The sequence below is a fragment of the Lathyrus oleraceus genome, chromosome 6, assembly GCF_024323335.1.
Source record: "Lathyrus oleraceus cultivar Zhongwan6 chromosome 6, CAAS_Psat_ZW6_1.0, whole genome shotgun sequence".
Classification (NCBI taxonomy): Eukaryota; Viridiplantae; Streptophyta; class Magnoliopsida; order Fabales; family Fabaceae; genus Lathyrus; species Lathyrus oleraceus.
In genome coordinates this window covers 17,365,426-17,437,514 of record NC_066584.1, presented here as the reverse complement: position 1 = coordinate 17,437,514, position 72,089 = coordinate 17,365,426, and the positions used below count along the sequence as shown (strand labels likewise).

General features: G+C 34.3%; 4 protein-coding genes across 8 annotated transcripts in view; 2 read left to right on the top strand and 2 right to left on the bottom strand.

Annotated features, from left to right (window-relative positions):
* LOC127093108 (CSC1-like protein RXW8) overlaps nucleotides 1-5,552 on the top strand; it is a 10,771-nt gene extending 5,219 nt beyond the window's left edge. For 2 of the 3 annotated variants that reach the window (XM_051032009.1, XM_051032007.1), the window contains exons 6-12: nucleotides 363-542; nucleotides 2,175-2,473; nucleotides 3,364-3,640; nucleotides 3,922-4,197; nucleotides 4,313-4,546; nucleotides 4,633-4,807; nucleotides 4,891-5,552. In XM_051032009.1, coding sequence (XP_050887966.1) covers nucleotides 363-542; nucleotides 2,175-2,473; nucleotides 3,364-3,640; nucleotides 3,922-4,197; nucleotides 4,313-4,546; nucleotides 4,633-4,807; nucleotides 4,891-5,066 — 1,617 coding nt within the window. In that variant the 3' untranslated portion in view covers nucleotides 5,067-5,552. Of the gene's footprint in view, nucleotides 1-362; nucleotides 543-2,174; nucleotides 2,474-3,363; nucleotides 3,641-3,921; nucleotides 4,198-4,312; nucleotides 4,547-4,632; nucleotides 4,808-4,890 lie in introns of those variants that run through there. The other variant, XM_051032010.1, reaches the window with a different exon arrangement.
* A 661-nt stretch (nucleotides 5,553-6,213) lies between these two features.
* Nucleotides 6,214-9,630, bottom strand: LOC127093325 (uncharacterized). 2 transcript variants are annotated; one of them, XM_051032234.1, is made up of 4 exons: nucleotides 9,425-9,596; nucleotides 7,594-7,659; nucleotides 6,785-7,207; nucleotides 6,214-6,669 (listed from the first exon to the last, which is right to left on the bottom strand). In XM_051032234.1, exons 1-4 carry the CDS (start codon nucleotides 9,476-9,478, stop codon nucleotides 6,460-6,462), a joined length of 753 nt encoding a protein of 250 aa, XP_050888191.1. In that variant the 5' UTR covers nucleotides 9,479-9,596; the 3' UTR covers nucleotides 6,214-6,459. The 2 variants fall into 2 exon arrangements, with proteins under 2 accessions (XP_050888191.1, XP_050888192.1); XM_051032235.1 differs by lacking the exon at nucleotides 7,594-7,659 and having other exon boundaries at nucleotides 9,425-9,630.
* Nucleotides 9,631-34,261: 24,631 nt separating this feature from the next.
* LOC127096638 (uncharacterized) lies at nucleotides 34,262-38,726 on the top strand. Of its 2 annotated transcripts, XM_051035185.1 has the most exons (6): nucleotides 34,262-34,629; nucleotides 35,342-35,461; nucleotides 35,901-36,136; nucleotides 36,937-36,973; nucleotides 37,934-37,991; nucleotides 38,080-38,726. In XM_051035185.1, exons 1-6 carry the CDS (start codon nucleotides 34,513-34,515, stop codon nucleotides 38,157-38,159), a joined length of 648 nt encoding a protein of 215 aa, XP_050891142.1. In that variant the 5' UTR covers nucleotides 34,262-34,512; the 3' UTR covers nucleotides 38,160-38,726. The 2 variants fall into 2 exon arrangements, with proteins under 2 accessions (XP_050891142.1, XP_050891143.1); XM_051035186.1 differs by lacking the exons at nucleotides 36,937-36,973; nucleotides 37,934-37,991; nucleotides 38,080-38,726 and adding an exon at nucleotides 36,524-36,897.
* Nucleotides 38,727-44,676: 5,950 nt separating this feature from the next.
* LOC127091218 (squalene monooxygenase SE1) lies at nucleotides 44,677-49,147 on the bottom strand. The gene is made up of 8 exons (XM_051029785.1): nucleotides 48,543-49,147; nucleotides 47,176-47,287; nucleotides 46,890-47,064; nucleotides 46,330-46,498; nucleotides 45,882-46,100; nucleotides 45,494-45,769; nucleotides 45,039-45,317; nucleotides 44,677-44,945 (listed from the first exon to the last, which is right to left on the bottom strand). Exons 1-8 carry the CDS (start codon nucleotides 48,780-48,782, stop codon nucleotides 44,835-44,837), a joined length of 1,581 nt encoding a protein of 526 aa, XP_050885742.1. The 5' UTR covers nucleotides 48,783-49,147; the 3' UTR covers nucleotides 44,677-44,834.
* Between the last annotated feature and the right edge of the window lie 22,942 nt (nucleotides 49,148-72,089).

Here is a 72,089-nt window from a genome sequence, read left to right as displayed (position 1 = left end):
AATAAAATAGCATCAATAAGAAAAATACCATTTATATCAATACTATAAACCGTTTAAAAAGACAATCAGTACTACAAAACACTTAATTAAACTTATATTCAAGACATTGGTTTCTAAATCTGTTCTTAAGTTTACTTTTTAAACTTACATACAATGAGAATATGTTCTATTCAAGCCATCTCACCACCTCTACCCGGGTTTGGGCTTTGGTTAAGATTCTTGAAGTTTGAGTATATATTTTCTCTCGATATTTAATGATATTCGAAGTATTTTTTATTTTTTCATTAATATGAAACTGTATTACTTTTGTTGACAGAATAGCTTTTATATTTATTTATTTTATTTAAATCTTCTCTCCCTAGGATGAGGCTGAACATTTCTGCAAGGTAGTTAAAGACGCCTCATCGGATAAGAGTTGTAAGCCAAGTTTTGTGCCATGTTGCTGTTTGGGAAATTCCACAGATTCTTTTAAGATGGATTCTAATGAGATTGGAAGTATTCATGGGAGAACATGCTACACTGACATAGATACAAGGAAAAAGGTATCTGTTCTGTCTGAATTGGTTTATTTAAACAATTGCAACAAATGTAAATTTTCCTTTTCATAATTTGGCATTGCACTACTGCATTTAGAACTTCAGTATGTGATAAAGATCAGTTGATATTGTTGTATTGTATGAGAAGAAAAGAAAAAGATATATTCAACAAATTAAATTTCTAAACATAAGTAATTACCGTGACTTTTTTTGGACAATATGAGTGAATTACTGTGACTTTTAATTTATGATTTTTATTCATTTACTTGAATATATCACTTATTGCATTGTTGGGTCTGTACTCAATATTAACTAAAGAAAATTCTGTAATTAATTCCACATAGAAGTTTGATGAAGCCGCAAAAGTAATGTGACTGTCCCATTGATGTAAATGTTGAAAAACAAGTTTCTAATGTATAAGATGGACGAACAAATAATCATTGTTGGAGCTGCATTATTTTGGGTTTGTTGTGATTTGGAAATCATTTATGGACCTGCACCTAATAATGGTTCATGCTTTGCTAATGAATTCATTATTTGATGGTAGCAGTGCTTCTTCGATTCATTAGGGTAGAGTAAATTCCTATAAATTAATTGACAAAAGGCTAATATGGTCTAGTGAACTGTCTATATTTCATGTCCCAAAGGACTATTGTCTAAGGGGACAGATGAAAACACCATTCATGTCTCCTACATAGCTTACGAAATGGTACATTTCTACATTGTGATGAGCATCTGAACTTCTTTTTTATTGTTTTGTTAGATAGTTTACTTTGCATTGATTTGTAACTCTCTTTAAAGCTTAATCTAGTTCTGAATTTATCTCAACTTTAATTTCGTCCTGCCCCTAGGAATTTAGGACATCCAACAACCCCATCAAATGCCTTCTACCCTTGGTTTAGGTTGACCATATTGATCAAAATATGCCATAATATATTGTCATAAATCATATCTAAGACAGTCCTCCAAATCTCTCAAAATGATTTGACCTAGAGTATTATGAAAAAAAGGTGTGTCCGTGTCAGTGTCGGTGTCGTGTTTCCGGTGTCCGTGCTTCATAGGTAGTATTCTTTGGGTTTCCTCTATCCCTCTACTGTGCTATACTTCATTTCTACCTTCCATTTCAGTGGTTTCGCAGGCTGTCTCCCAATACCAAAAAACCACCTAAAAAGAGAGTACCATATTTTCTACAAAGGAAAGTATCCCTACTCTTTTCCTAACGATATCATTACTAAGGTTACTAGCCCTATCTTTGTTTTGTCTAACCACTTATCCATTACAGCATTTTTATTTTTGCAATGCCGAGCTTGCATTCTTGTTGGCTCTTCATTGTCCAACTTTCAGTCCTCACTTGGAAGGTCTTATATTTATGTTTAATGTCTCTTGTGTATTAGCCATGTATGTGAACCAGTCCAGTCATTGTTGGATAATATGTTTTGCACTAGCCATATACTTATTCTTGACATAAGCCATTACTAATTTTATGTTGAGCTATCATTATTTATTATTTAATGAAAGCAGGTTATTATAATCCTTGTCATCTAGTAGTTATATGAAGTATGTAAATAACTTCATATTATGTGATAACATTTTTTTATGTTCACTAATTTATGCCTTAAGTATGGATCTGTGATGCAGGAACTTCCAGCTGCTTTTGTGTTCTTTAAAAGTCGGTATGCTGCTCTTATGGCTTCACAGACTCTGCAAACATCAAATCCTATGTTATGGGTGACAGACTTAGCTCCTGAGCCACATGATGTTCACTGGTCCAATATTCGTGTACAATATAGGCAAATTTGGATCCGCAGAATGGCTACATTTGCGGCTTCGATTGCCTTCATGCTTGTGTTCCTCATCCCTGTTACACTTGTACAAGGCTTGACTCAACTAGAAAAGCTTCAGAAAATGTTCCCTTTTCTGACAGGGGTACTTAAAAAGTAAGACATTTCTGCATCTGTGAGGAACAAATGTCACATACTTTGGTTGAAATCATGTTTTTAAACCCATATACATGGATCATTACCTGAAAAAGAATTATGCATGACATAAATCGTTTTTTATTTTAATATGCTGCATAGGCATTAATATGAGTAATGTATGTAGAACTTTACGGGTAGTGGTAATGTTTTTTTTTTTTTAATTCCTAAAGAAAATTTATTAGAAAAAAGCATTGAACTAGTTCACTTTGTTAAACTTAAAAGTGTGGCTACCCACATGAGTGGTTAAATATTCCTACTTATTTAAAATTTGCCCGAATTTTCATTTTTGGCATTTTATTAAGCTATTATTCTCCTCTGCTGATTGTGTCAGTCTTCTATTCACATACTAGTTGAAGTTTCTCATTGTTATTACATGCTAGTTTATTGGTAGGAGTTTTGACTTTGTAATCCCAATGGGCAAGTTCAAATCTCTTTTTGTACAATTGTAATATGGTCATTAGCTTCACTTAATAAAAAAAGTTCTGATTTGCCATATAAGCAGTGCTAAAATTGTGTTTATACATCTCACTATCTTCTTAAGTAAGCCAATTACAGTCTTCTCCCATGTGAATGGTGGTGTAATGATAGGGAGAAAAAATGTCCCTACTTCCTACAGCCCTGTTTACATTAAAAGAGAATGAAGGGAGAAGCATATTCATCTATATTCGGGGAGGAAATTATAATTTTCAAATTTAGATTAGAGGATGGTGTAATTTAAGCATTTCTCAAAGGATAAAAGTGTAATTTACCTCAGACATGGAACATGAAGTTTTAGATAGGTATTTTTAATTTTTGAATTGCTATAAATGTTCACTGTAAATTGATTCTTTCAAATCATTTATTTGCAGTAAATATGTGAGGCAGCTGGTGACAGGTTACCTACCAAGTGTGATATTGGTTTTATTTTTGTGCGCAGTTCCACCGGTGATGATTTTATTTTCAACAATTGAGGGTCCTATTTCCCGCAGTAGAAGGAAGAAAAGTGCATGTTGGAAAGTTTTGTACTTCACAATCTGGAATGTGTTTTTCGTTAATGTTTTCACTGGTTCTGTTATCAGTCAACTTTCAGTCTTTTCTAGCATAAAAGACTTGCCTGGACAACTTGCGAAGGCAGTGCCAGCTCAGGTGATTTATCGAGACTCCTAGGGTGACACCGTGTACTTTAAATCACAACCTTTATTTCAACCTATTTTATTATGTTCTAGAGTATTATTGTATTTTCTTGTTAAAATGATTTTTTGTTCTAGAATATTGTTGTATTTTCTTGTTGAAATGATTTTGTATTCTTGAATTTATTAGAGATATGAGCAACACTCGACAATGAATACTCTTTTTAACTTTTAGAAAAGATATAAGTAAAGCTCTTCCGTGATTCGTGATTCACTAGGCTTTTCCATGGTATGCAGGCTACCTTCTTCACAACTTATATTCTGTCATCTGGTTGGGCAAGTTTGGGATTTGAACTTCTGCAAATTTGTCCTCTTTTATATAATCTATTCCAGAGATTCCTACTCAGGGTTAAGGATGATACACTTGTTGGCATAACTTTTCCATACCATACAGAAGTTCCAAGGCTATTATTATTTGGATTTCTTGGGTTTACCTGTTCTATTCTGGCACCTCTAATGCTCCCCTTCTTATTGATCTACTTTTTCCTTGCTTACCTAGTTTACCGAAACCAGGTAAGTCTTTTTATCACATGGTTGCCTTTTTCTTTCTTCGTTATGGAATGCATTTTCTTAATTTTCCATTATGATTAAATACTTCCTAATTGTAGTTATATTAACCTTTTTTCAGATTCTGAATGTGTACATTACAAAATACGATAGTGGGGGACAATACTGGCCTATTGCTCACAACACAACGGTGTTCTCTTTGTTAGTTGCTCAACTTATTGCACTCGGGGTGTTTGGAATAAAACGCTCCACAGTTGCATCTGGATTTACCATTCCCTTGATCATTGTCACCCTTCTTTTTCATCAGTATTGTAGGCATCGATTTCTTCCAGTATTTAAGAGCTATTCAGCACAGGTAAATCTCTCTTTCTCACTGCTCCTTCTCCACTCCCTAGTCTAGTCTTTCATTCCCCGCTTTAAACTAAACTCAGTTTGTTTTAGATTCTTGTTGACATGGATAGGAAAGATGAAGATAGTGGAAAAATGGAAGAGATTTATGAACAAGTGCGTTCAGCCTACATCCAACCCACTTTAGTGTCGCCAGCCCCAAGCCCAACCGAATCCATCAGCCCGCAAGACGACAAGCCATCTGAGATTTCAGAAGATATCGAGAAAGGTTTGTTTGCTTTAATATAATGGTAAAGTTTCAATTTTCAGATGATATTTATAACATGGCTCTGTTTGCTTTTCATTTTTCAGGCAAAGCAGTTGATCAACAAAATAGACCAGAGCCTGTCCATCGCACTTCGAGTTCGAGCTCAGATAGATCAGTACTTAGTCGAGATCAAACGAGTGATCCGGCTTGTACATTGAATAAGAATATTCCTAATGCGCCCCATCCAGCGCTTGAACATTTAATTAATGATGGATTATGATGGTCTCTTAAATCATTTTGTCCATGTAAATTGTAGATAGATTTTCCCTCAAAAAAATCTCCATTTAGATACAAATAGACATAAAATTGAAGTAATTAAAACTTCCCCTGAATAAAAAATGTTGTGCAGTTGCAACAATATTTAAAATTGAAAGATAAAGTGACTTTCGAGATCGAGGGGGTGATGTTCTCTTCATTTCTCTCCATTTTTGTAAATCAAGTAAATAAAAGTTGATTCACCCGACAACAACTTGTGGGATAAGGTTTGGTTGTTGTTGAAGTGTATAAAGGATGTTTGGATTTTTTACAGTGTCATATTATATTATAATGTTTGTATCACTTAAACTATAGTAATGGAGAGGGCAAATGCAGGGAACTCCACTTAAAAAAATTCAGATAGGAGTTACCGTTTGTTTGGAGCTTCAAATTAGTTTGTATGTTTATCAAAACGATACATGTATTGATGCATCGAAAAAAATTCTCTTTACTGGTGTTTTGTGCTATGATTATTTGTTTACTAATTTCATTTAACGGGTGGCTAAAAAGCTTTAGCTTCATCTATGTATTTGGAAGTGTGTCCATTTGAACTAAAATGCAAGGTTGTTTACTACAAAGCTACTGCTAGATGCTTCATGTTAACATGCTGTGTTTGGACGTTAATAGTATTTCTTTAATCAATTGTTTTTGGATTTGAAAACCAGATGAAATTCGCCAAACCAAGTTTATGATTCAAACACCATTGCTCTATATTTTCTAACGATACCACACTACCACACTTTGAGAATGCTCTGCTGCTAGACGAAAATGGCTCTTTGAAAAACATTGACCAATCACAATTCTTCTAAATCCTTTGAAACAATTCTATTACAGTATGAAATAATAATCTACATACCAAACTATTCATTCAAGAATTCTAACTAATTTCATGAAATTTGTTGGACTCAAATAAATACAAACCTACTATAAAATGAACAAATTTTGTTTCTAATTATTATATAAATGTCATAATTTATCCAATTTTCTTAAACTGATCTTGAGCTTCGGATTTACCACACCAAAACAATCCTATTAAGAGAATATTTTTAAATAAATTAAAAGCACGCACAAACAATAACATCATTTTCTAGGTGTTAAATTGCAATACATACTAACACACATAAGTGGGTTCTCATTTATGGTGACAAATGATTCTCAAAATTGGCTCTATTGAGTGTTTTTCATTCACTTGAATAAGCAAGGAATAAATACAAACTAGTTCATGTGAACTAGATGATTGAAAAATGTTAGTTGCTGCTATACGAATCCATGTCACACTGGCTACACTTTTGTAGAAAATTGAAGGTTATGTCAGCTCGGCTCAACAAAATTTAGAATTTCACTTTCCGTCTTTCCATTTATGCCTCCAAACTAGAAGTGTTCGTCATTTCTCGTACGTTTTTTGCATCTTCCATAAAATTTCTCCAATACCAAAGTAGCTGCATCAGGCCACCATTTGCAACATGCAAAAGAAACAAGGACGGTTGTAGAGAGAACCATGTCGACGTAAATTTGACCAATGCAAAAAGACCACACAAGCCCAACTGACGCCATTTCAAATCAATCTCCTGTAAAGTGGAAACCCATGAACAAATCAAATATATAACCCAAAACCCAAACAAGATCATTATTAGAGTGAAATAAACAAAGGAACCCTATAGCAATAACATATGCAAAACATACCTCAAATTGATGAAACAATTCAAGAGATACCTCCTTTAAGAAACCAGCAATAAGGCAGCCGACAAAGAGACCGACGGGAATGATTAGTTCCCGGTTTATAGAGAATGTATACACAACATCTGATAAGGAGCTAATGATGAAATATGCAATAAGTAACCACTTTAATGCTTCTTGCACAAGAAGCGGCAGTCTGTCAAGAAGTGTATGTTGAGCTTTTCTCCAAGGAAATTCTTGAACCGGACTTGGCATTACTTCTTTTAATTTCTTCTTCACGATCCCGATCTGCATCTTGACCTCATTAGGCTCATTATTGTCAGCCACCAATGCTTTAACTGAAGTGGTACGCGTATATGAAGTTTGATGAGGAACGTAAGTTTTTGAACTTCTACATAAATGACTGGGTTGGCACCGAAACCGATGAACCTGGACAAAAAAATGAAATCAGAGTGCTTACAATATCATTTTTAGATTAACTTTGCTAACCAGTCCTCAAAAAAACACTATACCCTTGCGTTCCTATCTAGTCACAGTAGAATTAATATAAAAGACAAATCATCCTAATGTAAGAGACTTGCAACTTAATATTTTAAGGATTATTTCAATTAATGGAAATAAGGGGGAAAAACACATAAAAGAAAAGGAAAAGCTGAATGCAATACACAAAAAAGAAGACAATAATGATTTTGGATTTAGAAAGACTTAGAGATATATATCAACATAAACCAAAGACAATGAAACCTAAAAGATTATTTGTCTTTTTTTTCTCTTTAAAAAAATGTTTTTGGTTTAATGAAGTAGAACAAGCATACCGGAAACTTGAGATTTGTTGAAGGAATTGCTAGGGAAGACATCGCTTCTTTCTTCAGCGGCAAAGCCTGCGATGTCATGTTTTTCATTTTTGTATCCCAAATGTAAATCTTGTGCTCTCCTTTGCTAGGATAGCTACCAACAACTCACTCACCATTGAAACAAGGTGCTTTCTTGTGCATCTTCGTGATTGAGTATTGAAACTCTCGGAATAAAATTAAACATTTTGATCCAACGGCCTTCAACTTCTCAATGTCATTTAAATTAAATTACTCTGTTTCCCATTCAATTCTTCAATTACTCTAACTTTGTCTTTCAAGAAGAAGAGATTTTCACGGTTTCATATAATTCAATAATTTAAGTCCGCTAGAAAGATAATGTAATGTCCATTCCTGCTAAATACGATGATTTCACTACATGACCAACCAACAGAAATAGGAACCATGACACCTACCTCATCATCTTTACGCTCGATTAAAATAATTTTCTCTCGAGTTTCCCACATAAACCAGATTTCCATATTTATTAAAACATGTAGCAAACACGATTACCACACTTACTAATACATGCAGCAGTAGGCGTGAAGGAGGTAATCCTTGTATCTTTGGCTGTCAAGTTGTTGTCATTATGGGATGTTATGAGTGGTAAAAGGATAGCTAGAATAGTTTTGCAACTAACTTCTCTACAAGCTCGTCTTCATTCAAGTTCCTCAAAAACATCTCAATGTTCTGTTAGAGTTACCTCTTCACACCTACTGCTGCATGTTTTAGTAAGGATGTCAACCTGATTTATGTAGGAAACTCATCAAGGAAAATTCTTGTAATGGATTGTAAAGATGTTGGTGGTGCTGTAGTTAAGAACGTTGAACTCAGCAGGACTGGACAATATCTTCTAACGAATTTAAAAACTTTCGAATAATCAGAGTTTATGCAAATTTCCCCCTTGAAAAAAGTGGTTAGAGCACGATGAACTGAATGAGAACCAAAGTGATCTAAATGACATTGAGAAGTTGAAAGTTGTAGGATCAAAATGTTTAACTTTATTCTAAGAGTTTCAATTTTCAATCACAAAAGTTCACTTTAAGGAATGTGTATCTTCAGTTGCTATATATGTTTTGCGTCTGCCCATTTAAGAGTTCGTTGAAGAAAACCAGTCATCGTAATGTTCTTTCAAAAGTAAGTTTGACTGTATTTCTACTCATTCATTTCTAGGCGCGCGCTATAATTGAAACAACTAGTTAGCGCTCTAATGTTCATTAAAAACCGAGTTTGACAGTATTTTAACATTCATTTTTTTTCTAGATACATCTATCCTACATGTTATAATGTCAATTGTTTTCGCAGAAACAATTTCAATTTTTTTAATTAATTTTTTAAAATTTCAATCAAATCAACACTTGAATTATAGGTATCAAACAATTTTAATTTTTTTTACTATATACCATTGCTCTTTTTCATTTGAATACTTATTCCAACCAGAATTTCTACAATTTTTCGAATCTCTGTACTCCTGAAGTTCTTTTTAGATTAATTTTGCTAACTAGTTCTACAAACACAGTTCCACTTGCATTTTCAATTTAATCACTAATATTCTTTTTAAACAATTCATACAATGGATTTACAGCTTGTAACTTAAGGATATTATAATAATTAACATAATTACAAAAGAAAACAAAGAAAAAATAAAATATGAATTTTAACACACAAAAGTAACAACACAATCTGATATGTAATTCAGGGTTTAGATAGAGAATTGAAAGATAGACACATTCCATGAACAAAGCATAGACAGCGTTTTGATTTAAAAACAAAGCATAGGAAGGAACAAGCATACCTGAAACTTGAGAGTTGTGGAAGGAATTGTGATGAGAGAAGAAAGAGTAGACATGGTTTCCTCCGAGGCTGACGCTGCAATACATCAAATACCCGCTTTTTCCGTCAAATGGTATGGGGAGGGTTTTGTAGATAGGATATGGGTCCGACCCAATTTAATTGTTAATGCATTTTATATATTTCTTAGTCAGTATGGGAAAATATATAAATGCTTTTAGATTCTCTCTTTGAACGTATTTAAGGTTCAATTAATGTAAAAATATTTTGGTTATGCATATTCAGAATATTTGGAGGTTAAATTGTGTGAGATCCTTTTCCTTCCTTATTTTTCATTTTATTTAAAATCAATTTAAACTCTCAAATATTTTTCTCATCACTAATTTAAAAATCAATCAATAAAATTCAAGGGAACTTCGATCAACATAAACATCATTCAATCATGAAGGAAAGTTGAAATTTGTATTTTTTTTGAATTTTTGATAAGTATTTGAAGTTTTGTATAAATGGGTAGAAATTAATTATTAAGGTTACAAATGAGTATAAATTACATGTATGATAGTTTAGACATAGTGTATTACAGATTTGTTGGCTGAAATGGATGATCACAACTTTTTTTTTTTTATTGCATGGGTACATTACTGCCATTGACGCAATTGCTGAGTTGTAGAAAATTCCGGAGATGTATCTCTGAAATTTTTCAACGTTTTAGTTTTTCAAAATTTGGAGAAGAATCTTCAGAATTTTCTAAGTATTTTTTTTTATTTTCTTGCTTGTGGTGTTGTTTGTCCGCACTAATTATTTGTTTTACTTTAACTTACAGGCACAATGGCTGATAGACACGATAGGCTGAGGCACGAGAGAATTGCATAACACGCATTATTGCGGTAGGAGAAAAGACAACAGGTTTTAGAGGCTCCTGGTCCTTCTGGCCATGCAGAGCCATCTAATTTTGGGGCTCGTGCTTCTCTATCTTCTTCTTCCCGTAGGAGACGAGATTCACCTACTGATGCATCACTCTTCTCATCCTCCAGCAGGCGCCAGGTTTCCCCTATTTAGACATCCGAGGTACCTTATTCATCAGCGTCACCTCCTACTGTAGATGTTTTTGAGTCCGTGTCATCTCCTATTGCTGATGTTGTTGATCCAGTGTCACCTTCGGAGGGTAAGGCTGTTGCGGATGCTGAGTCAGAGGCATTCGGAGGAGACCCTATAGATTTGTCATTGTTGTCTTTGTATCCAGACCATACTTTCATACATATATGGGACAGAGAGGTAGCATTAGTTGGATTCATTCTTTTTTATTTACGTTAATTTTAATTGATAAATATATGACATTAACTTATTTATTTTTCAGGAGCGTGATCCGCATAAGTTTATTAACCACGAACAAAAGATTACTGGCTTGCCTCAGCCGAATGAGAATTGGTTTCAGGAAGTTTTGTCCTTATCTAGCCTGAATGACATGTGCATGAGTGATTATACTACGGTCAACCACATGATGTGTAATACATTCGTGGAGAGATGACACTCAGAGACCTCGTCATTTCATCTCCTGCTTGGTGATATGTCTATTACACTCAACGATGTCTCATGTTTGCTACATCTTTCGATCAGGGGGAGACTTCTAGATCATGGAAGAATTACTAAAGACGAGGCACTCGAGATGATGGTAGACTATATGGGAGTTGACCCATCGAAGGCGAAAAAGGAGTTGGATAGAACCAGGGGTGCTCATGCTAGGTTTGAATACCTGAAGAAGATATATACGACTGTGATCCTGAGAGCATAACAGGCTACAAGTGATGATGTGCAGGTGAAACTCAACAGATCACATGCTATGAGAGCATACCTATTATATTTGGTTGGCACTGTAATTTTTATGGACAAGAGTGTCACTTATAAAGATGTCGTCCATCTACAGTACTTCGAGGATTTCTATCGGATCCATGAGTATAACTGAGGGACTGCTTGTTTGGTCTACTTGTACTCGAAGTTGAGAGAGGGATGTGTGTGGAAGATAAAGCAAGTCACAGGTAACATCGCACACACTAACGGTAATAATTATTAGTATTTTATGTTTCTTTGTCATTTTCATTTCATCTTTGCAAACGTTTTACTGATAATTTGTGTGTTCCAAACTTTTCATTTCAGGTTTGGATCCTCCAGCACTTCCCGCGCATCTTCGGTTGGGAGAGTGTACCGACTTACATTGAAGATATGTCGCGTGCTACTACATTTTCCCCGCTCAAAGGGAACTAGGCGATTAAGCCTTTCAGAGTGTATCTTGACTGTTTGGTTGCCGAGGACATGCACTTCAACAGTTATATTGACCACCATGAGACGCGGCCATTTGACGAGATAGTGATATACTCTGGATGGTTCACCTTCGGATCGTGTCTCATTACTCCTCATCTTCCCGAGTGCGTCATGCGGCAGTTTGGCTACATTCAGACCATTCCTAGACACCTTATTGTCTTTGCTCCTCTTGCTTTGACACGTAGACAAATAGATGACATGTTTGATGATTATGAGAGTCATCTCGTACTGGAGGAGGCATGGAGTATCATAGTTATGAGAGACTGAAGCTACGTTGAAGGGTATATCATATGGTTCTTCAGGGTGTCACATTCGTACATGGTGCATGCTGCTCTAGGAGATCCGTTGAGGTCAACTTATCAGGAGATACTATAGGAGGACCAGGAACAGTTAGATCATGTTAAGGATGTCTTGCCTAGATGTCGTCGCATTGTGGAGCTTGTGCATGCATACATTGACATAGGTATTTCCCCTAATGGATCTGATGTGAGGCATGTCCTAGATGCCATCATGACAAAGGCACGGGGGGCATTGATGTACCAGAGACAACGCAGGAGGACAGGGGGATTGATGGCCGAGGAGATAGAGGACGTAGATGAGGTAGAGAAGATGTAGTCAAACATACAGTGTAATGCATTAGTATATAGTAGTAGTAGTAGTAGTAGTAGTAGTAGTAGTAGTAGTAGTAGTAGTAGTAGTAGTAGTAGTAGTATGAATTGTATTTTATTTTGACACCATACTACTTTATTGTCGTTCTCGACTTTTTTGATATTTATTGATCTTTTATTTATATATGACATTTTTGGATCATCTGGACTTATGTCCGTCATTTTTTGAATATCACTTGTATGGTTTAAATCTTCATCTGAATACACGTAAATAAAACATAACATGAAGAGTTTGTTCTGATACGTCACAGAGATGCATCTTTGTAGAATAAACAGAGATGTGTATTCGATACAATATACTTGTAAAATGGCTTCTGAGTGTTATGCATGGTATACATTTTAAATTATTACGGAGATGCATCTCCGAAATATTTTAACATTTAATCAAAATTTGTTTCGTCCGGAGATGCATCTCTGGAATATTTTAACGTTTAATCAGAATTTGGCGCGTCCAGAGATGCATCACCGGAATCTAAGAGGCATTTTAGTATTTTCGCGTGGTGTGTAAGTAACATATAAGATGCATTAAGAAATTCCCTTGTGATTATTACCTAATAATGATGGGTTGTTGACTACACCCCGTATAATATTTCCAAAAAATTTAGAAACTAAAAAATGCCCTTTGTTACTATCTGAAAATTGAAATCCGAATGTACTTCAATATGAAAAATCAATAAATCTCTTTATAGAAATGCACTACATCCAAGTAAAAAAATATATTCAAATTCGAATATTCTGATACACTATATTAGAATTTGGATTTCAATCTTCAGACACACATCATCCAATACAAATTTACTTGTATTGCTTGTGTGTATGTGATAACAAAGAGGTGGATTTTGATTTCAATCTCCGAACAAATTTTTGGAACAAATTGGGAGTATTGTTTGGGTACGTACTTCGTATCAAAGGGGTGAAACCTTATTTCAATATTCAGATAACCCCGCATGGAGTATTATGAATCCCCTGGACATTGTTATGAATCATAATAGAACGCTTGAGAGCTTTGTTTCTGTTTAGTAGCACTACTATATCTTTGGACTGTTATGAGTTACTTGTTACAACTCTTATTGAGAACTTGAATGGCATTCTCATAATGAACTTTTTATTTGTGAACATGAAGGTGATTGTCCAGTATGTATATATGCACAAAGTCATTTATAACATGTTCTTCATATGTATTAGTTTGTTTTCTCACACAACAAACCATGCATAGGCATGGAAATAGGGAGGGTGGGGATGAGTTTTGCCTTCCTCGTACCCAAACCGGAATTCTAGTTAACTATTGATTCTCTGCCCTAAACCCAAATAGGAATAAATAATTAAACCTCAAACCCATCCCAAAATGGGTTCGGCATCCCTAAATTAATAATTTGCCTCAATCTCTAACAAACATTATAAATAATAAATTAAAGTTTTGATGCATCTTTTGACCCCTTAACTTAATTTACGATTTTAATTAAGTCCTTTAACTAATAAACATTCATATTTAGCCCCTCGGAAACCATTTTGTTATTCAATTTGGTCCTTTCTGTTAAATTTTGAAGAAATACGTTAAATTATGCATATGTGGTAATCTAGTTGGCATCATGTAATCATACATGTTTTTTGACATGACTTTTTTTTGTTTCTCTCTCCAAAGATACACACTCTCTCACCAAAAACTCTGAAAAATAAACCTTTTGTAGCTCATTTTCACTTTAATGAGAGATCTAATCGAACCTCTGGTCTCTAAAATATCTTTACAGTTTTTTTCCTCCATCTGGGTCTTTTATGTTTTGTTGAATTGTTGAATAAAAAGATGGATTTTTTTGTGTTTATTAAACGTTTTATTGAATGTTTGAAGTTTTTATTTTTTTAGATATAAAGTTTTAAAGATATTATCCATGGAGGACCCAAAAAAGAGTTTACCTACTTTTGGAACTTTAGGAACAACTGTGGATGTTGAGTTGCATTATGAAGTGAGTTGTGCAGATACTGTAAAGAGTGTGGAGTATTTGAAGTCTGTTGAGGTAGGTGTTGAGATCGAGGCTAGGCTTGAGGATTCTATGGTTGTAGAATCTTAAGAAGGTATGAGTGAGAATGTATTATTTGAATTAGGTAACTTGGTTTCAAAAAGGGAAACGAGTGGTAAAACAATAGTTGATGGTGATAATAAAATATTGGATCAAGGAGGGATTGCTTGTAGAAAAGTTAAAATTGAGGCAAAGTTAAGTTCAAATGGGGAACAATCAATTGAGAATGATAAAGTTGATGATAACTCCAATAATGTACAAGAATTTGTTTGTGGAACTAAAGCTAAAATTTACAAGACCCTTTTGAATTCTAATATAAAACAAGTCTTTATCCTTGAAAAGTGAAATGCAAAAGACTATATAGTAACTTTGAATGATGTCGGTAGTGTTTCTGATGTAGAATAATCAGATGCATGTAAGGAGAGGCAAGTAGATGTTGAAGATCGACGATCAGTGCATTTTGATGCACATTCTTCTACTATTGTACTTAGACAACTCTATAGTTTATTCTACTATTTTTACTATTTTAGTGTGTTTTTATACTTAAGTTTATTTTTGACTTCTTTTTTTTCGTACTTTAGTTTCAGCATAAATAGTTATTTGATACCTTGTTACTATTCAGATCATAACTTGAGATATAGGAGTTGGATTGACGCATTCTAATATGTGTTGGAAAGCTAAGAGAAATAACTACAAGTTTCACGTTGAAGTCAAAAGCAGATTCGGAATGGAGAAACATAGAATAATTCGTTGAAGTTCCAGACTTAATTAAAATAGTTAGTTTGGGCCGACTTTTGTAATTTTCGGGTCGGATCCCACATAAGGGCCCGGATTTCCTTTTTATTATATTAGGTCTTTCATTACTACATGAATCATATTATGAATTTTGATGGTACAATATTGCTTAGACGATTTCATGGAGAACTAAAGTTCACGTGATTGATCTGCTGTAATCGGTTTCCGCCAATACTTCGAGGTTTCTTAATTTTCAATCAAATGTCTTTTCCCTTTCAATATTTTTTTTCTATGTCTTCTATGCTTTATTCAAGTTCTATAGAATATGTGTTGATTAATTTCGATTGATATATGTTCCATAATCACGTTTGCTTAATTCGCGTGTGTTTAACCCGTTTGCTTAATTCGGAATCTGTTTGCTTAACTCAGAAATTAGAAACACATATCATATATTAGTATTAATGCACTTGTTATTGTTATTGTAATCGAAAAGGGATTAGAATCCTCTTAGGGCATGAAAGTTATATTAACCAATCATAAGTTAGGAAACTAAATCAGTAGATCAACTTATTCCATAATCACTTTTTATAATCACTTATTCTAAATCGAATCGAAACCCCCTATTTAGTTTTCTTATTTGATTAATTTGTCAAGAGTCCTTGCGATACGATACTCGAGTGTCGCTTCCCTAAACTACCGTTTTACTACACATTTAAACTCGTTTTTGACCCGTGCGCGACAACGGATCAAAATTGGCGTTGTTACCGGGGACTCTTGTAGATTTTAACCATTATTATAGTCATAGGTGTTGTGTTTTAGCATGTTTTTTGCCATTATTTTCTTGCGTTCTTGTCTTTTTGCGTTTTAGGATTTAAAAAAATCGGTTTCTTTAAGAAAATTGTCTCAAATTATTCTGATTTTTTGTCGATTAACTAAGAAAAAATCAATGATCAAAAACCTCTATTTAGGAACTAAATAATGGAAGTCATCCTAAAAACCCGAAATTCCTTATTTTTCTATTTTTTATGATTTTTTTTTTCTGTTTTGATAGTTTCAGAAAATGCCAAAAAGATTCTCAAAAATTTTAATTGATGTTATTAGATTAATTTTCGTGTTTTTGTATTTTTTTCATTTTATTTTAATAGTTTTTTCTATATTTCAATTGTTTTTTCTTAATATGGACATTGTCGGTATTCTCCTATTTGTAGCTGCATTACTGAATTAGTTATGTGTTTTCTCATTGTTTGTTGATTTTTTTTTATTGAGTTTAACATGGCTGAACAAAGAACTCTGAGAGAACTTGTTGCCCCTGATGTTAATTATAATGCTTTATGTATTGAATGTCATGTTGTTGTTGTACCTTTCGAATTAAAATCTAGTTTAATACACTTATTGCCAAGGTTTAATGGTCTTGCAGGTGAGGATCCGCATAGGCATCCAAAATAATTATAGATTGTGTGTTATACACCACTGAGGCATCAAGGAATTACTGAAGATCATGTCAATCTTAGAGCATTTCCATTCTCACTACGAGGTGCTGCAAAAGATTGGTTATATTATCTTGAGCCAAATTCTATTACAAGTTGGAATAATATGAAGAAAATCTTCTTAGAAAGATTTTTCCCTACTTCAAAAGTTTCTTCAATCAGAAAAGAAATATGTGGAGTTAGATAGGTTGACATGGAATCATTGACCGAATACTGAGAGAGATTCAAGCAGTTGGGGTCAAATTGTCCTCACCACCAGATTTCTGAACAATTGTTAATATAATACTTTTATGAGGGATTGCTACCAATAGAAAGAAACATTTTAGATACTGCTAGTGGTGGAGCACTTGTTGATAAGACTCTAGTTGCTTCCAAATCCTTGATTGAGAACATGTCACTTAACTCTCAACAGTTCACAACAAGGGATAATTTTGTGCTCCAAGCAAAAGGTGTGAATGAGATTCAGGTTTCTTCTTCCAACAAAGCTCTAGAAACCAGAATTAATGAACTCACCTCTTTAGTGAAACAGTTGATGCTACCCCTTCCACCACCACCACCATATAACCCTCCCCACGTAACCACCTTTATACCTTCCGGACCCTCACTTGAGGATCTTGTCAAGCAAATGGCTGTAAATAATCTTCAGTTTCAACAACGAACATATTCTAGTATTCAGACTTTGCAAACACAAATTGGATAGCTTACCACTTCAATGAATATCATGCAGCAAGCTCAAGGATCGAACCAACTACCTGCCCAAACAGTAGTGAATCCAAAATGCCTCAATGTGAGTGCAATTTCCTTGAGATCCGAAAAAGTTGCAGAACCAGCCCCATACAAAAATTTAAAAATTGTCAGTGCAACATCTGAACCTTTTATTATTGTTGAGGCTGAAAAAAAGTATGTACCACCAATCTCTTTCCCACAAAGAGTTATGAAAAATAAGAAAATTGATGAGGAAGACAAAGAGAGAGAGAGAGAGAGAGAGAGAGAGAGAGAGAGATTTTAGGTGTATTCAGAAAGGTGGCAGTGAATATTCCACTACTTGATGTGATTAAGCAGATCCCGAAATATGCAAAATTTCTGAAGGATTTACGCACACACAAGAGGAGGCTTACCGGAAACGAGAGAGTGAATTTGGGACAAAATGTTTCAGTCCTTATTTAGCCTAACAGTTCACCTACCAGTTCATCCCTCACTCAGGGCATGCCACAAAAGTGCAAGGATCCATGAACTTTTGTTATTCCTTGTACCATTAGGGATAGTAAATTCGAAAATTGCATGCTTGATTTAGGAGCAAGCACTAATGTTATGCCTATTTCTGTGTATAATAATCTTGATCTTAGTCCTTTGCAGCATACATGTTTAATCATTCAACTAGCAAACAGAAGCAATGCCCGCCCCGCCGGAGTAGTGGAAGATATATTTGTTCAAGTTAATGACTTGATTTTTCCTGCAGACTTTTACATTCTGGACATGTATGGAGAAACAAATTCAAGCAGATCACCAATCATTTTGGGCAGACCGTTCATGAAAATAGATAAAACAAAAGTTGATGTTGACGATGGGACCATGTCCATGGAATTTGGTGATATTGTCGCGAAATTCAATATTTTTGATGCTATGAAACATCCCTTGGAAGAGCATTATGTTTTTCAAATAGAGTTGCTTTCTGTAATTTTTTATGAAGCTTATTCTGATTTGTTTTCAGCTGATTTTCTAACTTTATCTGTTTTTGATGATATTTACTCATGTGATGATTGTACTGACACTAACCTTTGTGTTGTTTGTGCTGAGATTGATGTTGCCTTGCAGGGTGACATTGTAAATGAAGTTGTTTATGTAGCTGAAGCTCTTGACATCTCGGCTGCCCCAAACATATCATCCAGTGAACAATCACCTTCTTTAGAGCCTAAACTAATTCCCGAGGATTCATATTATTCATCAAAGGATACTAAGAAGGGAATTGGATGGACCTTGGATGACACTCATGATATTAGCTCATCCATATGTATGCATAGGATCTCACTTAAAGATGAAACAAAAGTAGTGAGACAACCCCGTAATCCTTTGATTCTTGATGTTGTGAAAAAGGAGATCGCTTTCACGTGCCCATTCAACACTTTTACTTATCGAAGATTCTTCTTTGATCCTGGAATACAAGGCAAATGTACTAATCAAAATTTCAAGGTCAATGGACACTACCCAAAGTTACTCCATGAGAACTCGACTTTGGAAGAAGAGATTGTAGAAGAGCTTTTTTTGAGAAAGGCTGTTTATGCAATCATTTATCCGCCTTGACTCCTCGGGTGCGTTCTTTCCTTTCTCTCACTCTTATTTTATATTTATACTCTTTCATAGAGGACAATGTATGTTTTAAGTGTGGGGGAGGGAACCATTTATTTGTTTGTTTTTTTGTTTTTTTTTAATTTTTCTCTGTTTTGCTTTTTGTTTGCTTTCTTAAATAAATAAAAAAATTGCATGTTTTTTCCTTTGGTTTTTGAGTTACAATTATGAGTATTTTTCTTAGTTCTCTTGACTAAAGTCTTATGGTGTGATGTGAAAAATTTGTTGTGCATTTTTAAAATGATAGGTAGGACTAAACTCTAAATTGTACATCATTTGTGGTAGATCAATTAACCTTGTGAGATTTTGAGCCTTATATGGATAACATACAAAAATTAATCTCTTTCTTTCTTGTGTGATTCACTCATGTCTGTTAGTCTCTAGAACTTGAATTGACTCTTGTTGATGTTGTTGTTTACTTGTGCACACTGATATGATAAAAGAAGTTTTTTTTTAGCCAGTTAGTCAAAAAGTCAACCCTGAAATAATATCATTCCTTGTTTGAAACCCCCTTTAGCTTATTATCCTTTTTTTGTTTAAAACCCATTACAAACCGAGAAGTGAAAAATAATATTATCACCTTATTCAAAGGGTTGAAAGGATCTTGTTTGGAGTTGTGCGGGGTTGAATAATTATGTTTGTAATATTTCAGAAGTTGGTAGAAAAAGAAAAGAAAAATAGAAAATAAAAAAAATGAATGAAAAAAAATAGAAGAATGTATACATGTCAATACATACTCCTTATGAAAAAGAAAAAAAAAGAGAAAGGAGAAGAAAAATATGAATGAAAACAATTACTATAGAGTTGTCGAAGGAAATGGAATATTTTGTAAATTCAACTCCCACAGTTACTTTCAAGTCTTTTTTGTCTCTTTGAATTTTAGTCTAGTATCCCCTTAAGATTTATCTCACCCTTACCTTGACCATGTTACAACTAAATAAAAGTTCTTTTGATCTTTATGTGCATGTATTTCAATTATGGATGTTATAGTCTTTTCAAGCTTATGGTAGTACTAACTTTTATGTTATGCTTTGAGTGTAAACAATTAACTTAAATACTTGAGAGTTGAGTGAATTTTATCCCGTGAGGATCTTACTGCTTTTGGATGTACTATTTGGTAATCTGTTTTCCTATCTTCTTTGAATATCACAAGAAGTTGCTCACTAACACCATATTCTTGAAGCTTAGACTTAGAATTTTGCTTGTACCATGTATCTTGATAATCTTTGGAATTACATGTTTTTTTTGTTCTTGTTTTTTCTGTTTTGAGTTTTGAGTTTATAATTTTGCTCGGAGTACAAAAGTTCAAGTATGGGGGAATTTAATCAGTGCACTTTAATTCACATTCTTCTACTATTGTACTTAGACAACTCTATAGTTTATTCTACTATTTTTACTATTTTAGTGTGTTTTTATATTTAAGTTTATTTTTTTTATTTTCGTACTTTAGTTTCAGCATAAATAGTTATTTGATATCTTGTCACTATTCAAATCATAACTTGGGATATAGGAGTCAGATTGACGCGTTCTAATATGTGTTGGAAAGCTAAGACAAAGAACTACAAGTTTCATGTTGACGTCAAAAAGCAGATTCAGAATGGAGAAACATCGAATAATTCGTTGAAGTTCCAGACTTAATTAAAATAGTTAGTTTGGGTCGGCTTTTGTAATTTTCGGGTCGGATCCCATAAGGGCCCGAATTTCCTTTTTACTATATTAGGTCTTTCACTACTACATGAATCCTATTCTGAATTTTGATGGTACAATATTGCTTAGACGATTTCATAGAGAACTAAAGTTCATGAGGTTGATATGTTGTAATTGGTTTCCGTCAATACTTTGAGGTTTCTTAATTTTCAATCAAATGTCTTTTTCCTTTCAAGATTTTGTTCTATGTATTCTATGCTTTATTCAAGTTCTATAGAATATGTGTTGATTAATTTCAATTGATATATGTTCCATAATCGTGTTTACTTAGTTCGCGTGTGCTTAACCAGTTTGCTTAATTCGGAATCTGTTTGCTTAATTTAGAAATTAGAAACACATATCATATATTAGTATTAATGCGTTTGTTATTGTTACTGTAATCGAAAAGGGATTAGAATCCGCTTAGGACATGAAAATTATATTAACCAATGATAAGTTAGGAAACTAAATCAGTAGATCAACTTATTTCATAATCACTTTTTATAATCACTTTTTATAATCACTTTTTATAATCATTTATTCTAAATCGAATCGAAACCCCCTATTTAGTTTTCTTATTTGTTTAATTTGTTAAGAGTCCTTGCGATACGATACTCGAGTGTCGCTTCCCTAGACTACCATTCTTAGTTACTCATTTTTGATCCTTGTGCGACAGCGGATCAATCGACAAGGAACAAAAATAACAATGAACCATATTGTAGGGTTTCAATTTAATCTCTTAACTAAATTGTTGACTTATTATTTGAATTTTGTCATACTGTCATGCCACATCATCATAACTTAACGTTTTTTCTCAATATTTAACAAAGATGATTAATTTGGCTAATATGATGGTTATTAAGGGACTAAAATATAAAGTTTATTAGATATGAGACTAAAGTGAAAATTGAAATTAAGTTAAGGGACCTCCTCGTGACTAATTAAGCCTAAATTAAACAATCATGAAAATTTTCTAACATGCATTTTAAATGATAAAATACAAACCAAAATATCAATGTACCGGTAAAACAATTAATATTATATATTATCAAAAATAAATATTCCAAATTATTAGCGGAGCGGGTTTGGGGTGGGTATTGGTATCTCCATTACCTGCCCCGTATCCAATTTTTTAAAATTAGGGAAAACCTAAACCCACACTCGAGTCTGGTCAAAATGGGTTTTCTCCGTCAAACTTAGGGTGGATTCGAGAGGGTACATGTGGGTACGAATTTTGTTGCCATGTATAATCATACACATAAGTCATTCATAACTAAGAACAAATTTTCATAACTCATTTGTAAACCAAACATCATTTATACATGACTCAACCATTCAAAATGTTTACATTAAAATACAAATTAAAATATAATTATTGAGTATATCTAATGCCTCGATTCCTCCTCTGCCTCTTATAGTGGAGTGCATTATGTGCCTCTGATAATATTGCATGTAAAGTGACCATCTCATGAGCGCCTTTCTGAAATTCTCCTCTAATTATGGCCTCTTTCTGAATGCTCATGCTAGTTCGTAAATATCACATCACAATCTCTGCAGAATACATTGGCATGAGTGTAACACCCTATTTTTCTAGAAATTATATATATTAATTCATTATAATTTTATGTGTGTATCTAATTATTATTTGTGTGATAATTGAGATGTGTTAGGACAACAAGGATATGTGACCATTGGGTAGAGAGTGTGGAGAGTGATTAGAGGTTGATAGATTTATTTATAATTATTTAATTGATTAAAATAATGTTTTAGTGTTATTATTTAAATGAATTAATAAAATAAAAGAAAATAATGAGTTTGGGGTGGAAAGTGTGAATTATGGAAAATTAAAATAAATAATGTAAGTTAGTAATAAGTTGGGTCTTAATGGAATATTAGAAAGATAGAAATTAGATTTTTAATTTAGGAAGAGAGAAGTGAAGGAAAAAGTTTACACTAGGTGAAAATTTTGGAATTGAAGAAAAAGAGATACGAGAAGAGAAGAGAAAAACAAGGAAAACCTCATGAGAGCTCTAAGGAAGAGAATAACCAAAAACTTGGATTTTTCTGAAATTATAAGGTAAGAGTGGGAATTTGGTTCAATAATAGGGATATGAATTGAAGAGTAGATGAAGGTTTAATTCTCTTTGGATTGATGATGAGTTTTGATATTTGTTGAATGAAATTTATGTTTTAAAATGTCTATGTATGTCCACCATTTATGATGTTTTAAAGTTTTAGGGATTGATATAATATATAGATCATGATTATATGAATATAAGTAGTGATTGATATATGTATATTTATGATTGAATTTAAAACCATAAAATATTTTTGATGATGATTTCGTGGATGTTTATGGGGTTGGAGAAGATGAAAACCGTGCTGAAAATTTCAGAAAACAAGAACTTTTTGTTAACACCTTTATGCACGGTTTTGATCGTAACTATCAACTCGTAAATCATTTTGGGACGAGGTTTTAAGTGTTGGGTAGCTGAAATAGAGGGATATAACTTTGTTTCTGAGGTAAAATATTTTTGGTGATGATTTCATGGATGTTTTTGGGGTTGGAGAAGATGAAAATCATGTTGGAAATTTCAGAAAAACAATAACTTTTTGGTAATGCCTTCGTGCACGGTTTTGATGATAACTTTCAACTCATAAATCATTTTGGGAAGGGGTTAGAAATATTGGGTAGCTGAAACAGAGGGTTGTAAATTTGTTTCAAGGATAAAATATTTTTAATGATTTTATCAGAGGTTGGTAGTAGGTGGGAAATAAGTGTATGATGTGACAAATATGGACAGGGTTCGTATTGACAAATTATTTGATGTGTTGTGAATGATTGAGATGGTGTGTTTGATTATTTAGGTGGTAGTCCAGAAAGATGAATTATGTTATGCATGATTCAATTGTGTGATCGATTGTGGATCACTAAATATTATTATAATTATTGTGTTAATTGCATTATTATGATGCCATATATCTAATGTTGATATGTTGAAGGAGATAAGTCATAGGTCTGAAGGGGGAAAGACTTATTCGGAAATCATAAGGGGGAGTTCGGGATTTCGAAAGGGGAATGGGGTTTGTAAGAGGAACCAAATGTTGAATTTGTACCACATGCATATGAATCGTTGTCGTGAGTCGCATAACATGAATGAATTATATGCGTGAAATATGACTATGTGTGATTATGGTGCGTGAGAATGTGATATGTTATTATGCATTATTGTGTAGATGTTGTACTCTATTTTACATTCTATGTTTTTATTATTGAAATGAATTCTCACCCCTTCTATTTGAATGTTGTCTTTACATGGACATCATGCAGATACTCAAGAGTAGAAACACGGTTGTGAGTGGAAGTTAGCTCCTGGAGCTATTTCTTTTAGTTTATTCGTGTTAGCTTTGATTATGCTCTGATACGTAACACTGAGGAGTGAATTATTTATTTTGTGTTGAGATTTCTTAAGAGGCAGTGCATGCTCTCGTATTTGTTTTATGTTTTGGTGTGATAGAACTTGGAGAAGACTCACGAGTCGGTGCTTTTAATTTTATTATGAAAATTATTATGAGATTTTAAATTGATATGTTTTTCTATTATGATTTTGCTGTGAAGATATTCATATGAGTTGGATTTCGTGTAAACATCCTAAGTGAAAATGTATGCAGTAAAATGTTTTGTTGTAACCCGTGTTACGGAGAAGACTATGATTATTGTGAGTGACACCCTAAGTGATTGTATTTCGTTAATTAAATTCTTTGATAATTACGCACAGGTTTTTAGGGTATTACAATGAGTACTAAATATGGGGTCTCTAGATATACCTTGCAAGCACGCATGTCGCAAATCCTCAATGGAGTTTTTAGCATAGTCCTAGCCAATGATACATGGAAAATTCTAGAGTATCCATGTCTTAAAAAATGATTCTCATGAAATATCATTAAAGGTGTAACATAAGTATTATGAATTCAATATCAATAAAGGTGTAAATAAATATCTAAAATAGACAGTTGCTTCATGTCATATGTCTCATATTTAATAAATTACCTTCAACTAACTTGGAGTAAAAGTAAACCAAACAAGATGTCTTCCAATTGCACTTGTGAATCCCCTCCAAGTCCATAAAGTATTAAATGTTAACAAAATCGACATAGGTTGTACTTTTGTCGATGAATATGCCTGTGCCGTAAAAAAACAAGAAGTATGTCTTTAATGCACATACACTATGATATGTAACATGTGCATCATCACCTGCAACATCCACAATTGCATTTAGGTGGTTAATATAATTTCTCGATATGAATGAAAATCTAGCACGACATCCTATTGTTTTTTCTATCTCACGTCTGGCTTTATCTAGATGATCTCCTAATTGTGTCGGCATCATGCCAAGTTCCTCATCTCCATTACTTCTAGAGTGATCCAATAATCTTCTTATGATCGAAAGATATAGGAGGCACGATACATCATTAAGGGTGATATTCCTCTCATCGATAGAAAGATGAAATGGAAACGTCTATATGTGTCATCTCACAACTAATGCAAACAATAGAACATGGTCAATATAAACATACAATATCGTATAAAAGTTTTTATACTGAATAGCTCCAATAAATCCTAAAATTAACACTCATTAGGCGATGGAAGCTTTTTTATCTTCATACCATGATTTATACATTTCAATGTCTCATGGTACTACAAAAAAAACACATCAACGTCAGATAGTTTAATTAATATAAAACATATGCTTAAAAGAATAAATAAAATAGTTTATGTTACCTCTCTCTCCCACATGTTCCTAATAACATGGTGTGCATATAAAGAAAGTAATGAAATATCTTTGAGGCCTTCCAAAAAACTATCAAGTGTGACAACATCAGGTTCGACTAAAGGATGTAGATCATCTGATTTTACAACAATATGAATGGGAATAATTGGTGCTTTGTTATGAGTCATAAATGAAATGTGCTAGGGTCCAACTTGTCAAAATTCAGAACAAAACACTTGCTTTTATTTTTGTGTTTTTATTAACTATTTTAAAGGTTCTAGTGCTTTAAAATTTTGCGAGTTTTCTTTCCAAGCAAATAATGGGCCGAAGAATATAAAAGGAAAAACATTGAAGGGGGGACAGAGAGAAGTATGAGGATGCATTGATCAAAGTGATTATAAGTTTCTATTATTCATCAAGACACTCGATAGTCAATATTTATTCCCTCCACCACCTTTTAGTGTGTAACCTTTCAGTCCCAAACCATTATTGATAGAATTATTGGTTGAATTTGTAGTATTTTATGAGTTATTATTGTAATATTAAAATACCTTATACTCAAGGTCATCCCCGATAATTTGGAGGCCCTGTTCCAATTTTAAAAATTGGCCCCAATAAAAAGGAAGGTAGAAAAATAATATCATATTTTGGCACTTTTTTGTAAAATAATACATTTAAATAGTAAAAAAAGTAAAAGTCTAGATACCGAGGATCAAACCACTGATCTTTGAGTAAAAAACAAGTTTTTTTAGTGCTACGCTAACCAACTTACATTCCATACTAATTTGAACAACTAATATTTGTATATTATATTTGAGGTTTATAATTTATGAAAAATAATTTAGAGTCCATTGTGTTTTGGAGGCCCTGGGTTGTGGGCATGGTTGCCTTGACCCAAGGTCGGTTATGCTTATACCTATAAATAAAGATCTAATCATGAATAGAAAAACATGTTGAATTTTGTTAACCAAACACATTATGTGATAATGTGAGATTTGCTCCTTTGGTTCTAGATTGGACCAAGATTTTGATCTTATCAAGAAATCAAGTTTCTTATGGTGATCTTCAGTTAGGCTTATCATCTTTTCAAATTCATAAAAAGGGTGTGGCACCCCATTTCTATCATTTTACATAAATTTCTTTCTAAATTTTGTGTTGTTACAATTATGTCTCAACTCAATTATTATTCAAATTTTGTATCCTTACTCCATCTTGTCGCGACACGAAAAATACCTGAGCGAATGAACGCTTGAATGACAATGCAATCACCACCGAATTTTATTTTATAAGGGAAACATCAATAAAACCCTTTAAGAATAAAAATATGGTAATCAAAACCAAATTTAGGTCCGGAGTCGGTTATGCAGGGGAAGGTATTAGCACCCTGCAACATCCGTTATATCCAACGGGAATCATTTAATTAGCTTTGCGAATGAGAGTGCTAGCATATGGTATTTTTGATTTCTTCTAATTATTAAAAATATTTACAAAAAGAAATAAAGGACTAAAACGAAGTTTTTATTAGGGTGTTTGACGAGACGTTGAATCTCGCTCCTACGTATCCCCAAGTGCGATCGGGAACTCAAATCTACGTAATTCTTAGTAGCAAATGTTTGTTTGTTGGTTGTTTTTAGTGAAATATGTTTTGATCGCATTCAAGAGGTTTAAAAGTTGCTTCCTTGTCTCTCATGGGCGTAATGAAGCGTTGTTTATTTGTCGTGTTAAAATGGATAAAACACCGTTCATTTATGAAAAGGTTTTTTGTCGCACTGAGGCGAAAAAATAGGTTTGATTACTTGAAGTTGTTTTTAGGTGGATGACGAGTATTTGGAAGGCAAGCTAGTAAGACTTGTATCTAAATACTCTGGGGAAAGGGGGATATTACGTCTGATTAATCTCTTTTCATCGATATTGGAAAGTGTGAGACGAATTCAGTCACTATTCCTTCACGGAAGACAAGCATATGAAAGGAAAGATATTACAGCTTGTATCTGAATGCTCAGGGGAAAAAGGGATATACATCCAATTAGTCATTTTTCTTCCATGAAAGAATGAACTAAACTCGATTCATTATTGTGTTTTTGAATGGAAGACGAGTATCCGAAATGCAAGCTATTATGGCTTGTATTCACGTACTCGAGGAAGAAAGAGGCATACGCCCAATTAGCCATTTTTCATCCGAGTTTTTTTTAATTGTAAAAGAGGTTTGATGTGAACCGAGTCAATATTCCTCAAAGATAATGAGTACTCGAAAGACAATCTATTATGACTTGTATCCAAGTACTCGGAGAAAACGGGTTCTACGTTCGATTAATCCTTTTTCATTCGCGAAGGAACGAGTTGAATTCGATTGCGCTATTAAGTTTTAAGAGGAAGATGAATATTAGAAAGGAAAGCTATTATGGCTTTTATTCAAGTACTCACACAAAAGAGGGATATACATCCAAATAGTCATTTTTCATCCAAGTTTATTTTGAGGAAAAAGATTTTAGTTAAGTTGTGAAGATACTTTGGTTTTCAATAAAAATAACGAGGAGTATCTGATTTATATTTATTTATTAAATAACAAATAAAAAACAAAAATGGAATTAAATCAAATAATATAAAGAACAAAATAAATTAAAAGAGGGGTGCAAAGACAAAGGGGGCTTGGATGAACAAAAGGGCTTATGGGCCTAACAAAACAAGATAAACTAATAAAAACAAACAAAAAAACTAGGGAGGTTGCACGCACCCAGGCCCAAGGGCCCCAATTTATTTCACCATACCAGTAGGGTGTGTGAGAAAGTAAGGAGGGAATGTGAAGAGCAGATCACTAGGTCTGAGGACCAATAAGCATTGATCTAACAAAAGAGGGGGTCAAAAGAGCAACAAATGGGTGTTGGAATGGATCCATGGCCTTAGTCCCAATCTAATAACCTATTACCAAAAAAAAACCTAACTTAATTTGAAAGAAAGGAGGCAGACCATATGAGGGAAGGTGATTACCTCTTGCACTTGAATGCCTAAACCTTTCTCCTCTCAAATTTCCTAGCAACAAACATACGTACCTTCCCCCATCTCACGATTTTATTCCTCGACTTTTAGAAATAACATGACTTCAACATTCATCACACAAATCTTTTTTTCTCAAAATTTTCTAGAAAAACAACACAAGTTCAACATTCATCCCATGATTTTCTCTTTCAAAACAAATTTTAGACAATCATAAAAAATAAGGAAACTAAACAGGAAAAATCAAGAACCTCGAAAACCTTAAAAAAAAAAAACAAATGTCCTTTGATTGCAAGAATTAGGAAGAATTAACGTGCGAAATCAAGGGGAAAAGGTTCATACACAGTGCAAAAATGGAACACTGGAAGAAACGAGCAAAAAAAAACAAAGAAAATTACCAAACAGAATTCTAGATTCTTGCAAGCTCGATGAGTTTTCAGGCGGAAAATTTAAGTTTTTGATGAAGATTCTGGAAAGGGATGAAGATTTCGGCGAGCGAAACCCAGTTTTTGGTGACTCAAAAAAGCGAGGTAAGTTTGAATCTTATCTCCTTTTTGGTTATTTATGCCTTTGTTTTCATTCCTCTTCTGAGTTCTCTTTGAAATCCAATCTAATTTGATTTATTGGGTTTCTATTTTGAGGCTATGATGTGAATGACGCAGTTGTGGTGGTGGATAAAAGGTGGGGATGAAGTGTTCAAGTGAGCTCAATAATGGAAATGGTAATGGAGCTCATGGTGATGGTAAGTGGTGTGAAGGTTGATGGAAGGGTGGTAACTCGAGTGAAGGAAATGCTCTGCTAGGAAGCAAGGAGTTCAGAGTTCCTTTAAGGTGAAAAAACTCTCAACAATGTTGAAGAGAATTCTGCAGAACTTTGACACTTTTTATATGTATTTGTTGCTTTTTTTGTGTGTAATATTGTGGTGGCTTAATTCCCTTTCTATTCCTCTATTTATAGCAACAAACTAGGGTTTTATGAGAGTGTGAATTAGTTTGGAGTTGGAGAGAGATTCTGAAGTGGTGAGGATTGATAAAAAGTGTGAGTGTGGTGCAAACCGTATGATGCTATGTGTCAAGAGTGAGGAAATCATGTGAAGTAAATGAGGAGTGATGAAAAGTTTGATTTGCAAAAACGTGTGAAACCATGTGAAGAGGTGAGGATTGTCTAAAGTTTGTTATGATGGTTTTGCACCAAGTTGTACGTGAGAAAATTGTTGAAAATTTGTGCATCGTTATGTATGATGCAAAAATTATAAATATATTGACTTTTGCCTTGACTTGAATACAATGAGAAGAGACAAAGAGAATGTGATGATATATCGTATGACATTACATGAATGGTAAAGGGATGATGTATGAAAATATGAGATATTTTAGATTTTTTGTTTTTAGTGAGAAAAAAGGAAACTTGATAAAAAAAGGAAAATGTGGTGATCTGTGACATGATATGTTTGATATGCAATGATATATAAAACGGAATGCTTTTACAGTTTTGTATTTAGTGTAAAAAAGTAGAAAATTGGTATTAACTTGATGAATAAGAAAGATGGCAAATAGTACATGAGGACTAAATATTTTTGTGGCAATTATCTTATGAAAATAATGTTGATTTTGATGTTAACTTTAAAAAAAATGAATGAACATTGTTTATGATGCAAAAAATAAAAAGTGACTACTCATGACCATTTAAAAGTATAAAAATAATGCATGATAAAAGTTCTAATTAAAATGGTAAAGAAAATGGTACTAAAGATAAAAAAAAAAATGAAAAAAATATTCTAAACTAGCACCAAAAATACAAAATGCAAGTGGATAAAAACATGATCACCACTTATTTATATATATATATATATATATATATATATATATATATATATATATATATATATATATATATATATATATATATATATATATATATATATATATATATATATATATATATATATATATATATATATATATATATATATATATATATATATATATATTTTAAAAATAATATGAATGAATTTGAATTAAATTCAAATGTCAGTGAAATGGAAACGTATGTACTATGTACTAAATTTAAGGGTACAATACATCTTATACTATTAGAATCACAAGTTTCATAAATTAACCAAAGTATGAAAAATGGTCGAATTTCAATTTTGTCAGACATCGGTAATGAATGCGTCTGAATAATAACTTTTGAACATAAGCATTTTCAAACTTTCATAGAATTTGTGAAAAATACATAGAAACACATCTAACAAATTTATAAAAAAACTTTTTTTAATGGATTTTGGTCTATTTTTTGTTTAAAAAAAACTAATGTTCTATATATAAAAAGGGTGGTGTTCACTACACATGATCACACACCCTATGGAAATTCGAAAACGCCCTCCTTAGTGTTTGAAACTCAGACACACCAATTTCACAACAAAATAACTTCATCAAAAAAGACACCCCATTTTCCCCAAAAAAAACCTGGATTTTAATTTCAAGATATACCATATTAAAATTAGGATTTCAATCTTCGGATACACTTCACACATTTCTTTGGGTATGTGTTTCATCACAAGATGGTTAAGGTAAAATAATCGTGTTTTATTTTATAACAATTGGGTGAATCTAAGTTTTCATTATTAAGGGTACAATACATCTTATACTATTAGAATCACAAGTTTCATAAATTAACCAAAGTATGAAAAATGGTTGAATTTCAATTTTGTCAGACATCGGTAATGAATGCGTCTGAATAATAACTTTTGAACATAAGCATTTTCAAACTTTCATAGAATTTGTGAAAAATACATAGAAACACATCTAACAAATTTATAAAAAAACTTTTTTTAATGGATTTTGGTCTATTTTTTGTTTAAAAAAAAACTAATGTTCTATATATAAAAAGGATGGTGTTCACTACACGTGATCACACACCCTATGGAAATTCGAAAACGCCCTCCTTAGTGTTTGAAACTCAGACACACCAATTTCACAACAAAATAACTTCATCAAAAAAGACACCCCATTTTCCCCCAAAAAAACCTGGATTTTAATTTCAAGATATACCATATTAAAATTAGGATTTCAATCTTCGGATACACTTCACACATTTCTTTGGGTATGTGTTTCATCACAAGATGGTTAAGGTAAAATAATCGTGTTTTATTTTATAACAATTGGGTGAATCTAAGTTTTCATTATTAAGGGTACAATACATCTTATACTATTAGAATCACAAGTTTCATAAATTAACCAAAGTATGAAAAATGGTCGAATTTCAATTTTGTCAGACATCGGTAATGAATGCGTCTGAATAATAACTTTTGAACATAAGCATTTTCAAACTTTCATAGAATTTGTGAAAAATACATAGAAACACATCTAACAAATTTATAAAAAAACTTTTTTTAATGGATTTTGGTCTATTTTTTGTTTTAAAAAAAACTAATGTTCTATATATAAAAAGGATGGTGTTCACTACACATGATCACACACCCTATGGAAATTCGAAAACGCCCTCCTTAGTGTCTGAAACTCAGACACACCAATTTCACAACAAAATAACTTCATCAAAAAAGACACCCCATTTTCCCAAAAAAAAACCTGGATTTTAATTTCAAGATATACCATATTAAAATTAGGATTTCAATCTTCGGATACACTTCACACATTTCTTTGGGTATGTGTTTCATCACAAGATGGTTAAGGTAAAATAATCGTGTTTTATTTTATAACAATTGGGTGAATCTAAATTTCAAAATCCAAACAAACTCCATTTGCACCCTTTTACACTAACTTTGAAGAAGTTTTCATTATTAATAAACCATATATTAGATGTCATTTATAAATCATATCTACAATAGACCATACACATTAGTCATTCATTAATACGATCAAATTTTCAAATAAAATGTTGGTGAACCATACATCAATTATTTGTAAAATATAATGAACCATACAAAAGTTTCAAAATATTAATATCAAAATACAAACTAAAAATCACTATTGGGTGTATATAACGCCTTTGTTCCTCATTTGTGAGATATATTGCAATGCATATGGTGCCTCTTTTAATATTGGCTATATAGTGACCATCTGAGAAACCCATCCTTGAAACACCACGCTAGATATAGACTCTCTAAATAACAACAATATGGTGATATATCGGTAATACATACACAATATTATTTGCCCTTGCATGTTCCTCTTCTAGTATCTCTTGATGAACTGACATAAGGGGGTCTTCTTTTACATGTGGTGTCATGTAAGGATGAAACACTTTATAAACCATTAAATGTAATTACATATCGTACTCCATGGATGAAGAGCTGGCACACTACGTACACCTTTTAGCAAAAGATGCTCATCATAGTCCACAAATGTCCCATCAACATCTTTGTGAAAAACAGTGGCATGAGAAGCAACTATAAGATCCCTAAGTATACCATGCAAATACCCGGACTGTCGTAGTATTTGTTCAGGTAGATGTAGATACATAAGTCGAGACCCACAAACCAAGGGTTATGTTTGACTGTGCTCATTGTATGAAGTGAAACATATGTCATCTGACACGATACAGTCTAGTGTAATTCGAAATGGCTCGATCACATGAGTGGGGAAATGGAGCAGATACGTGAGAATTCCTTATAATAGTCTTCAATATATTCTCACCCGAAGAGACGTGAAAAATATTGGTGGATCCATGCTTGAAAATAGTTTAGATGAAATATCAATAAGGGTGTAACACATGTATTATTAAATAAATATAAATGATGGTGGAATTAACATTAGTTGAATACCTTTAACTAACTCAGAGTTGAGGTACACCAAATAAGATGTTTCCAGTTGTACTCGTGAGTCCTCTCTAAGTTAATAAAGTATTTAATGTAGACAATGTCAACATAGGTCACACTTCTGTCCACAAAAAGGAGTGTGCCAATCAAAACCATGAAATACGACATCAACACACATTTTATGATATGCAACTTATGCATCGTCACTCACGACATCACATCTGCATTCAAGTGGTCAACATAATTTTTCATGAAGAAAGAAAATCTAGCATGACACCCGCTAGTGTCATCTATTTCTTGTTGGACAGGATCAACTCCTAAATATGTCATCATCAGGTCCAATCCTAGATCTACTGATTTTAGAGTGATCTAATAATCTTCTTGTGATTGGAAGATGTATGAGGCATGATACATCATCAAATATGATGATCATATCACCGACCAGAATATGAAATGATGACGTCTATACTGCTATCTCTCAACAAAAACAGACAATAAACCATGGTTAATATAACCATATCTAATCCTATAGAAATCCTTCATCCCAGGTTGAAAGGAGTGGATTATAACTTGACAAATATGCTAATCTTTAATGTAATGGAGTAGAAATTGTGAGAAACATTAAAAACGGTTGGTGTAGGAGTAGGCAGTGATGACCTTTTTTTCACTTGAGTTCAAATTTGATGAAATGAAAGAGAAGAAAGAGACAAATGTTTGTGCGTGAATACTTAAATGCTAACGTCCGAATTTCAATCTTCATAAGTTAAATTCAGAGATTGAAATTCAGACTAACCATTTAATGTGTTTGTAGTTCCGAGATTAGGTTTTGGTGTGGTATGTTGAGACGCATTTAGATTTCAAGATTCGTAAGTTTTTAATCCGAATTTAAACATCCAATCTATTTTAACTTAAATTTGACGTGCTTCAAATATAGTTTGTTATGTATTCGATGCGAAGAATAAAATCTGAATTCTAAAAGGTTGAAGTGTAATGAAATAGTTATATTAAAAACTAATAAAGCCTTGGGCTGAGTTAGGCCCGCTTAGGTGGACCTTTTCTATTCCCGCCCCCAGTACCACGTAATGAAAAAAAAACTCTCTTTGTCATGGCGAATTCGATTAACGGTATCTCATGCAGAGTAAAAAAGAAAGCAAATTCCGCCGATTATTCAAAAGAAGAAAGCATAGAAACGTGTTGTATTTTGGTGAAAAACACAGAGATAGATCCGTGTTTGGATTGTGGAGTAATCGTTTACTGGAATTATCATTGAAAGTGTTTTTTTTCTTCTAAATGAAGGAAGATGAAGGTGATGATAGGAAAATCAACGATGATAAATTTGTTCAAGATATCAAACTTTGGGGAGTTTTCCTCTTCGGATTAATCGGCGCTACCGCCACCACCTTCGCCGTGAGTTCTACGCCTTCACTATTCAATTTTATTTCTAATCATTTTCCTACTTTTTTCTTTCTTTCTGTTTTATGTGTTTTTAGGGTTTACATGATCAATTTGATTCTAATTTCATCACTATCAACATCAAATCATCATCATCAACAACGTTTTTATTGACTATTTTTGTGTTATTCACAAAAATCGTTTCATTTTCAATAGCAGAAATGGCGCATGCGTGTATAATTACATACCTATGTATGTATGTATGTATATAATCTTATATTCTGTGAATTTAAGGTTTTTGCTTGGTTTAGCTTTTGGAAGAGTCAAAAGCAATACTTAGAATTGACTTTGAAATGATTTTGAGGTGTTTGGTTCTAAGGTAGAATTGATTTTGCCTCAAAAATTGATTCTACTTGAAGTTAAAATTTGTAGGTTTTGATTTTGCCCAAAGTTGTCCAAATATAAATTATTTGAAGTTAAAATTGAGTTTGCTTAAAGTTATTCAAGCATAAATCACTTTACATTCAACTCACTTTTAACCTAAATCAATTATAACGAATCAATTCACTCAAAATCATTTTTTTCACAGCAGAACCAAACATATATATGCTAATCTTATTTTCTGTGAATTTCAGGTTTTTTTTGGTATGGAAAATTTAAGTATTTTTTTAAGAGATGTAAAATGGAATGAAACTAAGAATGATTGCTATTATTGAACTTTTTGTAGCTGTCCAGGTCTTTGAAAGGAGGGAATGTCGGTTCTTTTCGAACAACTTTTCAAGAAGAAGCATGGAAGAGGTACAATAAGCGACTGCAAGAGGAGTATGAGGAAGAGATGGAGAGAGTGGTGAGTTTTTAATCAATTACTTATCTCTATACTGATTTTATTGTTATTGTGGTAGTTGCAAGTTTTGTTGTTCTATTGGAAATACTCATTGCCTTTTAAAAGAGTTTAAGATTGAAGATGTGTTGTGATCTTTCAAAATGGGAAATCTTTTTGGATGAAGTAAAATTTTCTGCAATCTTTATTAGTTGATTCTAGTAATCTGCAAAGAAGTATGGTTTTTTGTTGCTTAGATGTTTGATTGGTTGGTTTATGCTAGGCATTTTTTGTCTCGAGCCTTATGATAATCACTTAGGATAACTCCTTTATGAATAAGATATAATAAGTCACAAATGATAGTCCCTTATAAATGATATTCACTTGTGAAAGAGTCGCTTAAGATTATGGTGGTAATCACATGTGATGAAGTCATTTAGGTAATGTTTCTATCTTCTCTTTATAGGAAAGAATAAGGCGTATGCAAGATGTGTTTAATAGAGAAAGGAATAAGTATAGACGAAATCCCGAGAACTGGAAGGAAAATGGTTCTGGTACATATCATCAGAATTTCCAAAGAGATGATTGGTATTGGAAGGCTGAACAAACCTTCAGAGACCAGTGGAAAAATTACCCAAGGGACAATGGAAGCATAAATTATTCATTATTATCACACCACTACTCAGTTTTGGGTCTCGACAGGTACTCACAGAAATCTAGTGTTTTTGTATATAGCATCTTGCATCGGCAGAAATTATATCAGAATGCTGTAATACCCTTAAGTATATTCAACAGGTTCAACTATATTTTGAAATTCAAAAAGATTTAATTTTGATCCTATAAGGAATTTTACACATTCAGCAGAAAAACTATATTTAAATTTCTACCAGCAAAAAAATTATGTTTAAAGATTCTATACTACATAAAACCTTAGTCGCTACAATGATCCGGGCTTCTTGTTTGCTGGTAGTTTGTCAAAATTAAAATCTTCATTATGTTTTGTTTTAGTCATTTAGGAATAATTCTTAAGTTGAAATCTTTGGGCCACTCATTTTGGGTCTAACTCAACGTCACAAAATTGGCTTGTAGGAGGAGCGATGCTTCCACTTATAGGTATATAGTTAGACCATATCTCATCGGATTCAGGACTCTCGACAAATGTGATTTGATAGAAATTGCTCTTGTGTAGTTATAAACTTGAAGGACCACAAGATAGCAAGGTTCATATATATTATGTTGTGAATTAGAAAATGTTCGATAACAATAGTTTTTCTTAGTGGATATATTATATGGTACATCTGGAGGGTCAATAACATATCTTAATTTGAACGGAAACCCCTTTATCTGATTTTGGTATCTGTTCATAGCTGATAGACCATTATGTGCGAACGGAAACCCCTTTGCTCTAATCATATACCATTTGCATCAAAAGTTATCAATAGCATGCTTGTTTGCATTCATGATTAGCAAATAAAGATTCCCTTTTTTTTTATGGATCTCAGGTCTAGAACGACACCATATACAGATGCTGAAATTAAGGTAATTTCTCTTTTTATCAAAGATATTATTGAATGCTTGCTTTGTGACTCTGATGATAGTCTTCTGTCTATTTCTCTTATTATCCTCTGGTTTGTATCATATGGCTACCATTGACACTTTCCATTGATGTTATTTGACAGGGTAGGTTTAGCACCACTATTACTTCTTAAATAGGAAACTAGTTTTGTAACTTGGGCACCAGTGAAATCACATGAAAAATATTGTCTTTGTGATTTTTGCTCTAAAAAAGTTATAAGACTGCCACAATTAGTTTGTACATTTTGCAAACTATCTTGATTGGCCTCTAGCAAAATCCTATGGTGGGGTGCCAAATGACATGAATATAAAGGAAATCATATCATATATTTTCAGACTATATGAATCTGTTTGGTTGCGAGAAGTGTGGCACGTTTCTTTGCTTATTCTTCACAACCCAACTCAATGAAGAAACATAAATATGTGGGACCCATTGCAATTTTTCCATACTTTTCAATTTCTTTGATAAAAAAGTAGGAGTTTCCCATTTCTCTCCTCTTAATCTCTTGCCTTACTCTCTCTTAGCCATTTTTATGAAACCAATCAAAGCTTAAATGGTACACCATTGATGATGATGGCGCAATAAATAGTCCACAAGCTAGGAAGTTTTGTGGATGAGTTTTTAATGATAAATACTAATAATACATTCTCTAACAAACTTGTCATGATAAGTGAGACATGTATGAATTTCATTCAATAATCGAGAACAATGCTAGCATTGTTATATTTATATAATGATAGATTTACAAATTACAATAATGATCTACTTTAAGTTTATACCTTATAAATATATTATTTTGCAAAAGAACTTAGTTTTCGGCATACCTTACTATGCATAACTATTTCTTATTTTGTCATCTATATATTGCTTTGATCTCTGTTAGGTCTTTCATTTCCAACATTTTATTCTCATCTCTTTCACAGACAGCATTTAGGACCAAGGCAAAGCAGTTTCATCCTGACCAGAACCAAGAGGATAGAGGTAGGTCTTGTCTAGATATCATTAAGATCTTGTTATCTTAATCCGTGTCATTATTACTTAAAGATTCATGTATGTGATAATGTGACAGTGGCTGCTGAGGCTAAGTTCAAAGAAGTTATGAGTTCATACGAGGCCATACAACAAGAAAGAAAGAATCATAGTCTGTAATTGCAACCCTGCCTGATAATCATGGGAACTTGAAGGATGCAACATATTTAAAATAATGATAATTTTGGGGTCGTGTCTAAAGTTAACCCTGATCATGGTGAGTCTTCGGAGTTCAACTCACTTAAATTTGTATCACAAAAAAAAGGTTGATGTAGTTCAGGACTGCTATGCCGTAACCCAAGGAGAACCTTAATTTTGGGAAATTATTACATAATAGCGGTGTTGTATTACAATGAGGTTAGTCGCTGGTCGTTGGTCGCCGGTCACAATGCTGTAAACCAATGTGGCTGCAATCTAAGACTTTGCTAAATTAAAGAAAAATCATAATAGCAAGGGTAAGTCGCCGGTTGCAGCTACAATTAACATCACTAATAAAATTTAAGGTTTAAACATACACTCGTTTGAAAATTTAATAGTTTTTGTACTAGTTAGGAAAGCTGCATGTGCTGGTGAGAATAGCACAATGAGGAAATCCGTTTTTGTAAGGAATTCAATTGAGCATGAGTTATGTTGTAATTATTATTACTGAGTACAATCTTAATGTATGTAGGATTACTTCTTTTTTTCCATTGGTTTTAAGATTACATGACAAATCCAATCTCCCTCGGTCTTAATGATGTTAATAGGAGAATTCTTCCGGCCAACACTCCCCAAAGTGTATGAAAAAAAAATCATTATCCTTGTAAAATCAAGTGGATTTTTTTAAACTCTAGGGGATATCAAAAATTTTAAAACACTATCGAAAATAGTATGTTTTTTTATTGTAAAAAGTTAAAAAATTTGGGATTTTGTACTGAAAATTCTAAAATCTCCGTATTAATTCTTTCAATCTTATTGGAAATTTCAAATTTTCCATTATAAAATACCATTTGATTTTTTGGAAATTTTAAAATTTTCGGTAGTTATAAACATGGTCTTTTACCGAAAATTTTGAAATTTTCGATATAAAAAATTATTTTTTATCATAAATTTTAAAATTTTCGTTGGTTGTAATTTTTTTTTTTAAAATTCCTTATGTTGCAATGAAATATAGAGGTAGAGACGACTATTGCTGGCAGAACTACCGATAGAGTGAGAGACCAGACTAGGACTGTTGAGGTTGAGTCTTTTTGGATACAGGCTGGACGAGTGGTTCCAATCGGTTCACACCAGAAACGGTTGGTTGAGCAGGGTGGGTTCTGCGCATTTCGTAGCACTTGATGCAGTCAGGTACATTCAGTTGAGCATTCCAGAGAGATGATGTGGCAGAGGAGACGGAAGATGAGGTTGTTGCTTAAAATGTTGTTAAAGAGGTTGTTGAGGAGGTTGCTAGAGATGTTGGTGAGGAGACTACTGGAGAGATTGTTGGAGTTGGAGATGTTGTTAAGGAGGTTGCTGGAGAGGTTGCTAGAGCTGAAAAGGTTGTTGGGGTGGTTGCTGATGAGGTGACTGCTGAGTAGGTCCAATCAGATGTTGTTGTTGATCCAGTCTCATATGTTACTATTGACACAGAGGTTACAACACCTTCGACTGAGTCCTATGTGCACACTAACAGAGGATTTCTTAGAGGATCCGTTGACCGGTCGGTACGTACTGAGTATGCAGACCATTTGGTGTTACGACTATGGCAATAAGGGGTATATGTCTTTTATGTTTATCTTTAATTTGTTTATTATTGTGCCATGAAAGTTAATTGCAAATATTTTTTATATTTTTTTGTCACATGGCCGTCCCACACTAAAGGTAACTTCACACGGTTCAAAGCTGAAGGACTTCCCAAAGATTCTGATGCCTGAGTAAGCCAGTTGGATTGTACGGGATTTCGAGCTACTTGATTTTGTCCACTGCTCCTTCACTATGCTTGACGCGTCGCTACTTACTTCGGAAGACGTACGACGAGCTTGTAGCGGCTGGAAGTTATGAGGCTGCCGCTAGGGTGTACACACATATAGTAGCATGTATTCTCTTTGCGGACAAGTCAAGTGTTTATATCGACGCCCGGTACATGTGCTTATTTAGTAGCCTCGACGTTACCAGTTGGGCTTGGAATTGCGTTGCATTGACCATCTTACTTGGAGTGACGACGGTATTTGAGACTAGACAACTCGCTGGTTATTTGAGTTTGTTATAAGCAATGCTTGAAATTATTATTTGTTGTTGATTTCTTATTTAATTATTACAAATAAAATTTCTTATTTATTATTTGCTATGTCTGTGTTTTGATATCAGTGCAGAATATACAAGTATTTTCCCACCATATGTGACAGGAGGGTGCAACATTCCCTTGTGAGGGCCCCACGGGCGAGGAGATGAAAGGGCAGACAGTCACGTCAGGGTGGTATTGCTGAGTACCAGAGGATGATCGATAGTTGACTGTAGATGTGTCATCTGGATACCATACACTGATCATAGAGTCCACCGTGAATTAGAGGAGTCTTCATTATATTCAGGTTATATGCGACGGGAGACCATAGTTGCTAGACACTTTTTTGAGAGGTGTTTGCGACAATATGTTTATGTTCAAAGTATCCCACGACCAGTTCCAACTATACCATCTACGAGCATTGATTGGAGTAACTTCATCAGCTCCGGTCGTGTCATTAGAGATCGAGTAGTTAGGGTTCAACACCTCTCGCAGTATGAGGATTGTTACTTAGAGCAGTATCTCACTGTATCACACCCTCGCATCACTCAATTTGTTGAGGATCTGGGTGATGCTGGGCCTTCTGATCCTGGGGTACCTGTTGATGATATGTCGCCTCCTCCTCCTATAGCTGATGTCGATGACCAACAGTGTCTCCAGATGAATACAATTATTATGGATAACCTCACGGGTTTGATGAACCCAGATGGCGAGGTTTATACTGGATTTGCTCAGGCTGCATACATAGCCCGTGGAGGGCCTATTTAGAGATCTTTTATTATTTGTATATTACTTAAACGTCTTCATCATAAACTTTTTTATTACATAATATTTTTGATCTTTCATTCATGCTACATCAATATAAACTAACATTTGATAAACAATTACATAACTTAAACATAACTTAAAAAATGGTGATAAATAAGAAAATTTGGTCACTACCAGATGATTTTGGACGTTTCATCATCTTCATTATAGCGTCGACAGACCTTGAAATCTTAGCATCTAACTCGATCGGCCCATTTGTTATACTATGACTAAATGACCTCCACATATCCTTCATATATTCATCCGTCTTCAACTCAACAAGGTTGTATTTCACCCTCCCGTCAGTATCAATCCAAATCTCTACGAAATTCGATCTTTCTCACCTTTCTGTTTTCGATATCGGTCACCAATTCATTCAACTTAGATGTCAGGCCGGCGAGAGATGTAATGTCATTCGAAAGCCGAAACTCTACAGGAGGTGAAGCTCCGTTGAAGTACACTTCTGCCTTAATCGAAAATTGAGGAAGAGACATTTTTTGAGATGTTTTTATCAAACAACATGTCACCCCCTATTTATACAACTTTGCACTTACTCTGGAGCACACAAAACTGTCAGTGCAATCACAACCATCCAAAACTGTTGGCAAAATCCCAAGCGTTAAAAATTTCACACAAATAAAGTATTTAATATAGACAATGAGTACAACCGAGGGGCCACTTGTTTGGTCTACTTGTAATCTAAATTATCAAAGGGTGTAGGTGGAAGACGAAATAGGTCACGTGCAATATCGCACTACTGACAGTAATATTTATTGATCTTTTCATCTTTATGTGTCCTTTTCATTTCATCTTTACAACACCATTACTTATTATCCGTGTGTTCCAAACTTTTCAGGTTTGGATCCTCCAGCACTTCTCGCACATCTCCAGTTGGAAAAGTGTACCAACTTACTCAGAGGATATGTCGCGTTCTACTGCATTTTCCCCACTCAGAGGGAACCAGACGACTGAGTCGTTAAGTGTATCTTGACTGCTTGGTTGTTGAGGACATGCATTTCAACAGCTATGTCGATCACCGTGAGACGCAACCATTTGACGAGATAGTGATATACTCTGGATGATTGGCCTGCGGGTCACGTCTCATTACTCCTCATCTATCTGAGCGTGTCATGCAGCAATTCAGCTACACTCAGACCATTCCCAAACACCCCGTTGTATTTGCTCATCCTGCTTTGACACATAGACAGATGGATTATATGTTTGATGATTATTAGTCATTTGGTGTCGGATGAGGCACATAGTACCATAGCCTCGAGCAACTGGAACTACATGGACACATAAATCATGTGGTTTTTCAGGGTATCACATCTGTATATGATGCAAACAGCTCCAGGAGACCCACCGAGGCCAACTCATAACGAGATACTAGAGGATGAGCATGCATAATTAGATTATGTTGAAGATATCTTGCCTAGATTTCGTTGCATTGTGGAGATTGCGCAGACAGACATTGACAAATATTTTTTCCCTAATGGGTTTGATGTGAGCCAGGTCCTAGATGCCATTATGATGGAGGCACGGGGGACATTTATGTATCGGAGGCAACGCTGGAGGACGGGGAGATTGATGGTCAAGGAGGCTGAGGAGTTAGATAAGATGTAGTCCGACATACACAGTAATGCATTAGTATATAGTAGTAGTTAGGGGTGTTCGCGGTGCGGTTTGGGCGATTTTTCCGATAAAAATCACCCGAACCGCAAGAGAAATAAGCATGCGGTTCGGTTTGGTTCGGTTGGCTTTTAGAAATAAAACCAAACCAAATCAATGCGGTTTGGGTTGGTTCGGTTTTTTATAATATTTTTATTGAACCATATATACTCCTATAAATAATGACATAACTTTGTGTTTAGTCATTCATACATTATTAAATAACATCAAAATTCATCATATTTAGACAAAAGCGTTTCATTAAATATACAAAAAATCAGATTAGACAAAAGTGGAATAAAAGACAAATATAAATAATAGCATAAAATAATATCAAAGACATTATAATAAAACATAAAAAAACATATGAGATGAGAGATTAGAGAAGATGAAAAAAAGAACATAAGAGATGCGAGATTGAGAAGAAAAGTGCAATAAAAACGTAATTGGAAGAGAAAATAGTAACATAAAAGATCAAAAAAGAAAGAACATAATAGATGACTTATTATAGTAGAATATGCGAGACCTACATGGGAAAGAAGATGAGAAGAACGTGTGATACTATTATGAGAGATTTAAGAAGGTTGAAATTGAAACCCTAAGTGTGATTAAGAGAAAATCGTTTGTAATTGTAAGGTTAAGGCATATTAGATTTGAGGTTTGGGTTGGATGTGGGATAAGTGAAGTTTAGGTTGTAATATAATGTGGTTTGGTTTGGTTTAGTTCGGTTTGCAAAATACAAACCGCAAACCAAACCAAACTGTACGGCTTTATTAAAAAATGACCCAAACGAATCCGAACCAAATGCGATTTTTTGCGGTTTCGGTTTGGTTTGGTTTGCGGTTTTCTATTGGGTTGGGTTAGTTTTGAACACCCCTAGTAGTGGTAGTATTGATTGTATTGTATTTTGACATCATGCTACTTTATTGTTGTTCTCCACTTTTTTGACATTTATTGATCTTTTATTTGTATAACATTTTTGGACCATCTGAATTTATGAACATCAGTTTTTGTATATTGATTGTATGGTTTAAATCTCGTCATATAACATAGTACATAACGCTAATAAATCTTAATATGAATAAACGTAAACAAAATATAACATGAAATATTATGTTCTAATACGTTACGGAGATGCAACTCTATAAAATAAACGAAGATGCATCTCCAAAATATTTTAATTTTCAATTAAAATTTAGTGCGTCTGAAAATACATTTTCAGAATCTGGGAACATTTAAATATTTTTATGTGATAGTTAAGAAACATATAGGATGCATTAAGAAATCTTCAATTATATTGACTTGAATATTCAACATGGAAGTGGACTTCATTGACCGATGAAACATATAAAGAACCTTGACCTTTGGGAATGAGAAAAATTAAGACAGATTTAGTAGAATTGAACACTCAATGATGAATGTAACTATATGATGCAAGGTTCTCTACATTAGGTTATTAATGGTATTAATATATCACCTCTTGCTTTTAAATATGAATTTAATCGAAATACACTGACAATGTAAAGAGATTTTACACCGTCACTTAATCCTAGACATTGGATATTAAAATAAGTTTGACTTTTATTTTAAAAATCTATAAAGTAATGCAAACGGATGATAATGATGAATCGACAGTGTAAATCTATTTACACCGATAATGTATAGTAATTAATCTCTTTGAATATCTTTTTATTCTATGAAAAAACAACCTACCATTAGTAAGTAAATGCTACCCTTATCTTTTGGAGTATGTGCTATGTCTATAATTGCCGTTATCAGTGAGTGTTTCTGGTTGAGTCCTTATTGTATAGTTATGACAATGATGGTTCGTAATGAATAGTTAGTTATGGCAATGATGGTTCGTAATGAATAGTTAGTTATGGCAATGATGGTGTGCCGCAGTGTTATAATGAAGGCCGGTTGGATTCAAATTTTCTAAAGTAGAAAAAGCATAATTGAACTTTTGAGACCGTACCAGTTACAACCTACAAAGAATACACACTAGGCCAAAATGTATACAATCTATCAGCATCAGCCTTCGTTCAATTTCTCTCTAAAGTTCGGATGATAAAGCTAACTCACTCTTGTGAAACCGGAGGCGTTCTGTAATAAGCTGGAACAGTGGCAGGGAAAAACATTTGGCGAATTCCTTCAGCCTTAATTATGGGCAAGATGATTCCAGATGCACCCTAGGAATAGATAAATTTGGTTTAGAAGAGTTAATTTGTATGCTATTTATTCAGACACAAAAACTGAAGTAAATATAATAGGTTTATACTTACAGAGAGTAATCGAGCTCCAAGCCACACCCGTTTAGGTGAAGGAAATGGTAATAGTAAACGACCAACACCATATACTGCGACAGCAAAGAAATGGAGAACCAAACTTAAGGGACGAGGGTTTAATCCTGAAAGTAAAGAGATCGGTCCTTCTGAGAATAGGCCCCCAAGGCTCAGATAATCAAAGCAAGCTTGGCGCATTTCCTTCCTTGCTTGATCAGGGGATGCACAAAAAACCTTGTAAAGGGCACCTGCCAATGTATTTATGGTGGATGCCACAGGCTGCAAATTGAATGACTAACATTAGTGTTTTAACTTTTAAGCTTTAAAAGCGTTGAGTGAAGTCAAGATTGGCGCAATAAAAGGCATTCTACTCCATCTTATTAGTTAGCTTTGTGACTGCTTATTTATTTGCATTAGAAATTTGATCAAAACCAAAAAAATGCATACAACATTACCTTACGCAAGGTATAAAAGGACTCAAGGTATTTGCAAAGTGTGGGTGCATCATTAAGGTCACGCAAAGGCTTGAGAAGATTTCTCAGCACCACAATATCCGACAGTGCTACTGTCATTCCGCCCCCTGTTAGTGGATGACGCATGTTGAATGCATCTCCCATCAGTACAGCGCCGGGAGTAGGACGGGGATCTGCTGGCATACTTCTGTTCGGCATTGTCCTTATGTTGCCTTTGTCGACTGCGGCTAGGAATGCATCATAAAGCTCAGGGGGGACCTGCAATCATTTGCAACTTATGGTGAACAAAATTTCATTTGAACCAAAAGGGTAACCTAACCACATGCCAAGGCTAAAAAGGGATTTATAGAACTTGGAGAATAATTGCTACCTGAGGAGCAACTGTAGTCTTTAGATACTTTTTCATATCACCATTTGAAATAGAGGGAACCTTCTGACCAGGTACATCAACCAGACAACGAATCTCTGTACTACTTATAGGATAGAAAAGAATTGGCGAAGGATCTCCAAGTATGACGTGGCCATGATTGGCACATGGAAGTTCACAGTTCTCTAAAATTAAGCCAACAAAGCAAGAGGGGTTGTCTACCTGCAAATAAAGCAATATAGAATGTTAATCCAGAATTCTACGGACTTTTGTGCATGACTGAGAACCTTCAGTAGTAAAAAAACGCCGGTATTGTAAATGACAGAAACAGCTCTAAATGAATTACAGCAAATGTTTTTTTTTGGTCATCATCGTCGTTTATTTTATAGAAAGAAGTTGACAATATGACTGTAGAAAGCCTTTACAGAATTATGCTGAAAGGAATTCTCACCTTAGGGTTGCAAAGAGAACGACGCAAGTTTGAAAAACAGCCATCACAAACAATGGTAAGAGGAGCATAAGCTGTCAATTCCTGACCATCTTTATTCTTGTATTGCACACCTTTGATTGTCCCCTTCTCTTCAAGTAGGGAAGTGACTGTTCCTTGCTCCATATTTACACTACACACATTGAAAAAGGAAAAACACCATTAACATATGCTAACAGGAATATATCTTCAGATCAATTGAAGTATAAAAAAGTACATTAAGAATTCTCAAAACTGATTTCCAATTGTATAATGAAATTTATATCAATTGGCAGTCCTTAGGATGATATGACCAAGACACAAACTAATAGCAGAAAAAATTGCAATATAAGTAATTTGGTTCAGGTAACATAAATATCAACCAAATCAACCCAAATTAAGTCCTAAATGTAGTAAAGGATCACAGGCAGTTCCAAAAATATAGCAGTATAGTTCCAACAATATATATATTACCAACAGAAGCTAGTAAAGGAAGAATACACAACACAAGCATACATTATACATCCAAAGGAAGAAATTATTACTTGGGAAGGGAGGAAGCTTTCTCTCGCATCCTCTGAATAAAACGTCCATTGTGAAAACTTCTGCCAGAGACATCTGAGTGAAACTTTTCCAAGGGATAAGAGAGACGAGTATGTTTCCCATCCTTGAAAAGAGCATAACCAAACACTTTCTGAGCATCAATCTTGTCCACACAATCTGCAGTTAAACACAAGAAAGATCATTCGGCAGGAAGATCAAAACAATTTCCCAGAGTATTTCCAGCACTCCTGATCAGCCACAACCTAAAAATTCAATAATTTACACTACCTTCAAGCCCCAGTTCAACTAATTTGAGATAGCCTCCAGGTTGTAGCAACTCTCCAACAATCCTGTCAGGTTCAGTCAGATCTCTTTCAATGACGTGCACTCTTCGTCCATCCTATATGCCACAATAATTAATATAGTCAACACTCATGTATATTTAGAAGAAAAACATTACTCAACCCGAATTGGTTAACACAACACGTAAGACTTATGGCATATTTGGATATGCTTATTTGGGCACATATGCTAGCATAAGCACTTGCGAGACTATTTGGAATTTCATAAGTTGTTTTCAGCTTACTTTCATAAGTTCTTCAAGACAACTTATAATTTATATTTAAACAATTTGATTTGATTTGATTTTATCTTGTGTAATAGAAATGGGCTTGTTTGGATAAACAACTTATTTGCAGCTTATAGCACAGGTGTTTATCAAAATAAACACTTTAGAATAAGATATAAGCCATCTTTATTTATAGCAAAAGATAAAATAAATTTAAATGATTTTTATATATGCCACGAGTTGTTTTCATAAGCTATCTTGAAAAACTTTTAAAAACAAGCTTAAAAAAAGTTTATGAAAATGTCATAAGCCGGTTTGATAAGGTTTCCCAAATGGTGTCAACAAAACTTATGTAAGTAGATAAGTTAAAATAAATCAATCCAAACAGACTCATAGTTTATCCATAAGCGCTTGTATGTTAAGCCCTTGTGCTATAAGCTGTAAAGTAAATTGTTAATCCAAACAAGGCCTTAAATGAATCTAATTGATCAACAACACAAACAGTATATGTTATAGGCAAAATAGAAGATCAACCAGCTAAAATTTTTATGACAAACAACAAGTGAGATACCTAATGCTTGTTAATAGACCAGTCAAGTGCATATAATAAAAATATGCCTATGAACACCAGAAACATGACACCAACACTGACACATTTTTTTCAGAGCGGTGTTATATATAACTCTGCTGAATTGCAATTTTAGTCAAAACATGATTCCAAATGTTCAATTGCATGACCACCACACAAGTGACACAACAAGTACGTGATCACTGCCAAATGCCAATTATATCATATTGTCATTTTCATTCAAAACAGGTACAGAGAGACAAAAACATTACTCGTTTTATTTTCCACTCTTTCACGTCGCTTTTCATCTCAAACAGTTTCAAATTTTGCTAATCATTTCCAATTTTGCTATATTGTACTTTCTCTATTAACAGATAAGGTTTCAAGACAATTCAAAAATCTCAACCATATAAAAACAACGCCATATTTAATTCAATTCAATTCAATTCAATTCAATTCAATTCATCATCAAGAATCAGACACACTAGCAAAACAAAATCAGCAATCAAATCACAATACCTTCCCGAGAGTATGAGCCAAAGCCGCGCCAGCGATACCGGCTCCAACAATAATAACATCAGCGTCACGGTTAAGCTTCTCCGATTTAATCTCTCCGGCATCAGTCGTCACGCTTTCCCCACGCTGACTCGGCTTCACCGACGCAGCAGAGTTTCTCTTCCCGGAGAAAACCAAACTGTACAACGCAAATAAACTCAAAACGGAGCTTAAAATCCAACCGAGCAAATACAGATCCATCATAAACCGATTCAGATAAAACTCGCCGGAAAAACAATTTACGGCGGTAACGACGGTAGAGAGCGGCGATGAATTTTCTCGTTCAAGTTTCTCTCTCTTGCCAAGGTGGCAGAGAAAGAAGAATGAACGGTTATCGGTTAATATAACAGAAAATGAAGGAAATGGGTGCGCATTTTATAGTGCATGCGAAATGCGAGGCTCATTGTTTATATTGGCCACAGACGCATAATATTAGCTGTCTTTTAACAATGAAATATTTCTGCTATCGTGCGCAAGGTGCGTGCCGCGCTGCTCTGTTGATGATTCCGATTGTTTCTATTCTTTGTTTCACTAAACCCTTAAATTTCATTCGTCGATTACTTCCTCTGAAAATACCGTAAAAAAGAAAATTGTGTTTTTTTACTATTAAAATTTAGAATTTAATAGATATACTCCGACAGTGTAAAAAAGATTTTACACCGTCAATTAATTCTATTCGTTGGATATTAAAATAAATTTGGCTTTTATTTTAAAAACCTATAAAATAATATATATGGGTGACGGTGATGAATCATATGTGTAAATCTTTTTACACTGACCGTAGATAGTAATTAATCCTTAAAATTTATTTATATTAGTTCTATCAAATCATGTAAATCATACCATTTGTTAATAAAATTAGGGAAATGTCTATTTTTTTCTTTTAAATTAACGATTTCTGAAAATTTTATGTAAAAAAATTAAATTCTTCATTCCACTATTTTTAGCTTTATAAACTCAATTATAAAACGTTTTTTAAAAAACGTCAAAATATATATTAATTTATCATATTTTATATGTTATTGATGGATAAAGATTTTAAAATGCCAAAACAAAAAAATATTTGTATGGCAGAAAAATTCATTTTTTTTATAATATCTTTAAAAATACTAATTTGATATGGGACAGAATAAATATTAACCATAAAACTATTACTACTTTCTTTTGTAAAAAAAACTATGGAAGTAATTATTAGTCATTAAAGAAAATATTTGTATTTGTTAGCATTATCCTTTGATTAATTATTTTTAATATAAGTAGTTTGGTTTAAAGTCAATTATGCGCCGAGAATGAACATTGTAATCAACAAATACCGTTTAATTAATTTTGTGAACAAGAGTATTAGTTTAATATAGGTGTTTAAGTGCTCTATTTGAATAAATAAATCTAATTAAAGTCTCGTATTTGTAATTTATAATACTAAGTGTTTATTAATATAAATATTTGTGTATAGATTTATCTAAAATATTTCAATAACAAAGGATAAGGACGCGGGGTATCAATCTTTTATTAACATAGAATTAGTATCTTAGGATGCATGCGAATAATACTTCTATTTTTTTTATTGACTTCAAAATCTATTATTTGTTATATTAATAGACACTAGAGTGACTCTGATATGATGGTGGAGAACTTTTGGAGTTACTTTGATGGCTAAATTATTAATGATTTTGTCTCTTATTAAATATTTACTTTTTTTTTAATTTGTGCATGATATTTATTTTGCCATAACAAATCGCATTTTTCATTCTTTAATATATATATATATATATATATATATATATATATATATATATATATATATATATATATATATATATATATATATATATATATATATATATATATATATATATATATATATATATAAAATGTTTAGGATTCAAGAGATTTTAATACCACATATTCATCAAAAATCTTAAGGCATTAAGGATATGAATCATTTTACTTGTAAATTCAATATTTCCACAATTTTTAGTTGATGTGACGCTTAAATTCCTACAATCTCCTCCACAAGTGTGAGTCACCCACATCACTAACCTTGATCCATAATAGAATCCACCTCTACTCCCCAACTGAGTCTAACCATGGCTCTGATGCCACTTTTTAGGGAGTTCGGGGAGCAAAACGTCTGAAATGTCAATGGATTAAATGTTTATGATCCCAGAAACCTTGATACCACATATTCATCCAAAACCTTAAGGCATTAGAAGTATGAGTCCTTTCTTTTATAAACCCAACATTCGTTTTATTTCTAATCGATGTGGGATTTAACCATTCACACTTGAATTCCAACAATCTGCAACATATTGATGTATTGAGGATTAAAGGAATACCTCGACGGATCCAAGAAGAAAACTTTCTAGGCAATGACAATGGTACTCCTGAAACACAAAAATATAGAGACATGTGATTGGCACTTGTTGGCTTATGGATCTTTCTCAACCAATACTAAATACCTTGAACAATATTTAGATAGGAAGAAAAGATAATATACTTGTAGTACGATGTATTAGGGACCATAGCCTATATATAAGGTGATGCGCAATTCGGGTTCCCATTATTTCAAAATGGATCATCCTAACATCCACCCGTATTTGAGTAAATACCCAACTAATTAATTATTGAATTAATTCTAATGTGTGTGTGTGTGTGTGTGTGTGTGTGTGTGTGTGTATTAGTAAAGGGCTTATGAGGAACGACGAGCGAGACAAATAATGCATCATCCATAAAAGTCATATTGGTCGCATGTATCCTGGATCAATCATTTATTTATTATACATCCTTTCACTAAATACATCGTCCAATTCTAGGATAACTTTCCCGACACAGGGAAATAGAGACGTGACATGTCCCTAATTCACAAAGGTGCGAAATGGGGAAAGTAGCCACACTCTCCTGAATAACAAGGAACTAAATTTTCACTCCGACATTCTCTCGAAAATGGTTTCCATACCAAGGGCATGGGATTCAGGCCTAATACGAATATATATATATATATATATATATATATATATATATATATATATATATATATATATATATATATATATATATATATATATATATATACCTCAACCCTTGAGTTTATAAGGATGGTGGAATATTCAAGCAAATACTAGATACACAGAGCTTCTTATTTCCATACATGAGCTAGCTCTAAACTTTACAACATTATCTAAAACTTCTAACAACCCTTAATCACAATGGGTTATCGCATATTGTACTTTATCAATTACAATAGGCGTCCACCGCGGGGGTTCGGTAGAACTGACATGGGCCACACCCATTACTACCTATTATTTGCTTTCACCAATTTCTCAAAAGGATGTTTAAGCAAAACGCTGAGACCGCTGCCAATACTATTGTCGGGTGTTTCGCCGACAATGGAGAGTTCACCTCCTCCTGGAGAAAGTACGGTAGACATGTTTTAACAGTAGACAACATACATGCCATTATTATCAAAATCTCGGGGAAAGAAACATAATCTAGAATCACTTTCTCGAATGAAGAGTTGTTTGTGTTCTTCCCCATAATAATGACCTCGTGGTCTTCACGTTGCAATATGATAATTGGGATGTGAAGTGAGTGTTAATCGACACTAGTTGCTCAGTAAATGCCTTATTATGGAGCACTTTCCCAGGGCTCTGGCTCGATCCGTACAACAACAGAGTGTTTCAAGGTTCTCTAATTGTTCTATCAAACAAATAAGTACAGGTGAAAGGTCATGTAACGCTCGAAATGAAGTTCGGCTCATAGGCGAGTTCCAAAATGATTAAAGTAAAATATCTCGTGGTGGACACCTTGTCTCCCTACAATGCCATCATAGGGATGCCCACCCTTAACTTATAAGGGCAGTCTTGTCCACCCTTCATTTGAGCTTAAAATACATTGGTTCAGTTTGGAGGGACCAGGGTTTGCCCAAGAATGCTATCGGAACTGTCGCATCACGCGAAAAACCGGCGGGAAAAGAAAGAACAACAGAGCCGCCACCGTGCGTTATTTATCCCAAAAGAGGGAAAGGAAACGCTCAGAGTAAACCTAGGAAAGAACATGGTCTCGCGACCAAAGAGGATGGGTTCGGGAGTCGGTTATGCGAAGGGAAGGTATTAGCACCCCTACGCATCCGTCGTACTCGACGGGATCCACGCACAATAGAAAGGAAATTGGTTGCTAAATCACTGCTCAAACTCACACACACCGGCTGAAAGAGACACAAGAAACTGACTGAAACTGACTCGGCAGGATATCGTATCCTGGGCCTACTTAGTCTATCAAGCATAGACATCAGAGTCGAAGTAGTTCGGACTGGGGAGACAACACATGCTCGCTAGGATATCGCATCCTATGCATACGTATCTTCTCGGACGAGAGAAGAATCAGAGCATTCGTAGCTCAGCTGACACGCACACAAACAGACACAGGCAAAGGCAAACATGGAGCCTGAATGCCAATCACTGGACTTACATCAGCATCCGAACCAGAACACACACAAGAAGGCAAACATGGAGCCCAAATGCCAATCACTGGACTTACATCAGCATCCGAACCAAACAAACCCACACTGGAACCCGAATGCCACTCGATGGACTTACATCAGCTTCCAAGCACACAACAAGACAAAACAAAGACACAGGCGCCCGGAGAGATCAGCTCATCTCCTGCCTACGTACCTCATCTGGTATGAGGATCAGGGCGACGTAGTTCCCCTACGGAGGGATAAAGGACTAGCCTAACCAGATAACGGAGGGAGACACAACTAGGGAGACTACGACTCGAGCCTAGATGTTATCATGCAAATTCATCCCTAAGTTAAGGTTTCTAGCTAACTGGCATAGGGGGCCAACCTATCCTAATCATGACTTGCACAGGAAGCAAGCCACACACACACTTAACTTGCACAGGAAGCAAGCCAAGCAAAACCTAACTTGCACAGGAAGCAAGTCTAAACTAACCCTAACTTGCACAGGAAGCAAGTCAAACAAACATACAAGCACAGATAGCACACACTATACACAAGCAAGTGGCTCAAACAAGGGTTAGGTTTTAGTCGAGGGGTCATATCAACCTCAACAAACAAACCTCTGGAACTGGGTGAATGTGCTCTTAACCTTGCCATTGAGGGGCTAAGGTGAAGCAGATGAAAGGTGAGTGAAGATAAGACTTCACAGCTCTTATCCCTGGCCTGGGAGAGCTTAAGACAAGAATGTGTGGGTTCAGAAAGTGGGAACCCTTCTACACATTTAAAACTGACTCAACTGTACAATTGTACAAGATCTTGGGTTTGTATCTGCAATGCATCAACACAGTGGTGTGAGCAAAACAGATGACACACAGAATAGCAGGGGATAGATTGCATATCCCTTGGGTTCTGCCAATTGCCTCTTCACTTAGGAGGACTTTGGATATGTACAGGGACAAAAGTAAACAGTCACAAACATTGCCTCTTAAGGAGGACTTCAGACAGTTGCCTGGCCAAGTAACATGCCAGGTCTTCCAGACTACATGAAGATAGAAAGGTATACCTCAATGCAAATTGCTTAATAAGCAAAGCAAAGCAAAAGTTCACAAGGAACTGAGCAACTAAAAGCACCTGAAATAATCAAGCAGACATTAGTATACAACTTCAAACAAAGTAAAGAGAAACAGACATCATCAGTTAATCAGAAGCAGATGGATGTGCAAGGCATAAGGCTTAAGGCATGTGAGCCAAGCCACCTACAAAACAAACAAGTTAGACAATGATATTTAAGCAAGCTTAATCAAAAAGAAATGGTCTCATTGGTCATTTGTTGGTCAACCTGAAAACATGAGCTCAAAGGTGAGTAACAGGACCACTAGGACAAGCCTAGGGTCAAAGAGGAATGAAAAAGTCAAAACAGCAAAGGGCAAGCATCCAAAATCATGTTCAAACAATTAAGAAACACAACCAATTGGGTTCACATTCATATCAATCATCATCATCATTTCATGAACAGATTAGGTCAAGGTATAGCAAACAGAAGCTCATAGAAGTCAACAGCAAGACTTGAATCAAAAGCAATCTTAAACATTTCCAAAAATCACCAAATAAATCATGACCAATCACAACCCACAGCATGGTAAGCATGTCAAATTTCATCTCATTTGGACAAGTGGAAGGCAGTCAATGAAAATCAGAAAGTCAAAGCAATTTTGAACATGCTCAATGAAGTCAACCAAACATGCATCAACTTAGAAAAATCATAAATCAGAGATGGTGTATGATAAATGAATGGGACTAAAACCATGGCAAAGATGAGGATGTCTAGTTATCTCATGTAAAATTTCATGTCCATCTAATAAAGTATGAGAATTTCACAAATGAAATGGGAACAAGTGTCACAAAAAGTCAACATATGACCAAGCAGGGGAGAAAATCTCAAACAATTAGGAAAATTCCATAATAAAATCCACAAAAAATCACAGGTAAACTAGACATACAAGAGTAGGTTCATGCAAAAAATCAGATCAATTGGAGGTCAAGAAGCATGGTATAAAAAATCAGCAAGTTGCACATCAATGGTGTGACACAAATTGTCACACCCTAATTCAAAAAATCATAACTCATAAACCAGCAATGATAAATTCACAAACTCTACACCAAAATCACCATGAGTGTGTCTAGTTTAAGCACAAAAAATTTGGGGGCCATTGGATAAAGTATCACCATTTCACAAATGTTTTGGTAAAGTGTACAAAAATTGGTCACATGTCACAAACCCTAATGCCATTTAAAATTTAATGATCACAAAATTCTGGAAAAAATATGATTAAAAACTAGAGATTGAGATGAACACAATGCAAAAAATCCCATGATTTTTGGATTAAAATTGGATGCACAATGATTTTTGTAAGTTGATGCATCAAAATGAAATAATAATTGAAAACACACATGGTTTAATGGTTCAATGGGGTCCGGAAATGGCATTTTTGTAAATAAGCCATCCACTAAACAAAACGCCGCGTTTTGGCACGGCAGATGAAATGTTCCTATTGGCTTGCGCTAACAGAAGGCCATGCAGTACGTGAAGAACACAAAAATTCTGGGAAATTACATTTGAAAATTAGGGTTCTTAAGCACAGTAGCATTGTTCATCCCTTCCCAAATCGAGTTTCACAAATTTTTCCAGAAATCAAGATTGAGTACACATACATGATCAGCAAGCAATGACAAACATGAATCCATCATTGGTTTTCACTAAAACAAGCTATAACTCATGAATCGAGCAAGGAAAGAATCCATCATCAAACTTCAAACCAACATATCTTTGGAATTACTCAATCATTTTTAAAGCCAAAACCATCAATGAACTCAGCATCAAGAGACCTACCTAAAGCATGCATCTATTTCAAAAAACAAAGAGATCGAATTTTTACCAAAATGGAAAGGCAGATGAGATTCAGCTGTTGTTTGGTGCTTTTGGAGTGAAACAGATGAGCCTTAAGCTTCCTACAGTTGAATGATGCAAGGGACTTGGCTTGAGATGGCTTGGGATAGCTTCAAACAACTTCTGCCATGGATGAATGTTCTGCAAAAACAGTGCTGCAAGAAGCTTTTACAGGTGGAGAAACATGGTTGCAACAGGTCCACAATGTTGCTTGGACATTGTTTTAAGCCAGGCAAAGTTTTGTTCTTTGGGAGTTTTGGACAGAAAGTTGGAAAATGCCAAAAGTGTGATTTTTGAGAGAATGAGTTTTTTTCTGTGTTAGATGTGTTTTATGGCTGCTCCTGGTTTCATTTTTGACAGAAAAATGAAGTTAAGATTTTCTGTTTTGATGTTGCTTGTTGTTTTTGAACAGAATTTGCAATTTGGTGAAAATGCCAAAAAAAAAAGAGAATGAGATGAAGTTCTGTTTTATGTCTTTGATGGCTGCTACTAGTGTCTTCAAATGACAGAAAATGTGTTATACTTCTGCTGTTTTTGTGGTACAGATCATGGTCCATGGATTTGTGGGATAGAGTTGTTGAGAAATTGTACTTTCTTTCCAAGTTTCAAGCAAGTTGGCATGGGCTATGTGTACTGCATAAATTTGACTTTGTAACATGTCACAAATGCATTTTCAGATCATATTTGGATAGTAGGAATGGTGGGAAATGATTAATTTGAAAAGTCAAAATTCCACTCACTTGAATTTAATTAAGGCAAGTCCAAAAATGCCATTTTGATTGGTGAAGTTTTGGTGAATGAAAGTTACATTTTTGGAAAGAGGGGATCAAATGTGACTTGTAGGAAAAAACCCCACCCAAATTGGCCAAATGGTTTGAGAGATATGGCCTTTTGAAGTTCAAGAATTTCTGAAAACGATTCGATCATAACTTGCCAACCACACATGGGAATTGAGAGTTCTTGGACTTTTAGGAAATGGGAGAACAAGATCTTCAACTTTCATGTTGGGCAAAAATTCATTTGAAGCTTGTATCATGATGTAAGTTTGAGGATCAAGACTTTCCATTTTTGGTAAGTTTCAGTTACAGGTCCAGTTTCCATTTTTGGAAATTTCTGATCTGGCTTCAAATTCCTCCATGATGGTGTTTGACATGATATATGAAGACTATATGGACATGAATGAGACCTCTCAAACCAAATCCAACCATCAAAACCACTGATTAAATGGACAGTTGACCAACAGTTGACTTTTAGGGTTTCTGACTGACTGTGCATTGACTGATGACTTCTGATCATCCAATCCTTGACCAAAACACTTCAAATGGATCCCCAAGTCATGTGAACATGTTGGACCAAACCTAGGGCCTTGGCTCCTTGAGAATTGTGCTTGCTTGCTTGACTGACTGATCTCCTGATCAGTTTGACCTAATTTCTTGACTTGCTTGCACTTGAGGCAAAAGAGGCAATGCCATGCTATGCAATGGACCATGATATGCTATGACCTAATATGAAAATGTATGTACAATGATGGGTGCAAATTTGAGGTGCTACAGGAACAACCTAGAAATAAGAAGGGAACACGTCGCCATGGGCTTGACCCCTACCCAGAAGCATGTGACACTGATGTAGCAACTTGAGGCCCTATAGATTAGGAACTGAAAATGAAAGGCTCACTAATGTAGAAGACCTGAACGAAGTTTGCATTGTTCCCTTGGACTACCTAGTGACTAAGCTTGATACTTCTTTATCTAAAGCTAAAGAGGATGAGTTGGTCACCCTGCTGCGGAGGAACATCGATTTGATTTTTTGGGAACCCTCTGATATGCCACCAGCTCACCATTGATCCCACTGTGAAACCAATGTCTCAAAGGAAATGTAAGGTCGGTGAGGAGGAAAAAATGGCTATTGACGAAGAAGTGCAGAAGCTGACAAACACCAATTTTATAATAGAGGTAAAACACCTATCTTGGTTGGCTAATATAGTCTTGATAAGGAATGCATCAAATAAATGGCGCATGTGCATAAGCTTCACTGACTTCAATGTTGCATATCCCAAAGATCCATATCCCTTAACTAACATAAATCCTCTTGGTTGGCTAATATAGTCTTGGTAAGGAAGGCGTAATATATAATAATGAGTTATAAACCAAGACATTGAATATAACAGCTAAGTTAAACTGTCGTAACCGCTGAATAATCAATATAGGATAATTAGACGCTGACATCAACAGTGACATATAGAAGATTCAAAACAAGGCTTAATCACCTTTATCTGATCAGTTTTTTCCAACAACTTTGTTTATTATTTTACTTTATCAAACCAAACCTAAACCCAAAAAGATAAATACTTTCTAGAGCACGCGAATCGCTTTGTTAAAATAGATTAATCCTTATAAATACGAACATATAAATTCTATTACTTTAATGCATTTAGTACACTTGCTAAATTGTCATCAAGTTTTTGGCACCATTGTCGGGGGTTGTTGAATTATTTCAACAAGGATTTTTTTTATTCGAGTTTCCAAATTTATGTTCTTAATTCGTTTTTATCTAGTTCATTTCTACTGAGGAATTTTTCTTCTAGTTGTGTATGCGAGGTAAAGGAAGACATGTATTATTAAGCTTGATTTAAACTTTCTTTATTCACATAACTTGAAGGTTTATCAAAATAATTGGCTGCCTTAACTCTAGTGCAAGCAAATGTTAATCAGGTCAAAATATTATGGTGTGATTTTTGTGGTGAAGGTCATGCCAGTGGTCATTATGTACTAGAGGGATACATTGAAGAAGCAAATTATGCTAAAAATTATCAAGTTCCAGATCCTTACACAAATATTTATAATCCATGGTGGGACAATCCACCGTCAAGGGAGTTATCTCTTCTAGAAGAGACTATGCACCAATTCATGAAGATGACTCAAAGAAATTTTGAAGCAATAAGAAAGGACCATGAAACACCCATGAAAAATCTTGAAAAGAAAATGCACAATTATCTAAATAATTGGCATCTCGACCAAATGGAACTTTTAATGGAAATACACTGAATAATCTTAGGAATTATGAAGTTGAGAGAGAAGTCAAAGAGGAATGGGAGGTCGTTGATGAAGGAGGAGATGAAAAAGAACAAGAATAAGAAAGAGGCATACCATCAAATGAAAAATTGAATCAATAATAGAAGAATTTAAGGCGGAAATAGATATAGGAAAATAGTAAGAATGCAAAGTGAGGATGATCTAGTTGATGAAGCTCCAAATTTAATCATTTGTTTAAACGTGGATATCCAACAAGAAAATCGTCAACAAAAACATGTCCCTAAAGAGTATCTTAGTAACAAGGCAGATGAAAGATAATTAATTGATAGAGTATTGGATGCCATTTATGCATTGTTAACTAATATCCAATTGAAGAAGACATGGAAGCAACATGATCAATAATGAAGAAGTATTCAAAGTATTATGTTAACTGAATGGTTACTAGAGTATTGTAGATTGATTGCATTTTGCAAAATAACAATAATGAAGAAGTATTCAAAGTGTTCAAGATTAATCTAGCTTGCTTAAGTTGTATGGAGGTGCAGAAGGAACAAATGCAGGACGTGATGTCATAACATGTGGGTATGACATATGGGCCTTGCGCAACAGGTTATTGCTATTGCACTTTGGAAGACTTTCTGGTCAAAGATTTGATCAGATTTTATTGCTAATTGGTTTAGCGATATGATTAGGTGATTTGTTTAAGAGCTTGACGAAGATTGATTCAGATATAAATAAATATTTAGAATTGAATTTAGATTGAAATAAATCATATCTTGTTGGAGATATTTAAGAAACCAATTATATCCAACATATTCTACATTAATTCTGGACGAAATTAAAGTTATTATCCAAGGAGAAAAGTCCAGAGTTATTATGCTATATAAGGAGCTATAACCTACATTGGAAAACAAGCAACACATTGAAGATTTTAGAGTTCCAGGGTTTACAATAATCTTTGTTATTTCATGTATACATCTATATTTAAATAACTTTGCATATAAGGTTTGTCTAGTTGAGGTGTATATTTAACATCTTTATGTACACCTCTATGTTTCAGTAACTTGGCATAGAAGGTGTATATTCAACATTGATTATTGAGTTTTAATCTCCAATCATGGGTTATATGAATGAGAAGAAATGAGTGGGTTCTGATGTTTAAGGGGCCTAAATAGAAAGTCATTGGATAGTGTTAGGAAGAGGCATTGGACAACATAATGTTTGTTGTTGCTTGTAAGATTAATTGTACTAAACTATTAATAGTAAATTCCCTTTCTTGGATTGTGGACTAAACCACCAGACGTAGGTGTGGTTTCACAAACTAGATCAACAAATATCGTGTTATTTACTGCTTTTCTTCTCCATCATCTAGTATTTGCTATTGTGGTGTTTCTAGTTTAACTTATCGAACCAGATGTCTAGGACATCGTGTTCGACATTTGTCCCCTGAGGAATATAATTTCATTATTATTTAAATTATTATTACTATTAGTACGAGTATCTAAGCTTTTATTAAATAGACATGTTAGATGAACCTGCATGAATATGTTGGATCATATGTTTGTGTTTTGTACTCTTTGCACTTTTGAGTTGTTCAAGACACACAAACATTCTAACCTGCTCTGGTACCTGAATTTTCCTGATTTTTCACCAGTTTGAGTTGTTCGAGACATTACCTCTGCTAGTTACTTCCTCATACGTATCAGCGATGGAGAAAGTTTCATTGTTGTTGTCTCCCTAGATGCATACATCATTACCAATATCCTTCATATGGGAAGAATCACAACTATTCTCTGCAGTATATTCTGATTAAACCAGTTTCGAAGCATATGCCAGTCCCACTCCCCATCTGTGTCAGTGAGCTCATAAACTTTAGTGTGTTGAGATTCAGTCATACCATTCTACTTGTGATCTTTAAGAATAAGTACTTGTGCCACCCAACAGTCTTTTCATGCAAGCACATGCTCACCATTTCCTATAATCCACCTCTTCTTGTTATTAAACATAGTCAAATTGTTGACCAGGTTTTTCCACGAGCTAGAATCATGTGCTTTAGCCTGTCATATGCCACTTGTTTTCCTATTCCTGCCATGTTTTCCTCACATCACCTTACACCACAAATCGTCATCACCTTTAAACATTTTCAGTTAATTTTATCCAGACAAACCTTATTCATGCCCATTAGTTTTCTCAAACCTAAGCCTCACACTTGTTTTGGTTTTGTGCTTTTGTCCCAACTGACCATGTGCAACTTGTTCTTACCCTCCAAGTCACCCCAAATGAATTTTAGATGGATTTGTTGGATATCTTTCTGGAAACTCTTAGGGACCATATTACTCATCATTGAGTAAGTAGGGATGGCTTCCTTGATTGCCTTCGCTAGAGTGGCTCTCCCTGCCATGGATAGGTGTTTTGCTTTCCACATGGTGAGTTTATCCTTGAATTTCTCAATAATGTGCTAATAATTTATATTTTTGGACCTTTGTCTATGATGTTTATGCCAAGGTATAACCCTAATTGGTTGGTTTCTTTAAGACCATCCACTTGAACAATATTCTTTCTAGTCACAAAGTTAGTATTTTTTTGAAAAAAGGATACTCGATTTTTCATAAGTGAACTTTTGACCATTGCTTTCACAAAAAGTATCCAAAACGTCTTTGATCCTTACAATTTGTTGCTCAGAGGCTTTACCAAACAATAAAACATCATCATCAAACATTAGGTGCGGGATTTTAGGACCATACCTTCCCGTCCTCAAGCAATCCCAATTCCCATTATCCACAACATCAATTATAAGGTGAGATAACTTCTCCATACATAGGACAAAGAGGTAGGGGGATAAGGTCCCCCTGTCTCAAGCTTTTCCCGGTACTAAAGTATCCTTCATTTTGTCCTTTCCAAAGAACAACCATTTTAACCGTAGAGATTAAATCCATTATTACTTTTTTGAGGTGACCAGAGAATCCTATTTCTACAAGCACGTTATTGATGAAGCTCCAATTCATTCTATCATACGCTTTTGCCAAGTCAACCTTAAAAAAACTATTTTTCTTTGAAGTCGGTTCATACTATGTAGCATCTCTTGAGCTACAATGATGTTGTCTTGAATACTTCTTCCAACAATAAATCTGGTTTGGTGTGGGGACACGATTTTATCAATAATCCTTTAGTCTTTACAATATAATCTTGCTTAACAATTTGTATGGGGTGTTGCACAAGGCTATAGGGTGAAATTGAGTCACCAACTCAAGATTTGACACTTTAGGAATTAAGCATAAATTGGTAAAGTTAACCTCCGATATCCGATGAGATTAATTCCACAAGTTTTGAATAAAACTGCACAAGTTAGGGTCAATAATGTTCCATGAATGTTGGAAAAACCCAGCATGATACCCATAAGGACCTAGAGACTTCCACAATGCTATAAAAAACAAAGTTTACTTTATTTCCTCCACTTATACACTCTCATTCAATTGCTTCTTTTGAATAACCTCAATCTCAGAGAATCTATTATTGGTTTGTATCCACTCTTCCACTTCTACCTCTGTGGTATAAAAATTCGGATACCATCTCTTGAAAGGGTTTTGAATGTCAGTCAGATCTTTAATCCAGCCTCCCTCATTATTTTTGATCATGTTGATTATCTTTCTATGTATTCTGATCATAGTTATAACATGGTAGACAGTGGAGGTCTTTCCCTTTAGATACTCACACGAGTGTTGATAGGCTTTAACGTAGGGCTAACTGGTGGGATGAAGTTCAGATGGAGCCACCATCAAATAGTTGAGAACATCCACTTCGAAAGTGGTAATGGCAAATGAACCCCTAGAAACGAAAAGAGATACTCATACAGAGGGATGATACAGTTACCATGCTCATTGCAAATTCTGTTTTCATCATCAGGAATGGTAAGCCCCCAAAGCGACCGTTCACCAACATCAGAGAAGGCCATATCTAAGTTCCCCTTTTTGGCGAAGATAGAGACAGTCGAAGAGAAAATGGAACTTTCACGCGGAGAAGATGGGTTTATCATATTTGTTTTCACGTTTTTTCGAGGTCTCTTCGCAATAACACGATAGCAAATTCAAGAAAAAGAAAGAGATGCTTCAAAGGAGAAGAAGAGATGAACAACTCCGAAACAAAATGGAAGAAAAAACCTAGAATAAAGAAGTGACTCTAGTTCTTCTCACATTATAAATTGGGCTTACGAAAAGAAATGTGTCTTATCGAGCAGTCGTTTCTCTTACACGTAATACTTGAGTATTTCAGTTCCCTAGGAAGATCATAATCACTCTTCCAAATGTATTTGGAATTACAGGATAATTGAAGTAAAGAAGGTGCAACTGGTAGTCGACGTATGTAAATCCTTCAAACTCTCGCTTCTCTTCCTTAAGTGTGATGGTTTGGGAGACAACTATTCTGAACCGACCATATCTTTGACGGTCTGGCCCATCTCCCCAAAAATCCGATCACCTAAGAATTCCTCCATATTAATCTGATACATATATCACCATTTTATAAGAGATACGGCCATATTTATTTTTATTTTTTAAAATTGCACATAATTTAAATAAAACTCTTTTTATAAGACAGTGGATAGTAAAAAACAAAATAAGCAGCCGACTAATTTGCGTCGGATGGGTGTTAGACGGATCGATCCAACTCTCTCACATTGCATTGACTCTCATTCTTGTCGGTCATCCACTGTCCCATTAAGCCATAAAATTCCATTATAATTGTGAATGAAAGATCGACAACACAAAACATTATTTTGGTAAAACCTTGTAACAAGCCACATCTCGGTCATCCCTAGCAAAACTAGAGACTTTGGCTCCCTTTGAATCAGTTTTGCTTTTTATTTTTTAAAACATACTTTATAGAATTGTTTTAGAAAAATGTTTTTAAAAAGAGTACAATTAAAAAATTTGTTTGGTAACAAAACTTTTCAAAACTGTTTTAGAAATGAAAAAATAAAAGTATTCATTTGGTTAATTAATTTTTAAAAATAACTTTTAAAGATGAGAAAATAAAAATCTATTTTATAATCTAATTTTAAAAAAATATAACATAACATGAAAAAAAACTTTTATTAAAATTAATAAAAAATATTTTTTGTGTAATCTATTGAGCACAACTCGATTAAAAGTTCTTTTGATTCGATATCTGGCCTGGTGTAAAATTACTCTAGGTTTCTTAATTCAACCTAGTGTAAATACTCAATTGATTCGAGATCAGTCTGATAAAGATCTTGGTTCAATTCATGGTCAGCTCGTGTAAAACCCGTATTGGTTCAAGATCTACCCGTGTAAAATCTCGGTGAGAAGAGAAGATTAATTGCTTTTCTCTTCAAGCCTTGTTTGTTGTATGATTGGAAATTAGTTTGCAACTTCATTTTTCTGTATAAGGGGTTTGTAAGCATAACCTTCTAAAAGCTCTCGAGAATAATGGATACTCTTAAGATCAATTCTTGGAGAGAGAAGTATGTCACTTCATTAGACTAAACCTCTATAATTTTCGGTGTCATTTCTCTTCGTTTATCTTTTTAATTTTTCATTTAACTTCTTTACTTTGAATTCCTACAGCATATTTGTTTTTATAAAATGTTTTCAAATTTTAATTTTTAAAATGATTTTGTTTTAAAAAAATATTATCAAATCTCCACAATTCACCACTCTCTTGTGAATAGAGTCACATGTTCAATATATATAATTAATTTTAGGTACAAAAATCTAAGAGAAATCAAAATTATTTGAAGTTGAAATATAAAAATGAGTTTCGTGAATCCGCTAAAATAAAAGACTAAAATTATGATTAACCTAAATATTATTTTTTTTTAAAATTAATTAACAATACATGAGACCTATTTTTTAAAATAGAGTTTATATACTTTTAAATTTTAATAAAATATATGTCAGCTAAAATAGTATTTTTATTTATATGAACAGATTAATAATTATTAAAATAAAATAAAAATTTATAATTGTGTAATTGACACAAATTTAAAAATTAATTCAAATTTTTAAGTGTTACTATTGTCAACTTAATATTAATACTATTTTATATTATTATATAATTTATTAATGCATGTAATATACAGAAGAAAAATTGAAATAATTTATTGAGATCTATTGTAATATTGTAAGTTAACTATATATGGAACAAATCAATATAATTGTGTTTTGTGTTTTTGTTGTAAAAAAAACTAAGTTAATTATTTATAATATTGCCATTAATGAAAATTGGTTGTTTTCTCCGTGTTTTTGTATTTCTAAAATATGCAGATAAATATTGAAAAGTGAAAACCAAAACACAATTTAGTAGTTTTGGTTTTTTAATTTTAAAAACAATCAAAATTGAATCAGTTTTACAAAAGAAGTTTTAAAAAAATAAATCAAATAATTTTTTTAGTTTTTAAATTTTTGAAAAGAAAAAAACAGTTTTTAAAAGTGAATGAATGCCTTAGTATTTGCAACTGTACAGCATATAAGTTATAAAGCTCATATAAAGTCACGAAGCAATTCCAGTTTAGAGAACAAAATAATTTAATATTAATTACATGCACATCTATAAATTTTGTTTTTTTAGTGGTGGATAATTATGTAAAAATAACAAAAGAAAATATCATAAATTATGCTCGATGATGATCCTTGCTTTCTGCGTGCATAGCATGGCATCTTTTTATATCGTTTTTTCTTTCCTCGCGTTTCAATTTTTTATTGAGTCAAAACGAAGTGTTAGATTTATTTGCAATCATACCAAAACCAACCATGACAAATCAATGGGCTGCATGTAACACCAAATTCAACCATGACAAATCAATGGGCTGCATGTAACACCAAATTCAACCATGGATAAGGATGGCTACTAAATTAAAAATGATTAACTTACAATCAATTGACACGATGTTTTGATTTTATAATTCAGAATTTGGTCGGAGATATAAATTGATGTCTTAGATTTTGACTATTCTCTAAAATTGTTATGCATTGAAGTTCATTGTATTTAAGCCCACACAATTGATTATGTATTATATACACTAATAAAGTTCAAAATTTGATAAGGCTTGTTTGTCATCATCTATTATCATCTATTAAGCAAACTCAGTTAGTTGGTTTTTATTTTATTTTCGACTAATTTTTTAAGAAGAAAAAAACCACAGTATTATATTTGTAAAGGTTTTAATAAGACGGGAAGAGAGGCGAGAATCATGTGTCGTCCTTTCAGAGGTAAACACTTTACTCCTGTACCTTTCACTAATCCAATTTTGGGAAAATATAAAAAAGGATGTCTCTTGGTCAGAGAGAAGTCAGAGTTAGTAGTTAGATCACGTCTTCCTAGAAAATAAGAATTCAACGGTCCACCATTGACTGGGTGGACGGTGATCCTTTCCAAGAAATCCTAGGTCTAATCGTCTCTATAAATACTTCTCCCCTAAACGAGAGATAGGTCAGACCATAACTTACACATTCAACGCCTAAAACAACACATTTATAGAACATGATCTTTCACTTCACATGAGCAGGACCTCCAAAATCACCATAAAACTACCGCATGGGGCTTCTCGCCGCCGTGGACAAGCCCTTACCTTTACTAACTGTTATAAACCTACTAAGATCTCTAAGTACCCCTGCCCTTGTAAGGGTAACATGCCCATTTTTACTTTTTGACCAGTACGTTAACGCCCACCCTAGGTTCCTTGGAGGTGAATGAGGGGAAATAGAGGTTAACATCGCCTTCTTCGACAATGATGTCATTAGGACCAACCCTCATAATAATGACCCCCTGGTCATCACCATCCAACATGGCAGCTGGAATATCAAGCGAGTCTTGATAGACCATGAGAATTCTAATGACGTCATATTTTGGGATACGTTTTAAAAGCTCTAGCTCATACCTAGCGAGGTCAAAGTATTCATAGGCTCGTTAATAGGAGTATCAGGAAAACATGTACAAGTAAGGGGCCACATGACCTAAGAGACAACATGCGACGAGGGTGCTGACGCCAAGATGATTGATGTTTGCTACCTTATCGTAGACGCCAAGTCGCGCCTACAACATCATTTAGGTCGGCCTACCATCAATTCACTAAGGTCAGTTATCTCCATTTTGTACCTAGTGCTAAAGTAACCACTTCCTGGTGGACGAGTTGGGACGATATGAGGCGATCAATGGATAGTTCAAGAATGCTATCAGAATAGTCTAGCGCTAGAAAGGAAAGAGTCTGCCCTTGTGAACGCCCTCTCCCTAAAGCCCTGTACACCGACGTCAATTTATGGGACCCTAGGTTGAGCATAGAAAATGAAAGACTCGCACTCACTAAGGACCTAAAAGAAGTCAGAATAAGCCCCTTGCCACATCAGGTGACAAAGATAGGTATCTCACTTATCAAGTAAGAAGAGCAAGAATTAGGCGAACGACTCACTAGAAACATCGACTTGTTCGTCGAGGATGCCTCTGATATTCTCGTGATAGATACAAGAGCAGTGAGCCACTGTCTTGCCATCGACCATTTTGCCAAACTAGTGGCTCAAAGGAAGCAGAAAGTTGGCGAGGAGAAAAGAGTCACCATTGAAGAGGTGGTAGGTAAGCTATCTAGCGTTTACTTTATTACATAATATAATACCCTACATGGCTGGCCAACATGGTGTTGGAAAGAAAGCAAACAATAGATGACACATGTGCTTCAAGTTTACCGATCTCAACGCCGCATGTCCCAAGGACCCATATCCACTACCAGACATTGATCGCCTTATTGACATGTCATCGGGGTACCGCACATTGGGCTTCATGGATGCCCATTTGGGGTATAACCAATTTTAGATGGATCCCTTAGACTCTCCCAAAATACACCATCATGTCGAATTGTAGCAACTACTACTATAATGTTATGCCCTTCGGCCTCAAGAATGCTAGTGCCACGTACCAGCGACTCATGGATGTCGTATTCTCATACCATATTGGGCATAACATAGAGGTTTGATGGTGTGATAGTAATGTAGTAAAGACAACCGAAGGGCACAACCATGTTGAGGATTTAAAGGATGTCTTACAATCATTCAGGAAGTATAATATGCACTTGAATCCTACTAAGTGCTCCTTCTGGGTTCAAGCTAGAAAGTTCATTGGGTTCATGCTAATGTAAAGAGGCATTGGAGCCAACCCGGACAAGTTTCAGGAAGTAGTCGTCATGAGAAGCCCCACTAACGTCAAGGAAGTGCACCAACTTATAGGTCACCTTGTCGCCCTATCTCACTTTCTTTCATGCATGAGAGACAAGGTGTTCATTTTCTTTGTCGCCTTAAAGGAGAAGGAAAAATTTAAGTGGACGACAACATAATGCTAGGAATATTTCTATAGGATAAAGGTGTTCCTCATGTCGTATCTCATTCTCAATCGTATGAGGAAGGAATTGCAATTACCCCTAACCTATCCATCATAGATTAGGTGATGAGCTTAGTACTCGGGCATGATACAGATAAAGCTGAGAAGCATGTGTATTTTGTAAGCAAGGTGTTCAAAGGTGCCAAAGCACGATATCAAAATATTGAGAAGCTGGCATTGGTTGTCATCTTCAGAGAGAGTAAGTCGCATCCTTATATTTCAGTGGCACAAGATCTTTGTGAAAACTAACTATCTCATTTGACAAGTCATAAAAAGTAAGATCTTGTGGAAGGATGGTATCCTGGGTAGTATAACTCTCAAAATAAAATATCCAATACATCCGAGAGGAAGCGTCAAGTCCCAAGATCTGGCTGATCTTGTTGCATAATTTATCTCCTTAGACAACAAGGAGACAACCTCAATATGGACATTATTAGTTTATGGCGCCTCCAATGTAAAAGGAAGTGCCACGAGAAAAATATTGGAAGGACCTGATGACTTATTGATCGAGAAGACATTGAAGTTTTAGTTCAAATCCAGCAACAACCAAGTAGAGTACAAAACTCACATCGTTGGCATTGTCCTTGCCCTAGAAATTGAAGCCTCTTGCCTAAATATTGTATGTTGTACTTCATGGCGAAGATCATCGCTGCCTCTTAAGGAAATATTGTATGTTGGACTTCAAGGCGAATATCCTTGTCGCCCTCTTAAGGTAATATTGTATGATGGACTTCATGGTGTTGCCTCTTAAGGACATATTTTATGTTGGACTTCATGGAGAAGATGCTTTTCACCTCTTAAGGTAATATTATATGTCGGACTTCATGGCGAAAATCCTTGTTGCCTCTTAAGGAAATATTGTAAGATAGACTTCATAACAAAGATCCTTGTTCCATGACGATATAGATGATTTATCTATCTCCTCGCCCGAGGGAATTGATTTTTCTCGGGAGGGATCCAAACATATAAATATCACCTAGAGGTGTGACCAAAGTCTATCCTAAGATACTTAGTCTAAAGCCTGTTCTGAGGGTTTGATAGAAGTCCTGCCCGAGAGGTGAGTGGAGTACTTATTTGTGCTCATTAATAGTTGTGTGCTTATATGCTGGAACATATGGACTGACATCTGACCTTCAACTATGTGAGCATGTGTATGAGTGAGCATGTGTATAAGTCTTTTGATCTTGATGTATGTTGTTGCTAATACACACTCTAATATGTGTATGTGTGTATTCTCCTAGATGAGAAGTGTTTTTTATTTACTCCTGCACATCTTATAGAAAGGTTGTAAGTTGTTTTAGCCAAAAAAATTCAAAGGGGGGATTGTTGTCCCTTTCGGGGTGATGACCAAAGGCGTAAAAATGAATTTGATGAGTTGATGTTGATTTTAGGGTTTTGGGAAAGATATTTTTTTTGTTAGAATTGCACTAAAGATTATGGGTAGAGGTGAATATTTCAAACAAACAAGCCAAACGTCTTGTATCCAAAATATTCAGAGTGAGGGTAGGAAAACTCCATTCTCACTCATTCTCCACCACTTAAGGCTCGTGGCGTGTAGTTATGTTTGTATTTTTATTGTGTTTTGAATTTGATTGAGAAAAATGATGCTTGACGTTGGATCAAGGGTTTATTGCTTATTGTTTTGAGGTTGACCTAATTCCTAAGAGATCATCAAGGAAGAAAAGTACAACCAAAGGGAGAGGGGTACATGGAAAATTATAAGGGAAATAATGCAAGAAATAAAGGGTCTCGTTGTAAGATAGCCCAAGAGAAAGCCTTGTGTGTGCAAAGTGGCATAAGCTAACAAGTGGATAATGAGCTTAAAACATGTCTCCCTAGGGTAGTGCCATGAATGACATTCTTACAATAAACGATTGCAAGTCTATGATCAAACTTCAAATCAAAGCAATAGGTCAAATATCACAATATTAAGGTCCAAATGTAAGGGTACTAACAAGTTCTCTAAGTCCAACATTAGGTCACCAATGATACATCTTTTTGGTCTTTCCATTTTATCATGTTTTTGTTCTTTTTAGTTATACAAAGCAATAAAGAAATGATAATAAATAAATGGCATAAAGTAAATGATGTATGAGGTAAATGGATAATGATGGACATAAATGTAAAGTGCTTGAAAGTGAAAGCGAGAAATAAATGACAATAAGATAAAGTCAACAAGTCAATAGATAGTGATAAAAGTTAGTGGTCAATGTTATCGCATCAGGACAATTTAACGCTATGTTAAGAAATTATAAGTAGGCTTATGTAGAATCCATACCTTTCTGAGGTCGGTCAATAACAATGTATATGCTTGGCATGTTAGAGGACTAACACAAAGTGAGTATCCTAAAACAATTCAACACAAAGGGTAAAAACAAAAGACGAAAAGGGGTGATGATGAAAAAGGAAGCTAGGGCAATCATGTAGGGATCATTTATCAACCATCCAAGGAATCAAAGCATGATCCAATAAGAGATAACCTATCTTTGATGGAAAGTATCAAGAATGATCAGATGATCATTCATCAATAAGTTTGCATGAAAGAAGGTTGAATCAATCTTAAGGACCACTCCTAAAAAATCAAGAGGTTTAAAATATGATCATATCAACAATCATTAAATGCCAAAATTCACATAATGAATAAAATAAAAATCAAATAAAAATATTTAAAGAAATATGACTTTAAAAATGAAAAATAAAATAATAAAATAAAAATGGCAAAAAAATAAAATGAGACTAAAAATATTAATAAGTAAAAATATTGGAAAATAAATGGGAAAAAAATAAAATCAGAAAATTAAATAAAATTAAATCAAAAAATAAAAAAGGAAAATTAAATTAAATTAAAAGGGGGTCTGAAAATGAAAAGGAAAGTCCAAATAACAAAACAAACAGGCCCAAAGGCGTTGCAGCCCAAAAGGGAATCAGAGTTGACCAAGGGTCAACGCGTGGTCCATCAAATGATCAGATCCCTTGGATCTGATTCGATGGCCCAAACACGCTAGGTGGAAGACCAACACTAGCCCTTAAATCAAAGCAAAAGGAAGATTGAGAGAACCAAGTGTGTGATAAGCAATAACATTTGAATTCAACTAAAAAAGTGAAACGTGGGAAGCAACGACCATGGTTTCGTCTTTAACTTCGAGACAAATGGAAAATCTATCTTCTGTAACTCAAGGTTTTAAGTGGAATCAAACATGGATTCCACTTCACCTATGATCATCGTTGTTCCCTCCATACTTATGAGTCATTGATTGGCTATGAGTATGGAGAATTTCAGTCAAACATGAACAAAATTAAAACCCTATTTTAAAAATTAAATGGCAATGACGAAACAATAGGAGCTCAAAACATGGGGTTAAGCATCAGTGAAATAAGAAAAACACAATGGTAACTTATTTCTAATGAAAAGGTGGTCGTTTCTACCTTGCCAAAAAAAGTGACGGTTGCAGATTCTGATGAGTTAGGAGAGCTCAGGTGAGATGGATTTAAGTGGTTCTCTTGGTCTAGTTAGCTTCAAGGGAGTTCAGGGAAGGTGTTTGAGTGCTCAGGTTGTGTTGAAAGTTGCTCCAATGTTCCAATCGTAAGCTTTATTTTAAAGAGTGTTTATGAGTGATTTCAGCATGATTTTTGAGGCTTCAAAGCTTGGAGAAATGGTGGAAATGAATGCTTTATTTATAGAAAAGCTG

Bases quoted from the DNA above. Each gene is read 5' to 3' on its own strand.
- LOC127091218 (XM_051029785.1), bottom strand. From the start codon at position 48,782: ATGATGGATCTGTATTTGCTCGGTTGGATTTTAAGCTCCGTTTTGAGT. The intron at 46,499-46,889 runs GTAATAATTTCT...CAATGTGTGTAG, and splicing joins AAAGCTTCCTCCCTTCCCAA to TGTAAATATGGAGCAAGGAA. The intron at 46,101-46,329 runs GTGAGAATTCCT...CTTTATTTGCAG, and splicing joins GTTCTCTTTGCAACCCTAAG to GTAGACAACCCCTCTTGCTT.
- LOC127093325 (XM_051032234.1), bottom strand. From the start codon at position 9,478: ATGTCTACTCTTTCTTCTCTCATCACAATTCCTTCCACAACTCTCAAG. The intron at 7,660-9,424 runs GTATGCTTGTTC...ATGACATCGCAG, and splicing joins CCACAACTCTCAAGTTTCAG to GCTTTGCCGCTGAAGAAAGA. The intron at 7,208-7,593 runs GTATGCTTGTTC...TTTTTTGTCCAG, and splicing joins CAACAAATCTCAAGTTTCCG to GTTCATCGGTTTCGGTGCCA.
- LOC127096638 (XM_051035185.1), top strand. From the start codon at position 34,513: ATGAAGGAAGATGAAGGTGATGATAGGAAAATCAACGATGATAAATTT. The intron at 36,137-36,936 runs GTACTCACAGAA...TATGGATCTCAG, and splicing joins TCAGTTTTGGGTCTCGACAG to GTCTAGAACGACACCATATA. The intron at 37,992-38,079 runs GTAGGTCTTGTC...ATAATGTGACAG, and splicing joins CCAGAACCAAGAGGATAGAG to TGGCTGCTGAGGCTAAGTTC.